At 37.6% G+C, this 72,089-nt stretch overlaps 1 protein-coding gene across 20 annotated transcripts; it reads right to left on the bottom strand.

The window, feature by feature from the left end:
• Positions 1–14,934: 14,934 nt before the first annotated feature.
• Positions 14,935–50,333, bottom strand: LOC147515929 (uncharacterized). 20 transcript variants are annotated; one of them, XR_015210838.1, is made up of 15 exons: positions 50,180–50,333; positions 47,995–49,752; positions 47,563–47,680; positions 47,403–47,488; positions 43,121–43,353; positions 37,525–37,611; positions 37,301–37,400; positions 37,001–37,196; positions 36,737–36,780; positions 36,323–36,658; positions 35,427–35,609; positions 35,293–35,356; positions 19,978–20,145; positions 15,367–15,783; positions 14,935–15,283 (listed from the first exon to the last, which is right to left on the bottom strand). XR_015210838.1 is itself a non-coding variant. In XM_086588673.1 (10 exons), exons 1-10 carry the CDS (start codon positions 50,216–50,218, stop codon positions 36,473–36,475), a joined length of 2,847 nt encoding a protein of 948 aa, XP_086444799.1. In that variant the 5' UTR covers positions 50,219–50,333; the 3' UTR covers positions 36,156–36,472. The 20 variants fall into 20 exon arrangements, 4 of the variants coding, with proteins under 4 accessions (XP_086444799.1, XP_086444800.1, XP_086444801.1 ...); XR_015210833.1 differs by having other exon boundaries at positions 35,293–35,609; XR_015210832.1 differs by lacking the exon at positions 35,293–35,356.
• Positions 50,334–72,089: the final 21,756 nt, after the last annotated feature.

Below are 72,089 nucleotides of genomic sequence, written 5' to 3'. Positions count from 1 at the left end.
GATACGTCAATAGTAATGTGATTTTCCAAAAACAAAACAGGCAATGGATTCTACACAGACCAACCATTAGAACAATGCAATCTAGGGGCTATTTGAGATCAGTTTTGCATACTAAGGGTCGCCTATATCACCACGCTATTTGCACGGGTCAAGACATTCCATGTCTTGCGTAGTAAATCCCCCAACACACACATAACTGAAGCCACACTCTAACTGGATTGGGTTCAATAAAGAGTCGACACGAAAATTACCTAAGATCACCAGTTATGGTTGTTTTCAAAATTTATAGTTAAAGAATCACTGCTTTTGATTACGAGTATCTTTAGATTATCTCTAAATAGCTTTCAAAACTTGAGAATATAAAAATGAAAATTATACACCCCGGGGTAACCAAAATGACACCGGATCAACATTTATCTTCTTTTCAAAACCTCTATATGGTTAAAGATACATGTAGATTGAGAAAAACAATTATTCTAAACATACACACACACACACACACACACACACACACACATTTCATATAGATAGTTGTTTACATACTTGCATTTCCCATCTTTTTATTTCTTAACTTCTAAGTATAATTCTGCATGCATGTTAAGTATTTCATGTTAGAATAATTACATTTTTTACCTTTTAGTTAACCCATGTACATCTTTTTCTATATCTATCAAACCACGCTCCAAACTTGTTTGGGGGTGGTATATTCTCATCACGAAGAACATAGTACATGTTACTGCCATTTTTGTTCATGTTCATATGGTAATCTCTTTCCTTTTCTTCATACTTTGAGGACACAACATATTTCTGTTTGGAGGTGGTATAGTAATATTCTGCAAAAACTAGGCATTTATTATATAGCAATTTTTATATTAGATATGTTAAGTATATTTCTATATATTTTTTTTCTTTCTGTAAATATTTTTCTGTTTAGTACTAAAAGTCTTGTTTTACTTTTTCTATGATGAACAAATGGTTTAGAAGTCTCATTATAACAATAGAGTAAAGATTCGTTCTTCGAACTCAGACTAATATACATACAATAGTTTCTGTATCTTTTCATGAATGGCATGCATCAGCATCATTGATTGTATATAGCAGTAAGTTTTTGAAGATGAGGTTAGCATAATTAAGTTCCATATCCTGTGAGAATCTAGCCAAAAGCCTCATCTAAATGATTATTGAGTGATGAAACAAAGGATGTCCGGATAGAAAGATAACACATCTACTTGTTTGATCACCATGCTATATCCATGGACAGAATTTAGGCCTTTTTTAGATCGATATAGCCAAATAAACGTTAAAAACCCAAAAATATAGTTTTTCCTCTAGTTCCCCTTTTGAGCCTTCATAAATTATTATACCTTTTTATTTCTTCGCCATCAATCCCTTAACCGTTACTACACACATTAAAAAGTGTACCCAGCTGATGAGTTGAGAATTGGATGAACAGTAAAAAAGAGAAGAGAATGCCTTATATAAAAACAGAATAGAAGCTTCTAAAAGAAAAGAAAGAAAAGATTCAAAAATCGAAATCTTCCAAAAGTTAAAAATCAAATGGGGCGATTTCAAAAGAAACAAAAGGAAGGTTAAGTTTATAGATCTAGGATGCCCTACTATTGCTTGTGTTATTGGTGATCATATGATTGAGAAGGCATTACTTGATTTGGGGGATAGTGTTAATTTGTTACCTTATTTGGTTTATTTACAGCTTGGTCTTGGTAAGATGAAACCTACTCCAATTATTATTCAATTGGCATATAGGTCTATTGGGATTCCACGTGGTATTGTTGAGGATGTTTTGATTCAAGTTGATAAATTTTATTTCCCTGTTGATTTTATTATTCTAGATACACAACCTGTTCAAGATCCTAAACACCATATTCCTGTCATCTTAGGTTGTCCCTTTTTAGCCACCTCTAATGTTATCATTAACTGTTGTAATGGAGTGTTGAAGCTTTCTTTTGGTAATATGACTACATAACTTATTGTGTTTAATGTGGGTTAACAACCTCCTGAACCTGATGATTTTTGGGATGTTAATCTTATTGATAGTGTGGTTCACGTGACTTTCTTGGAGAGTTATTATGATGACCCTCTTGAGTCTTGTTTAACTAATTCTAGTAGTGGTTGTGATGTGGATGGTGCCATTTGTGAAGTTAATGTGTTGCTTGATTCAACCCCAATTTTAGAAACTAATACGTGGAAAGCTACAGTAGAACCTCTGATTCCTTCTGAGTCTACCCCAGTTCCTTCCATAGAGAGTCCTCCTAAGCTTGAATTGAAACCATTACCTGATACTCTTAAGTATGTCTTTCTGGGACCTGATGATTATTTTCCTGTTATTATTGTTTCTAATCTTGATAGTGAACAAGAGGGTAAATTGATTAGAGTCCTTAGAGAACATAGAACAACTTTAGGGTGGACTATTGTTGATATTAATGGTATAAGCCCAACTGATTGTATGCATCATATTCATCTTGAGAATGATGTTAAACCATCTCATGAGTTCCAGAGATAGCTTAATCCTAACATGAGGGAGGTAGTGAAAGCTGAGGTTCTCAAGTTGTTAGATGCGGGTATCATTTATCCCATCTCCAATAGTAAATGATTGAGTCCTATTCAGGTTGTCCCTAAGAAGTCTAGGATTATGGTAGTTATGAATGCTAATGGCTAGTTAGTTCCCACTCGTATAACTACTGGGTGGCATTTTTGCATTGACTATCGCAAGTTGAATTTGGCCACTAGGAAGGATCATTTTCATCTTCCGTTTATTGACCAGATGCTTGAGATAGGTTAGCCGGTCATAAGTAGTATTGTTTTCTTGACGGTTATTCCAGTTATTACCAAATATGTATTGCACCTGAGGATCAAGAAAAGACTACCTTGACTCGCCCTTTTAGAACTTTTGCCTACTGTCGCATGTCATGTGGGTTATGTAATGCGCCTGGTACCCTGCAGCGATGCATGCTTAGCATTTTTTTTGATATGGTAGAGAGGTTTCTTGAGGTGTTTATGGATGACTTCTCCATATTTGCTGATTCTTTTGATGAGGGTTTGCACCATTTAGAATTAGTGTTAATTAGGTGCAAGGAGAAGAATCTTGTGTTGAATTGGGAGAACTCTCATTTTATGGTTCAACAGGGTATTGTTCTTGGTTATATTGTTTCTAGTAAAGGCATTGAGGTTGATAAGGCCAAGATTGATGTAATTTCTAGTCTTCCACCACTTAAGGCTGTGAAAGATATTAGGTCATTTTTAGGTCATGCTGGATTTTATAGACAATTTATTAAGGACTTTAGTAAGATTTCTCGTCCCCTATGCAATTTACTTGGTAAGGTTGTCACTTTTGTCTTTGATGATGATTGTTTGAAAGCTTTTGAGAAGTTTAAGAATTTTTTTACTATCGCTCCTATCATACAAGCACCTAATTGGAGTGTGCGTTTTGAGTTAATGTGTGATGCGTCTGACTATGGAGTTGGGGCTGTTTTGGGTAAACAGTTGGATAAGTTGCCCCATGTGATTTATTATGCTAGTCGAACTTTTAATGATGCACAGATGAATTACACTACAACTGAGAAGGAGTTGTTAGCCATTGTGTTTTCTTTAGACAAATTTAGGTCTTATCTCATATGGTCTAAGGTTGTCGTGTTTACTGATCATTCGGCTTTGAAGTATATTCTTTCTAAGAAAGATGCTGAAGCGCGTCTGATTCATTGGGTACTCTTGTTGCAAGAGTTTGATATAAAGATTAGGGATAAGAAAGGTACGGATAACGTGGTAGCTGACCACTTGTCTAGACTTATAGTAGAATCTTCTACTGATATTTTGCCTGTGAATGAGTCTTTCCCTGATGAGCAACTTTTTGTCATATCCCAATTGCCTTGGTATATGGATATTGTTAATTATCTTGTAACAAAACAATTTCCATCTCATTGGAGACAACATGATAAATCTAAGTTTCTTGCTGAGGTTAGGAATTTTTTTCTAGGATGATCCATACTTTTTAAGTCATGCCCTAATCAGATTGTTACGAGATGTGTTCCTGAGAGTGAGTTTCATAGTATTCTCTCTTTTTGTCATGACCATGCATGTGGTGACCACTTTGGTCCTAAAAAGACAGTTGCAAAGGTTTTGCAGTGTGGTTTTTATTGGCCTACTCTCTTTAGGGATGCACATGAGTTTTGTTTGAGTTGTGATAGATGTCAGCGTACATGTAATATTTCCCATAGGAACATGATGCCTCTTTCCTCTATTTTGGTTGTTGAGCTTTTTGATGTGTGGGGTATAGACTTCATGAGTCATTTTCCTCCTTCCTTTGGTTATCTTTATATCCTTGTCATCGTAGATTCTGTTTCTAAGTGGGTTGAGGCGGTGCCATGTAAAATGAATGATCATAAGGTTGTGGTTAATTTTTTGAAATATAATATATTTTCTCGTTTTGGTACTCCTTGTGTAATTATAAGTGATAATGGTACTCATTTTACACACCGAGCATTTGAATCTTTAAATGAAGAAGTACTTTATTACTCATAAGCTTGCTACACCTTACCATCCCCAAACTAGTGGCCAAGTTAAAGTATCTAATATGGAAACTAAGCGGATTTGAGAAAAGATTGTACGACCTGACCGTAAGGATTGGTCTCAACGTCTTAATGATTCTCTTTGGGCTTATCGAACTGCTTATTAAACTCCTATTGGTATGTCTCCTTATAGGCTTGTGTTTGGAAAGGCAAGTCATTTGCCTATAGAATTGGAACATCGTGGTTTTTGGGCCATTAAAACTTTTAACTTTGATATGCCTAGGGCAGGATCACAACGTAAGCTTCACTTAAATGAGTTAGCTGAGTTAAGGAATGAGGCATATGAGAATGCCAAGATTTACAAAGAGCGGACTAAGATTTGTCATGATAAATCTATTCATCGCAAGTCCTTTGAACCTAATCAAAAAGTCTTGATATATAATTCTCGTTTGCATCTTTTTCCTGGTAATAAGTTACGTTCTAGGTGGATTGGTCCTTTCATTGTTAAAAATGTTTTTCCTCATGGTGCTATTGAGATAGAGGATCCTATGGATGGTCGTGTGTTTAAGGTCAATGGTCAACGCTTGAAACCATACCTTGACGGTGTTGCCGATCAGAAGGTGGAAGAGGTGGATCTTATTGATCCTGTTTATCATGAGTGATTGATTATGCTTATTATACTTTAGTAATTTATGTTTTATTGTTTTTCGTTTCTTTTTAGGTTTTGATTTTCTTTTTGTTAGAGTTGCTTCGCATTGTTCCCGTGTATTCCATTCCAGCCCCTAGTCTACTTTATAGACATAGCGCTACTCCAAGGATTGGGTGTGCGAAGCATTTGTCTACGAGAGACGTAAACTGTAGTGCTTGTGGGAGGCAACCCATGTTTTTACTTTTTTTTAGTCTTTTTTTGAGTTTTTTGAGTCTTTTGTGCACATATCCACTCTAGCACCTTTTCTCTGCATTTTTGGAGACGTGTAACTCTATGGAATGAGATACGTGACACATTTTAGTCGTTGTAGTAATTAGGTTCCTTATATTTTGTCATTGCTATATCTTTTGTCCGGTACTAATTTGTATACGTGACTCGAGCTTTTATTTTTCGTTCATGGAGCCATTGGTAACCTCTTTCCTTATTCTTTACTTGTCCATGTTGTTATCTTTTTTATTTGAGCATATATATCAACATTGAGGACAATGTCTAAGATAAGTTTAGGGGTGGGAACAAAATGTTTTGTTTAACGAAAAATAAAGATTATTTATACTATGCACTTAGCAATAATAGTATTGTTTCCTTTTCTATGAAGATTATAGTCTAGAAGTCTAATTTAGCATTAGAATTAAGAGTAGTTTTTTGAAACTTAGGTTAATATATAGGTAATAGTCATTGCATATTTTCATAAATGTTTTGCATGAACATCATGATTGTATTTGGTAGTACTTTTCTGAGACCTAGGTTAGAGTGATTAATTTACATATCTTGTGAGAATCTAGACTAAAAGCCTCATACGAGTGATATCTGAGTGATGACATAAGGGAGCAGTAAACTCCGAGTAGAGAAATCACACATTCACTTGCTTGATCACCATACCATATCCTAAGCGAGAATTCAAGCCCTATTTGGATCGATATAATAAAAAATTCCAACCTAAAGAATATTTTTTCCACTAGTTTCCCCACTGAGCCTTTCATTAGTCTTTCCATAAATCGCAAATTCCTTAACCTATATAAAAATAAATAAATAAAAGAACAAAAAATTAGCCTACCCATCTTGAATGAGTCTGAGAAATAGGATGAAATGAAGAAAAGAAAATAGAAAGACCTGTGGAAAACTAATGCATAATTTGTTAGTTGCTTCAAAAGAAAATTAAGAAAAAGAAAAGAAAGTTTCCATCCAAAGATAAGAAAAATAAATATAAATAAAATAAAAAGTTAGAACTCCAAAAACAGAATCAAATGAGTCAAAAGCCAAAACAAAAAGGCTAAGGATGGAAACAAAGTGTAGAAGCAAAGTAAAAACAAGGCTTTCTCTAGTTACATATTTTGAAAACACTATTATCTCAGACTTGTTTATTTGAATATCCATTTTTTTCCCTTCTTAAATCATCACCTAAACATTCCATAACACCTAATAAAGACATCTAGCTTAACTAGGAATATGTTGGTATGATAGGAAGTGGTAGTTATGTTTAATCGACCTCGGCTCCCTTGGACGTCATTGAGATTGTGAGGAAAAGTGTGGCTATTGTAAACTGGAGGAAGCGAAATTTGAGTAAAAAAATCAGAGTGATTTATGTCTTGACACATTCCTTGTGAGAACCTACCTAAGGACGATATTCCAAAAGTTTCATAAACGGACATGTCATTGCATTTTATAGTATAATTCATTGCATGCATGTTTATTTTTAGATGATTTGATTATTATGCATGTATTAATTTAGGTTTTAAACTGAGTATTCTTTATTCCTTGCTAATGAGATGTATAGACACTTGAGATTAAATTAAGGGGACATTACTCTAATTTCTTAGTCGTTATAGTATAGATGAAGTTTGGAGTATCTTCTCTGAAAAATCTCACGAGACTAAACTCGTCCACTAGGGTAATGATAAGCAACCAAAAGTGTAGTTTAAACCCTTTAATAGTATTCTATTTAGGCCAATTATGTTTGTAATAAATAAGAGTTAGTAATGTTTACGTGTTTTTGTGTATTCCAGGTTTGAAGCTGTTTATGTGCTTAAAGATGCTATTTTGCATGTAAAACGAGTCAAGATGATTGTTGAGAAAGTTCTATATTTAAAGCCCAAGAATCATGAAGAAAAGCCTTTTTCAAGCCCAGTCAAAGCTGGGAAGTCAAAGTCAATTCGGGTAGAAAAAAAAACAGAAAAATCAACAGAATGTCAAATGGGCATATCTTTGGAATTGGGCCTACGTTATGTCAAAACGACCGGCTCAGAATAAGCTTTCCAATATACCTGCCCTAGCTCCAATCAAAGCTATAAAAGTGGACGAAAAGGGCACTGAAATAATTTCCAGCAGAATTAGCATTTTTAGACTTAACCTAGTGGACTTTGGGACCACATTAGTTTAGTTTAGTATAGTTTAAGTTTAGTTAAGTAATTAAGGTTTGTAGTGTAGCCACCATTAAACCATTCAATAAAAAGCCTTTATTTCGATTCTTGTCTTTTACATTATATTTGATATTATTGTTTTAGTTAATTCCAATCCGATGACACAAGGCTAAAACTTCATTAAAGGGGGTTTATGAAGCCACATGAGGATGGTTAGTATTAGTTTCTTTATTGTTTTGCAAAGAACTTCAAGTCCTTTGTTGTGAGTTTCTAGAGATAGAACTCATAACAAAGGGCTAGAGATTAGAAACCCCATCAAAGAGATTTGTGGGGGTGCTAATCTCTCATGCTAGTTAGATGATGATTATAGAGATGTAGGTTGTCTACTATGGATCAAGGAAAAGCGATTCGATGACTAACTAATAGCCAATCGAATCGCGTGGTGGATTGAATCTTCTCTATACCCTTTCTCATCATTTAAATTATTGTTTTAGCATCTTAAATTTACTATTTTTATCATATTATATTATTACTCTCATTAGTTAATAGTTAGTTTAGTCTAAACTTGTTACAAGTACGTACAAGCAAAAGTGGAGAACACGATTACTCTTATATAACAACTATTTTTTAGAGTATTATAATTGATTGATAAGAATGATTTTAGCATGTTAGAACTACTATTTTCACATATAATTTAAATCATCTTGTCAGGTAACCTAAGGGTTTAAAAGGCTTGTTACACATGCTAAGTGTAATCGTGACTCCTACGAAAGTGAGTTAGGATTTTAATTTTTTTTATTAGTTTAGAGTTAGTTTGCTCGAGGACTAGCAAAACGTAAGTTCGGGGGTATTTGATAAACACATAAATGCTACATATTTATTCCCACAATTGTATTATATTGTCTAGTTAATTAGTAAAATTTCGTTAGATTAGTCTGTTTCATTGGTTTTACAGGAATCAACGCGAATACGACGAAACAGACTGAGACTGAGGACTTCACGGGGTTGTAATATCCTCACGGCTTGACTCCAGAGAGAATACACAAACCAAGGTTGGAAAAAGCATGTATGAGGTATTCTAAAGCTATTGTGAAAGTTTGAAGTGTTGTTGTCAAGAGGTCAGAGCACGTCTGTGCTTTAATATGCCTGTTCGAGAGCACGCCCCGCACCCTCTTCAAAATTCGCAGAATTACAGTGTTTTTCCCAAAACCCTTCACAGCTTGCTTCCACCGCTCAGAACTCAATTTGGACAGTTCTAAAAGGATTCAAACACAAAAGGGAAGTTTCTAAAAGGGATTCCAACTCTTGGGTACGCCCTAAAGAAACCCTATATAAACAAAGGAAGTAGAGAGAGCTCTCTCTCTCACCCCCATCACCAAAAAATACTATAAGAAGAAGTCAAGCCGCTAATCACCGTCGTTAACATGAGTTCTTATAAACCTTGCTTTACCTTTATTATTATGTCTAACTAAACCTTATCTAGGGCTAGATGAAGCCTTGGACTACTGTTTCGTGTTTTTAGATTAGTTTCAAGGATTTCCAATATGCTTATGTTCAAACAAATCTTATGAGTTCACATCTCATAGTAAAACTCTATCTTTCATCAATATGTCATCCATCCATTATAGTTTGATAGTTGTAGTTATTAGATAAAGCCTGTTTTAATTGTTAATGTCAAAGGTGGATATTACTCGTGTCATAAGAAGATGAGTAATCTTTTGAGTTTGATCATTAGTGCTGAATTTCTAGAAGATACATGTCAGCGAAGATTTATCACGTTCACATCATCAAGAAAGCTAGCTAAGGTTACCTTTCCCTCATGCTACTCGTATAAATTATGGAACTTTAGAATTGATTCTAAGAATACAAACAATGGTCTACAGTGGATTCATGGTCTTAGAATTCTCTCCACGTAATAAAACCCAAGTCTTTATAGTTAAGTGTTTTCATAGTATAGTTAAAGTAAATAGTTTTAATTAGTAGTTAAACAACTTTCAAATCAACAACCATCATCATTCGGATTAGGTTAAATAGATTTTAGATTTCAATTATTCCAAGATAGCAATCCCTGTGGGTTCGACCTTTTTCTCTCACACCTACTACAATAGACCTTGTGCGCTTGCAAGTAATAGTAAAGTAGGACTTAATTAGCCTATTTATTTAGGTTAGTCAAATCTCTATCACTTATCCCCCACACACACACACACACACGCACTCATTCGAATAGTCCCACAGCATATCCGCAAAGGCCAGGGTCTTCTCGAACCCCTACGCTCTCTTTCGGAAAGTGTAACAGCATATCTATTCCCATTTGTTGTAATCTTGTTGTGGTACTGCAGGTCTCTCTTTCTCTGTAATCTTAAACTTTCATATTCGAGTGTTGTACAAATAACGCGTGAGTTATAATGAAGAACATTCAACAGAATTGTATGCATACAAGAAATGACGATGATCATATGCTCAAGACTATGTACAATCCGTCTTACCCTGAGGTGTACAACCATGTTACCCATCTAGGTCCGCAGACACCTAGATAACCTAGAGCCAATGGGTCTGTGGAATATCACAAGGTTTGGAGACAACCTAACTCTGTCCCCACATATATCTCTACCTAAGATGGGGACAATGCTTGTATGCCCCTAGTATAAGATGGGAACTGCAGTCGCCTGCCCCCAATGTAACTCTGGTTGACGGTTAAGTCACTACTCGTCCGTCTATTATGTACATGATGATAAAATAAACAAATTACCTGCCTCGGTATATGACTCTGCACATCTTCTGTAATCATCTTACTATTCGTATTCGGACGCTCCAATCCATATATCTCAATCTCAAACTTTGAATCTCCATGTTCCTTTGCCTCAACACTTTATAGTCGTTGATATCTACTAATTCATGTCCATACATGAGATGTGTATAATTTTACAGTGTGAATTTATCGAGTGCCAATTGTTATGCATATGTAGTACTCAAGTTCACTTATAACCTTAGTCAGTTACGGCAAGCTTATAATATTCCATGACACATAAAGGATAATCTCTTTGATTTTATAGTCCTTAGTCCTTACTAAACAGTACAGTGCTTACTAGATAGCGCGAAGCGTATCCGAAGACAGCTTGACTTGCCCCTAAGTTTGATTTGGACATGAGGGTCCGCGGATGGCTCACCCCACCCGCTCTCAATGGATAGCGTGAAGCATATCCGGAGACAGCTCGACCTGCCCCCAAGTCTTAGATAAAGAAAACAAATATACATATCCCATTTTTGGCAACACAAGGCATTCAACATATGATGAATTTTGCATCCTAGCAGTTAAGAGGTAACATGAACATATACCAAACTACTCATGTCCTCTTCTAGCAAAAATATTAACAATGATGACTCATAGCCTTAAACAATTTGTGGGTCCAAATATATTAACCGGTAAACTACTAGCTCTTAAACATCCCAAGAAGCTACTAGCTCGTGTTCAAGGCATATTATGGCGAGAAATACATACCAACTCCACGCATGTTTCGTCAAACATTACTTATCCACATATTTTTGTTGTGAAGCACCATATCACTATGACTTCTCCATACTTTATGTGAAAGCCTTGGAGCAATTATCAATATATACAAGTAATTCAATATATTAAATAAAACGACAGCATTTCTAACTCACTCAAATTATGTGTCCACCTGTGACCAAGAGTGATCATTATAACTCCATGTAAAACGCAAGTGCCTATTCAGATCAATAATTGAAAGCTTCACCAAAACACTTAGTGGCTAAGCCTCTCTCACCCCCACCACCATAAATATATGTAGGCATGCACATATAATTAAATACCCATATCAGTCTTAGCCGTGAACTATGAATCTACCCAAATGGTAAGAGAAAATAAGTATGTCTTAAGGGCGTGCTCTTGTACATATCCAGTTTGTACGTGCATGTCATGCAAACACGTGTACTGAAATTGATATACTAACTATTGAAATACTACTTGTGTAGCACAATTTCTAGCAACCATCTTAGTATAGCAATACCCAATGAACAAACTTAATAGCTCTGTTGCATGGGTACGCCCTAATTTCCTCTGTATCGTGTACCTGTGTCCTACGGACACGGGTACGGACACGGACACGGACACAAGCAAAACAGACCCTAATTCTCAGATCTTGCTGTGTCCAAATCGTCATACCCGTGTCCAAACCAGACACTCCATCCCGTACCCATGCAACACAGCTTAATAGTGTATGCCTAGGGCCAAGAAATGCAATTAAAATAATTCTTGTATAGTTCCTGCACCGTCGTCCTACAATTGATTGAGAGCAGTTATGAGAATATAAACACAATGGTTAGCTGTCTCTTTATGCAATTCATCTTCGCCCATGCATTTTGTCAAACACTGTTGATACTTCTACATCAATAGACCATAACATATAGATCATGCAATTCATCTTCTCCCATGCATTTTGTCAAACAGTGAGAAATATTATTAGACCTAACATATACCATACCCAATTGATCAAGACAATCTATGAATTGATTTTGTACTTCAATCCAAACAAAATCCAAGTGAAGTCCCAAACACACAAACTAAGAAATTTGTTCACAAGAATCATAATAAAACTTATCTTTCATCACTAAAAAAAGGTGTCCAGATGTGAGACTCGGTAACAAAGCTGAACTACGACCGAACCCAGCGATTCCATCAGGTGAATGTGAGGAGAAAAGCGAGCACCCGACTGTTAAGTTTGGTACCTTCCTCGACACCAAATCGAGCGTCTCTGATAAAAGAATTCCACCAGTGTCGAATATAAGAGGATTGATTGCCACAACTGTTCACTCTAAACTTTAATAAATCGATCCATTTCAGCCTCCTACCTTTGCAAAGAAACTAGAAAAATCAATGTTATTGCTAGACACAAACAAATGATCGGTTACGCCATGCGCCAAAGCCACAAATCAAGTCTCTGGATGATAAGAACCATTAATTTAGAACCTTCACATGGGCTCTTTTGCCACTGTGTAACCATAACACAAAAGAATAAGACTGATTCAATTTGCAATGCAATATACTCCTGAGATGCGGAAAGCATAGAACGGGTATGACGACTACAAACTTCACTTCACCATAGATAACCCCATCAACCTGTGCAATTCTTAAGTTTTAACAACCTGCAATAAGGCACATTCTCTTGCACATATCCTAAATTCTAACATCAAGAACCCGACACTCCTGTATGTTTATGCTTTGGCACCAAAAAATATTTAGTAAACGGGAACAAGTAGCAATTTGAAATTTCAATAGAATTCACATCGACTCGGCACTAAATTATGTTTTTTATTTTAATTATTTGTTTTGACATGAACTTAGAACTAAAGGGAAATAAACAATCGTTAAGTCAAATACCCCAACCTGTAGAAATCGGTTTCAAGAGTAATCACACTAGATATCAGGCTCCCTAGACATAGAATTAAGTTACTCAATGAACCCAATTAAGAAAAAGTTCATGGTGACTAAATATTTATAGAAAAGTCGACTTATCTTGCTGAAATGAAAAGAAGTGAATTTCCGTTAGCCGAACGCCATAGGCGAGCTTGTCCGACCAATCAGTTGTGTATTTGGCTAGAGAAACTGAGAAAATTTTGGTATCAAAGATCTGAACAATGGGTTTGCTTTCTTCAATCGATACAGCAGTCATGGAGCCATGGTTGAGGTTTTTTTGAAGTTGTTGGATCTGTTGGCGTTTTTATATGTTAGCTAGTTGTGATTTTCTTGAGATGGATGAGATTTTTGTGGGTAAGTCAAGCTTGGAAAATCTGTCGTATTATCTGGAACTGTTCTGTCGTATTAGTTGTTAACTATCGTCGCTTTATCTTTAGCACCCCCAGATCTCTGCCACCACTACATTCTTTTTTCTCGACCACTAACTTATTTTTCACGATCCCCACAGATGATGCCATTGTATGAACCCAATTCATACCCTTTAATGTTACATGTCTCCACTCCTCGGTTTCTTCTCGAAGAAGAAAAATACTCACCATTTGAATTCATCAGCTAAACCCCTTTGGATTGCCTACGTACCCCGAGCCCTTCTCGGGGAATCAAGTTGTGTGTAGTTCTCCTTTCTCTTTCCTCTCATTTTTTCTAAAGTCGCCCCTCTTTTTCTCGTCTTCCTCTCCCTTCTTCTTTCTTTAGGTCAATATCTTTGAACCTGTATGACATTAGGCCCATCTATCTGGCCAATGCCATACAAGGTCCACTTGTCTCTCTCTCACTCCTTTTTGGGTTATATTCTTGTGTTTTCATTTTCCTTCAGTGTTATACTCTTGGGTCTCTTCTACATCTGATGTCAATGGTCATGAATATGGCTACTACACTTGGTATACTTCACTTTAGTCTAAGAAATCTGATTTGTAAAATGTTAGTTTGATTATAGTCATTCTTATTGAACTTGTTTATGTAAACCCTAACTTTGTGATACACATATACAAAAGCTGACACCAGCTCATCTTTGACAAGTAGTGCATGTAACGAATGTTGTTTGTGTTGTTCCTAACCAAATCAGATTTCGATTTTGCAATCTTGATTGGTTGTGTTGATCAGTTGTAAACTTATAAGACGTAGCTAGGTTGAACCCTAAACTCACTAAGTTGTAGACATGTTCAAGTAAATGGTTGGTTAATCATTTGTTTCTATCAATTAAGTATGGGGTATTGTTTTACCAAAAAAAAGTATGGGGTATTGTAAATTTTATTAAGTTTTAATCACTTTCACAAATGTGAATCAAGAAATCATTTAGTGTTTAGGGTTAACAAATTTTGTACTAAAGTCTCATGTAAATTGTTCTATCTAGCTATATTAATTTCAAATTTTACTCAAAATTTCATAATTAAAATTCAAAATGTCTACAAAACTGGGTCGTTTATTGTATACCCAAGCGATCTGCACAGATCGTTAAGGTCAGATGTCTATGGTAAGAAATATAGGGACGGCATGGCTAGGTCATTCAGGTGTATACCTAAATGATCTGATGAGGTTGTTTAGGTCTATAGGCCAGCGGTCTGAAGAGGTCGTGGAGGGCTACCTAGCGGTCTACAAAGGTCGATTAGGCCTAAACTCTCGAGGAACGATCTGCTAAGATCGTTTTGGATGCTTTTGTGCAACCTGGTTAGGACATCTGGACCAAAATCCAAACAAATTATTTATTTGATTTTGTTTATTTCATATCCAAACCAAATTCATATACGCACATAAGTTCAAATTCATATTCATATATATAAAACCATATTCAAATTCATATTCATATTCATATCCAAGGGTTCATAACCAAATTTCAAATTAATATACAAATTATTCCAACTTAAAATTCCATATTCATATTAAAATAACTTCAAATTACATACATTCGTATACATCAAATTTCCACCAAAACCAAAACCATACACCAAATCCATGAAATTACACAATAATGCTTAATCCATACACTAAACCCTAATCCATATACGAAACCCTAATCGGTATACAAAAAAAAATAACTGTATATCCATTAGACACGATCCCAATGGTAATGCCCACCAATAAACTTGCACCGGGTCAAGTTTTCTGCATTGAGTAACTCGGTCCTGGATTCCTCGAGAATCGCAGGCCCACCCAATTGCAAACCTCTCTCTAGCATGAGAGTAGTTTCATTGAGGACGTTGCTCTATCAAAAAAAAAATGCAAAACTAATTTAGTATTTACAGTTTTAAAAGAGCGGAACTATAATTATCAAATCACAAAACTCACCAGCTGAGTACTGGAACTAGAAAATGTCTGTAGGGAGAAATAAATTGGAAGCTCAGGATTTATCATTCGAATGTGAGTACTTTTTTCATACCATTTCATGTAGCCCAACTGACACTCACATGGATAAGTAGCCGGAGGTCCTCGATTTTAGGGTTGGATCACGTGATTCTCCCATGTGGTCCAATATGCTGATGCAAGATTCCATTTCACCTCGTACCCGCGTTCGCAAATAGTTCTCGTGGTGGCAGTTGGGTGTGGAGGATTGGCGGGTATAAACTGCACGTGACCCAACTGACACACCGGCCTACAAACAGCGTAAAGCTCCACGACACCAAGAAAACATATAAATCCCTCAAAATAAGTAATCTCATCCACCGGGCGTGTGGCTCTGACATTGTTGTAGGGCCACCATTGAACCTGTCATATGAGAAAATCAACCATTAATCACATACTCCAATGATCAATTAATCAATAAAATATTAAACAAACCCATATACTTATCATGAAACAATTTGTATCATCAAGAAACTTCCGATAACACTGCAATGCATGTTTTGTGTTAGCATAGTGCGGAGCGGTAACTGAGTGCCTACGACATTGAGGGTGGGCCAACTCATACTCTAGGTTTGGGATTGGCTTGAAGCACGGGAAATACTCGTAGATCCACGCTTAGATTTATATGCACACACAATTAAAATACTAATAAATAGACAAAGGGTTAACATTGAAAAGATAAACGAAAATACTAAAGACTTATCTGTAGGAGAGTGAAATAGCCTGAAATGCCTTTCACTTTGGCACCTATGGTAGCCCCAAGACCACAGTATAAATATGCAAGTATTGCTGCACCCTAGGCATAGTCTTTGATCTCGCTAAACTTCAACATCAACCTCAAGTAACAAACAGGCACTGCAGTCCCAAATTTGTCGAGGAAGAGAATACATCCAAAGAAGAATAACAAATAACCTCTGACAACACGTTGTACCTCCTTCAAAGTCAATGCCTTTTTCACAGGTTTCCTTTTTGCTTTAATATCACTTTCATGCACCTTCCCGGCCATGTGACTCTTCAAGAATTCTAACCTTATTTTTATATGAAGTGGCTAGTTTGCAACTCCGCCTTAATTTCTCCCATAGATATATCAAGAGCGCGGTTCAGCAGTTTCTCAACATGTTCCAACTTCAAATCAATGTTCCCTTGCACAACTCTTCCTCTTATCAAGACTCCTATAATTTGGGAGACATCATCCAAAGTGATAGTCATCTCCCCAAACAGCATATGAAATGTGTTGGTTTCCGGATGCCACCTCTCCACAAACGCAGAGACCAACACAGAATCCTAGTGCTCGTATATTCTCATCACGAGATCATACAAGCCCGTCCTTTTAAGCTCGTTTTCAAATCTAAGAGACTTTTTAAATTCTGACTTCAGATTCCATTGATTTAACTTGGTTAGGTGTTGACCACGCGCTAAAACTCCGCGCTCCTTCTAAAACAACAAAGCATAAATGAGGATAAGGTTTCGTAAAAAAAAATTAAAGTACTAAGTGCATACTATATGATATTAATATTACCTGCCCCTCCCAAACATCGCGAGCCACGTGCACTACATAGTCATACAAAAGTTACCCGGTTCCACATCCATGCTCTTTATAAGGCCCACCACCATATGTAGCTAGTTGGTACTCCTTGTCTTTCTTGGATTTTCTCACAATATTTCGAACTGAACGTACTTCCACCGGTGTTTCCACTGTTTCCTCCACCACTTCCTCTGAATCATCATCCTCTTCTGAATCGTCATCCTCCTCCAAATCGTCATCCTCCTCGTCCCCTTCCCCATCCTCGTCACCCGACTCTTCCCCATCATCAACATCATCGTCATTACTCTCTTCTTCACCATCCTCCTCTACCCCTTCCTCTTCCCCTTCCTCTTCCTCATCCTCATCCTCATCACCATCACCATCACCATCACCATCACCATCTTCCTCTTCCTTGTCCCCTTCACTATCACCACCATCTACATTCTCCCCAATATTTACATTCACGTCCTCATCTAAATCTACATATAAATCTACAATACTCGGAACAATAGGAGCCCTTTTTTCTTTCCCCGACCGGCCCCTTATTCTTTTATTTTTCTCTACTAACTCTAAATCACCTACACCTACATTACTCGGATCGGGATCATCCGCTTTTCGATCCCCTCTACGAATGGATGTCGAGGTTCCCCTTTCTCTTTTTTTCTCAGACGGGTCACCGCAACCCAAACTACTACTCCCGCCACTAAACAATTTCTTAGCACCTGTGTAGATGTTTTTCGCTACATTCTTCACATTATTTGATCGAGAAGGAGCCATTATTGCTACAAAAAATAGTAATAAATAACAAGTATTAGTAACCAAAAGTTTCAATCTAATAATATGAAAACAAGTTTCATCGACAAAACAAAAATGAAAACCAAACATAATCAATTAGAAATAGTCGTACAATCTAATTTAAAAACCAAAACTACAATGCATACGAAATCAAATTCAAAGTAGATAGTGTAATCATAACAATTTCAATATAAATAAAAACACGCATGGATATCAACTAGACTAGTTATAGCTCAGTGTAACTTTATGAACTTCTTTGATACCTTCATACTAAATCAAAACCAAAAATAAGACAAAACACACAGAACAAACAAATTTTACACCTGATACATAAAAAGGCATCATGTAATTATTTTACAGACTTCAGGAACAACTCATTGAGGTCTTTCAACAAATAATACATATTTTTCTACAATTTCAGGCAGACAACATTGACAGTAAATAAATCTTTTTTGGATTATCATTTTTTAAATGGGAAAGTATACTCTAACTAACCCACGTCTTTGAATTAATGAGATATTTCTATCAAAGGTGTGTCTTTCTAACAGCCAAAATTAGAGACCTTTAGCAGGCACAAAATGAAATTCACAGTTACCATATCTTTAACCTACTAACCTTAGGTTCAAGGAGTACACTGGTGGAAAAAAAAGTTCTAAATCCTCCATCATGGCATAAATGATAAAATATTCTAAGTGCATTATCAAACAAAATTCTAAGTGGATTATCAAACACGAAATTTTAAGTATTCTAAGTACTGGAGAAAAAAACGATATTTTTTTACTTGCCTGAAGAACAAAGCGAAGCTTGAAATCTATTTGAGAAGTAGAAAATGATTCAGAAGTGGAGAGAGTTTAGAGGTTTGTTGGAGAAGTGGAGAAGAGAAAGAGAATTTTCGCGATTTACACAAAGGGTTGGTTGAATGATTATTTTACCCTCCCTTGTTATTTGGTTGTTTTAACTCGAACCGTCCAGATGTGAGGAGTGAGTGGCCACAATTTAGAGTGACCTGGGAGTGGGCGTATCCCTCCTTTCTGCGCACACACTACAAGAAAACAGGTTTTACACTACAAGGGCTTTTCCCACGGTTTTGGACCGTCCCAGGACCGTGGGCTTTTTGTGCGTCACAAATGGTTTGCCCATAGCTATGACAATCGGTAAAGCCTACCAATAGCAATGGTATTTGCGTCAGTTATTGCCGTCGGTATTGCCACGGCAGAAATCGTTGGATAATCCGTGGCAAAAAGCCAGTTTTACCTACGGTTTTCGACCATGGAAAAGGTCAGTTTTTCCTACAGTTTGCGTCCGTGGGAGATGATGTTTTTGCTACGGTTATAGAATGTGGCAGAGTTATTTTTAAAAAACAAAACAAAATATTGATATTTTAATTCTTCGGTCATTTCACATTTTCACCTGCAATCAACATAAACCTACCAATCACCTAATAAAGTTTCCATAACCATCCTACACCTCAAAGTCACCATTTCCATTCATCCTCATCATCCCGAAAGATATGAAAAGTAGCTTTACAAAAAAAATATTGAGACGTACTATAATGCACTCATTAATCTGATTAAAAAAGAAAAGAAAAAGATAAGTTAGTAATGAATACAGTAAGACAGATACAACTAGAATAGTCAACAAAAAATTAAAAAAGACTAGAGTACTAGAAGTGTCAAATGGAACAACTAGTTGGTTCTTCATTATGAGAGAAGATGGAAAAAAATAAATGGAACGGTGTGGAAATGTACACCATAAGCAGCTCACCCATCTAAAATAAATGCAACGAGAGCAGAGTGACTTAAGTGAGCAGGTCATAGTGCTGGCGGGATTCAAACCCATATATGTGGTAAGTTCCGCAAAGAGTTTACCAACTGATCTAGTTTGTAAACTATGTATGAACTAGTTACTCACCCTGTTTTGTTTATATAGCTTAGCACTTGTTTTCAAAATAATTATCAAAAAACTGAAAGAACTACATGATCAGACAAAAACTACCACCACATACTTTTCATTGCAGCCACAATGTCCGACCAAAATTTGATATTTTAGAATAGCAGTTGCGTATGCATAGCAAATTATGATGCAAAGGAGAATAGAAAAAAATAAAAATAAATAAAACGAAAAAAGACAAATCATTTTCAGAATCGCAAAAGAGAGGGTTTATTAGCTTCTAATTATCCTCTTCTTTTGAACTATTGTCATTTTCAAAATCGCAAAAACAATCAACTCTCACATACATGAAGTGTAGGTCACCATGATCATCTACCATACGTCTAAGCAGTGGAGGCTCCCCTTTCTCTGCATCTGCTGGAAAAAGATGTCGGCCAGTTCTTCTAAATATCCAATGAATAACACTCGTTAGTTGTAGCTTTTTCAAATACAATTACCCCAAAAAGGAAGGGAACCTGCAAACCACAAATAGGACCTACACTTACTACATTGAGAAAAATAATATAAAAAACAAAAACCATAGTAGATAATGGAAAGATGGTTTCTTATAAACTTATTAATATTAACAAAGATGAACCCTTAAATCTACTCAAAAGTCAAAACTAATAATTTTTACTACCTACTGACTCAAGTATTCAACAATGACCATTGAGTCATATATTGATTATAGGAAGAGTTTTGTGAAAAGGAATAGTGTGAGAAAAGATTTTGCATTACATCCCACAAAACAAAGTAGAACAGCTGAAGAAACTTGCAGTCTTCCACCTAAAGAAAAGCTCATCAAATTTTAAGCCCCTTACAGTCATATCCATGAAGACAAAATCCCAGACAGACGATATGACCAGTTCTATAGTTGGATTGGTATGCCCAAACATGTCAAGGTTTTAAGTCTCGACGTACACCGATCCACAACAAAGGACGACCAATTGATAGTACTAAAGCACTAGTTCTGAACATTTCAGTAGTTCCATAGGATGCTCACTGAAATCACAAAGACAGCGGTGAAAACGGTTCGTAAAACGGATTTAAAATGACAAAGATATGGCCAAAACAAGATTTTGTCCATATGACACTAAAATGATACCCACTCGCCTCTATGACTTGTTTCGCATACGTATTTAGATCTTCCAACATAGTTGCAGTCCTAACATTGTTGTTGAATAACCATAGCAAAACATAGTGGCAGTCCTAATATTTGTTTCACATATGTACATTATTATTATTTTTTTTTTATTGGCAAGCGAGGTTGTTAACGGGGTCCCCTACCCCTTCTCATTAATAAGAATAATAGAGTGAGTTACAATCGGATATAAGTTTATCCCATAGCATCATCATATACAATTTTCTTTATATCCTTAGAAAATGAGCTAGGGATAACTTCAATGAATCTAATAGATGGATTATTACAAGCTAAAGCATCTGTTAACTTATTACATTCTCTATAAATATGCTTAATAGAAAACATTTCCAATTGGTCTATAATTTCCAACACATCTGTTAGAATCTTCCTTGCTGGCCATGGCACTTTACTTTTTTTTCTTACAAACGAAATGACATTGGTCGAGTCAGTCCTAGCTTCCACCCTGCTGATGTGATGCTGCTATGCTAGCTTTAAGCCTTTGTATAATCCCACAAGTTCTATTAGTGCAATAGAGATAAACCTGGATCGCCCTTTTGCTGCTGCCTTTACATGCCCTTCATTGTCTCGCAGTGCTGCTGCCCACCCTCCTATGATGCCCTGTAGCGTGCCATCAGTGTTTAGAATAGTGATGTCATCTTCTGCTCTTTCCCATTTGCAAAGGATAGGTTCCTTAGTGATGATTTGCACGACTAGATTCCAAAGTTCCATGAATCTAATTCTATCGGGCTCTTCCACCATCTTCAGCTCCATACTGTGCAGTTTAATTTTCACATTTTTATGATCAATTCCACCACCTGCTGCGTAATGCGGTACTTATTCTCGAAGATCCTTGCATTTCGTTCCTGCCATACCCAATAGAAAAAGGCATTAGTACATAACCGCATTGCATCTTTCTTGCATCCTTTGCCTTTGCACACTCCAATTATCCATTCCAGTTCATCTTCCCAGTCTGCCTCTGTGTTTCTCCAATATCCAGCTCTCATGAGCATATTGTTCCACACGTACTGTGCAAAACAACATTCATAAAAAGATGACGTTCTGTTTCAGCCTTCTGTCACATATAACACATAAATTTGACTCCACAACCTTCTGCTCCTTTAATTTAGTCAGCGTTTTAATACAATCTTGAAACAACATCCACGAAATAAACGAATGCCTCAGGATTTTATTTGCAAACCATACCAGACTCCACCATGTAACTGATTGTCTCTTTCTCCTTAGAGTGTGATATGTTTCCTTTAGTTAAAACTCCCCATGCAATGATGCAGACCAAATCACTTTATCTGAACCACCGAAAACTTCCACCTCATCTTCAACTTGTTGTATTATCTCTGGCATGTGCATTCTGAGTGTTTGCGGCACTTGCCACTCTCTATTCTGAATCAATTTTGATACCTTTGCATTTAGACTTGCATTCGAGTCATAAGTGAGCGCTGGAGAAAAATAACCTTTCAAAATGCACATTGCGTACCAATGGTCCATCCATAGACTTATCTCATTTCCAGTCCCAACTTGGTAGCATGCTATAGTCTTGGCATCATCTCAACCCTACAGAATACACCTCTAGCTCCATGAGCAATCATTTGGGATTTTCATGTCCCAAAAATATTTCGTCTTGATTAAATTCTTCCACACCCATTGAGCCCATAATGTATCTTTCTTACTGGAAATGTTCCATATATGTTTCATGTCAACTGCTCTGTTCATTACCTCCAAGTTTCTTATGCCCAGGCCCCCCTCTTCATATGGATAACAAATATCTTTCCAACCAATGAGTGCATGTGTTGTAGTACAATCTGGTCCTTTCCATAGGAAATTTCGAAACAGTTTATGAATCTCATCCACTATTCCTTTAGTGAGAATAAATGAAGAGATCCAATAAATGTTTAAGTTGCTTAGCACAACCTTGATTAACTGTGCCCTTCCTGCATATGATAGACTTTTCCCTTTCCAACTCTGAATCCTCTTTGCGACTTTTGTAACCAGAGGTAAACAATCAGCATATGAGAGTTTAGTTGTGATAAGAGGTAACCCAAGATACTTAACTAGCAAAGTACAAACTGGAAACTGTAATACTCCCTTGGCTTCTTCACACATATCCTCACTCATTCCTGCAAAGAACACTTGACTCTTGCCCACATTCACTTCAAGTCCAGAACAAGTTCTGAATTTCCCCAAAGTGCTTACTAGGCTTCTAACTGTAGCAACATCCTCATTCATAAACGCAATTAGATCATCTGCAAATGAAAGCTGAGTAATAACAGGTTCCTTGCATTTATAATGCAATTTAAATTCTCCCCTTGTGGTTGCCTGTGTCAAGAAGTCAAAGAACAATTTCATAACCAAAACAAATAGGTATGGTGATATAGGATCCCCTTGCCTTATTCCCCTTTTCCCCTTAAAATACCCATATGGAGTGTCATTCACCATGAAAGAAAAAGAAGCAGTTCCCATACACTCTCACCCAACTTATTAATTTTTCTGGTATACCAATCCTTCTTAGGGTAAAAATCACAACCTCCCATCTCACTGAGTCATACGCCTTCTTAAGATCAATCTTAGCCGCACATCTTGAGGGGTAAGCATCTTTGTGATAATTGTGCAACAATTCCTGGGACAATATAATATTATCATGTATGCTCCTTCCTGGTAAAAAAGCTGATTGGTTGAGTGACACCACATCATGCATGATATGTTTCATTCTCAGTGTCATAACCTTAGTTATACACTTGTACATCATATTGCAACAAGCAATAGGCGTATAGTCATTCAAACTTGTAGGGGTCTGTGTCTTTGGGACTAGAGAGATATAAGTAGCATTTACTTCTCGAAGCATCCTGCTAGACCTGAAGTAATTCTGTACTGCCCTCACAAACTCATCACCCACAATTCTCCAGGCAGCTTTGAAGAACAAAGAGGAGAACCTATCATTTCCTGGGGACTTATCACTGTCTATACATGCCAATGCCTCAATTATTTCATCCCTAGTGATATCTGTCACTGACCGTTCACTTGTATCATTACTAATAATTTTTTTAGGGACTATTGTATCGAAACAAGTGAAGTCTAGTTCCTGCAACCCATCTGGTGAATAGAGCTCCTAGTACAACTGCATACATTCAGCGCCTATATCTTCCACATCCTCTTTTACATTCCCTTCATCATCCCTCAAACATGTTATTTTATTCATTAATCTCCTTGCTCTGATAGATTTGTAAAAGTACTCTGTATTGTTGTCCCCCAAGTTGATCACCTGATCTCTTGATTTCTGTCTCACACACTCCTCTGATTTTGCAGCTCTGACATACTCTCTAATACATGTTTTCTCTTCCTCAATCCAAACCCTATTCAAAGGCTCTATTTTCATCTTTGTTTGAATGACATCCATCTCTTCCTTTTTAGTTTGAGCTCTTGTCTTGACATTCCCAATTCTCTCTCTATTCCATTCAATCCTTTCACAAGCTTAATCTTTCTCATGAAGACATACATGGCCCCTACTACTTCATTTGCCCAAGCCTACTAGATGGTTTCCAAGAATCCCTCCTCTCGAGTCCAAAAGTTAATGAACCGAAAAGGCTTTTTATTCTGACCCGTTTGTTTCAAAGAGTAAGTTATCATAGAGGAGTGGTTTGATATAGTGCTCGAGTTTAAGAACTCAGCTTCTTCTTCATCAAAATCATCTTGCAATTCAAAATTTACTAGAACTCTATCTAGCTTTCGCCATATTCTAACACCTCTCCTGTTATTCCACGTTAAGAAATTCCCCTTGTATTTCATATCCGTGAGGCCCGCCATAGTGACACATTCCAAAAAATCAGTATAATGAATCGGATGAGTAGGTCTCCATCCCACTCTCTTCTGAGCTCAGAACTGAGTTGAAGTCCCCTAATACCACCCATGGCCCATGATACGCACATGAATAGTTAACCAACATGTGCCAGAGCTCTCTTCAAGTAGGTCTCCCTCCCACTCTCTCTTCTGAGCTCAGAACTGAGTTGAAGTCCCCTAATACCACCCATGGCCCATGATACGCACATGAATAGTTAACCAACCTGTGCCAGAGCTCTCTCCGAGTAACCAAATCAGTACTTGCATATACAAATGAAGTCATAAACACCTTGCTACTAGTTAAAGTAACCTCCACTGTTATATGTTGCAGCTCCCTCTCCATAACTCTACCTTTGCACATATTTGTATCCCAGCATACCCAAATCTTACCCTGGTCTACATGTAATTATGTTCCACACTCCATCCCTCGCAGCACCTTCGAACAGTTTTATCCATGTTATGTTGCTGCACTTTTGTCTCTACCATCCCTATGAGGCTAATTTTGTGTTTCTTGATCATCTCTCTGACTTCCACTTTTTTGAATCCCACATTTAGCCCCCTCATGTTACAACATCCAATTTGTATCATTTCAACAAGTGGGGATGTATTAATTGACCTGTCTTGGTCAAATCTTTACTTCTACTCTCTCTTCTCACCACAATAACTTGTTCACCCAACTTCTGAGTTTTGTTTATAATCCCCGAACCACTTCCAGATGCATGTGTTTTAACAAGAATAGGCTTATTCCTTTTTTCATTTGGACTACCCTCTTTCCCTCCTTGGCTCATGCTTATTTCACTTGTTTGTTCCTTTGTAACCCCTGATTGCATGTTATGTTCTTCTCGTACTCTAACACTATGCCTCCTTGAAGGTGTTTCCCACCCTTCTTCCTTTTCATCTTGTATTGTTACCACTTCATGAATCTCATCATGTGTCTTATTAGGCCCCTCTATTAGGATTGCTGTTTGTTTAGGCTCATTTTGCTTCTCCTCTTCGTGTGCCTTCATCTCATCAGTGCCATCTTGTTTCTTCTGTACCCAAACCCCTTGTTTCGGATCATGTAGCCACATTGTAAATGAATCCAGCAAAACCATGGACTTAAAAGTTGAATTAAGGGCTGATTTTTTGTAGATATGATCTCCCCACCATGGAGAACATGCTCACAAAAATTCAACTCATTCAAAGAAGTCTAACATTATAACATGCTCACAAAACTTTCATATTTTACTTTTTAAAGCATGGGAAATGGAGAAAACTCCAGACAAAATGAATTTCCAAACTTTGAATTTCTGGGCTCAGATATATCAAATCCCTTTGGAGAGATTCACAGCAACCATTGGCAAACTACTAGGCTCTTCCATAGGGTCCGTTCAACAGGTTGATACCGGCCACCATCATAATCGTGATGGCTCATACTTACGCATACGTATTAACATTTCAACGATTGCTTGCCCACTCACGTTGAAGCTTTGGATCCAGCACATAACTTGGTACGTCATCCTATTAAGCTCGAACGATTAGAAGTTTTGTTTTGAATGTGGACGGCTGGGGCACAACAACTCATCTTGTGGAATACATGCATCCATCAGATGGACCAAAAGCTACTCACGACATAAAAGATATAGTCATTGGCTCTACGGCTACCACATTGATCGTATTCCACCAGCTCCACCACGGTCGGCTTCTCAAGCAACCAATGGCATACAAAACCTTCCAATCACAACAGTCCAACAGCTGCAAACTCAGAGTCCAAGTGGCATAGCTGATGTGAAAAATCAGCCTTCCTATACAAGTGGCAACCGTTGCTTGCCAAGCAAGGATCAAGCAGGTCCAAGTAACACCAAAGAATCTCATGATGACTCCAGGATGCAACTTTTAACAGATGCAGAGGTTCCTCAACACTTGGACAATATTAGGGCACATAACATTCAGGTGGGCGACACCTCATCAATTGTTACTCCCATGGAGATTGTGGTTCCGCCACCTAGCCAAGATCGTATAATGGGAAATCTCGAAGACTAAGACTACTGGTCTCTGTATTACTTCTGGTACACTCAATCAGGATAGCAATCCCTTGGACACATCTCTTTTGGTGGTGACTTCCAATATTCCAAGCATACGTGATAAAGGAAAAAGTATTATTAGAGACAGTGTGCACAATATCCCAAAGACTACAGATGATCTCTCTTTCTTGGAACTCAATCTAGCCGCAGTCGCTCCAGTATCTACACATGCCGACGATCAAATCTAACTATAGGAAGAAAAAAAACATAAAAGCAAATCTTCATTCTAGAAAACACCAACCGTCCCTATCTGCTCACACACCCACAAAAACCTTTAAAAGACAAACCCAAAATGACTTCCACTAATACCCTAAACCAAGTGAAAGATAAAAAACGTCCTAGAAGTGATGATGTCATTGATCAAAAGTGTGTTGCTAAGTACTCTCCTCCAATCAAAAAGAGGAAGCTACTATATGATACTGCGGCTGTTGGTAGTAAAACGCTGGTTATGGAGTTCTCATACAACTGGCAGGATGACTCTGATGATGAGAACTTTGCTGATGAATCTACTCCAAGTTCTTCTCATATGTATAATGACACCAATAACCACCCGAGTGTGCTTGAACCGGAACATCCAGCGGCTCACCAGGTACACACATCTATCATTTCTCCTTCATTATCATATACTCATCCTTTATTTCACGTGCCCCAAATTACTGCACCTTCTAAAGTCTCAAATCACATAGATTTTTCTCTTTCACCTTGGCCTCCACCTCCACAGCACCATGAAGATTTGTTCTTGGAATTGCAGAGGGAGTGGTAAACACTCCACTGTTAAATACCTTCTCACTCAACATTCTAAGATTAAGTTTGATATATGCTTTGTCATGGAGACAAAAGCATCATTGCAAGATAGTCAATTTAGAATTAAAACTCTCCCTTTTCAACATCATTGCATTGTTCCTTCTATTGGTTTAAAAGGTAGTCTTTGGTTACTTTGGTCGGGTCAGATCAAGATTGATATCCTCTTTCTTTCTTAAAACATTATACATACTAAAATCTCTGATAATCAATCAAAACCCTTAATAATGTCCTTCATATATGCACCTCCTCAACCACGAAACAGATTCTTATTTTGGAATCATCTCCAACAACAATGTGCCCACATTCACACTGATTGGTGCATAATAGGAGACTTTAACAACATTCTTTCTCCTTGGGAAAAATATGGTAAACCTTTCAAACAAACGACATCCTCAAACGCGTTACTGTCCTTCCTACAACAAGCTCATCTTACAGACTTAGGCTTCCATGGCAACACTTTTACTTGGACAAATAATCAACATCTTCACACCCTCACAAAAGAACGTCTCGACAAAGCTTACCTAAATACACAAGCCCTACAAACATTCTCAAATGCCGCCCTCTACACCACCCTCCCTATCATATATTCCGATCATAGCCTTATCTACCTAGACACAAATCCCACGCACAACAAAGTCCCTAAACCTTTCTTCTTTCAGTCAGCATGGGCTACGGATTCTTCTTACAAAGAGCTTATTGAGCACAACTGGCAAACACAACAATTTTTCGTTTCAAGATTTTGATAATAACTTAACTTTGATGAAAAAACTCCTCTTAAAATGGAATAAAGATCATTTTCATAAAATTGACTATGAGATTCAAAGCCTTTTAAATAATTTTGCTAAAATTCAATTATGTAATCCCACTTATAATACCTAATCGAAAATAACCTCCTTAGATACTAGGCAAGAGTCCTACTGGAGGGACAAGTCTAGATACCTCAAATTAACGTTAGGTGATCAAAATACAAAAATTTTCCATCAATATGCTATTTCCAGAAGAGGTACTAATCGAATATTAACTTTAAAAGATGATAACAATCAATGGTATCACACAAGAACTGAGATAGGTACTCACATTGTGTCTTTTTTCACCACCATTTTCTCTACTTCACATCCTAATATTCCTACTCATCTCCCTTTCATTAGTCCAATCATTTCTGACAACGATAACTATGAGCTTATAAAAGCTGTAACCATGGAGGAGAATCATTATGCTCTTTTCGCTATGGACCCTTGTAAAGCCCCGGGTTCAAATGGGTTCACTCCACTCTTTTATCAAGATAATTGGAACTTCCTAAAAAAAGATATTTTTCAAATAATAAATGACTTTTTCACAAATAACAATATGCTGCAGAGTTTCAATCATACCAATATCACCTTAATTCCAAAAATCAATAGCCCTATTAATATTAAAAACTTTCCCCCCATAAGTTTGTGTAATATCATTTATCATATCATTTCAAAAATTCTTGCTAACCGGTTAAAACCGTTTTTAGATAAAATTATATCCCCCTTTCTTTCAATCTTCCTTTGCCAAAAATCGTCAAATTACTGATAATACTGTTTTGCTACAAGAGATTTTACACTGACTAAAAAAGAAAAAAGGTGTGCAAGGTTGTATGGCTGTGAAATTGGATATGCATAAAGCATTTGATCAAATAGAATGGACTAAAATTTTAGAACAATTTGGTTTTTCTGAAAAATGGATTTCCTGGATAAGATAAAACTCTGTATTACTAGTTCTTCCTTCTCTATTAATCTTAATGGAGCTCCTTTTGGACTCTTCTCGCCTACCCGAGGTATTCGTCAGGGAGACCCTTTGTCTCCCTTCCTGTTTATCATCTGCACCAAGTACTTTTCTAGGTATATAAATCATATGATGACCACTAATAAGTTACATGCCATCAAAATTGCTCAACAATCACATCCTATTTCCCACTTAATGTTTGCTGATGATTGCTTTGTTTTTGTTAGAGCCAATAATACTAATATTGTTGATTGTTTGAATGATTATTGTAATCTTTCAGGCCAACGCATAAATTTTAATAAATCATTGATTATTTTTAGTCATAATTTACATCCTCGCCTTCGATAAATTGTTGCCCGTGTGTTAAAAATCCCTGTGTCTAATCAGAACAATAAATATTTGGGTCTGGATTTTAATCCCATAAAACCTCATAAATTTAATACTAATACTATCATCAAAAATATTTCTACGAAATTATGAAATTGGAAGATAAATTTAATTTCAAAAACTGGTAGAGGTACTCTAATTAAGAGTGTTACTAGTGCTATTCTTATATACAACATGCAAACCCATCTTTTCACAGAACAAGAATGTGATGAGATTGATCAAACCCAAGCTAATTTCTGGTAGGGGTAAAAATGATATTGGTAATTCAAAAGCGCACTTAATCAGTTGGCAAAAATGTTGTGCTAAAAAATGTTTGGGTGGCCTGGACTTTAAATCTTCTTACTTTCAAAACAAAGCTTTACTGTCTAAGCTGTGTTGAAAACTTATTACAGAACCACATTTGTTTTGGGTTCATATTTTAAAAACTAAGTATTTCCCTCAATGTAACTTCCTCAATGCTAAAGCCAAAGTTTTTTATTCTTCGTGGTGGAAAAAGCTTATTAAAATCAAAAATGAAATCAAGCTTATTCCTTGTCTCCTGATCAAACATGGCAGAGATACTAGGATCTAGGAGGACAATTGGGTGCCTTCCCTGCCTTATAAAAAACCTATGGGTCCACCCCCTAATGATGAGAACATCATTTTTGTTTTTGATCTCATTCTGAACAATTCTTGGAACTACAGTCTAATTAACACATTTTTCACTCAAGAAACTGCAAATGAGATTTTTAAAATTCAACTAGATCATAACTCTGAGTTTGAACCTTGGATTTGGACAATCGAAAAAAACGGTAAATTCACCATGAAATCCTCTTATAATTGGTATATGCACCTTCATACTAACAATCCTTCCATAATTACAATTCCTACTAAAGTTTGGAATATCCTATGGAAAATAAAATCACCTCTGAGGATTCAACTCTTTATTTGGCAAGTACTCCATTCTATTCTCCCCACTAAGCAACTCTTAACTCATCGACATATGGCTACCAATGGCATCTGTCCTCGCTGTAACCAAGGTCCTGAATCCATTGATTATGCTCTTCTCACTTGTCTTTCCCTAGCACCCAGATGGTTCAGTAGTCCACTTTCTCTCCGTATACAATCTCACACAACCTTTATGGATACCTTCCTAACAATCTCTATGAAAACTCAACCCAAAGATACTACCATTCAAAACTTAACACACTTTGCCAATCTATCTTACTTCATTTGGATGGATAGAAACAAAATCACTTTTAACCAGAGCCACAAACCTTAATACCCGATCAACCTTTTAGCTCAATACATAGCTCCTTTCCTACCATCAAAACCCAAACCTCTGTGTAAATACTATATTCCAAAAACCTTTTTGCCAGAGTTATTTCTTTTAACAATTGATGGCGGATATGAGAGTATATCAAGCAATGGCGGTATTGGACTTACCATTTGTAAATGGTCTTGTGATATCTTGTTTGCAGGAAGCAAGCACTGCGTAGCATCGGGACCCGAAGAGACGGAGTTCCTAGCTCTGTTGTGGGGTTTCGAAAAAGCTTTGGATTTGGATATTAAGATGGTGGTCTTTGCATCAGATTGCAAAAGCATGGTTGATGCTGTCAATGGTCATGTTGCTTGTTCCTCTTGGGAATTAGAGGCTCTAAGGTCAAAGATCCAGTTTATCAGGCAGTCTTTTGGTTTTTGTCGTATTGTTTTTTGCTCTAGGAATGAAACTCAACATGCTCACCTTCTTGCAGACGCTGATAGAAATGGCACAAACTTGTCTTGTAATGGGATTGTGATTCCTTTATCTATTAGTAATGTCTTTCATCGAGTCAAAGAGTGTATGAAAACTTTGTTGTTACCTGATTATGAATGAATGGATCTTTTATAAAATAAAATAAAAAATGAATACAAATGAACACTAATTTTTACATGGTTAGACATCCAAATATTATGATTTTTTGTGAGAATGGTCTTCATAATGGGGAGGTCATTTCCACAAAAAACTAGGCCTTAATTCATTTGTATGTCGAAAATGTGGCTATAATGTGCGCATAATGAATGTGGCTCTATCCCTCATATATATAGCAGGTTCCGTTTACCATACTTTTTATACCATAGTTTATATCATGCCTCACAACTTTATATACAACGTTAATTATAACTTAATTTTTTGTGGATGTGTTCAACTAACCATGAAGATTACCTCTACAAATTTTCAACTCATTTGATAATGTTTTAACTATGTCAAAAGATGATTGCAAAATGTAAAATCTGAACCGTTTTAAAAAAATCAAAATTTAGAATGATTTTTAACTAGGTTAGAGATTTCTAATGAGACGAATTTGTGTATAAAGATGTTATCAATGGTTAGTAGATAATATCCACAAATTATTAGCACTTAACTCATCTTGAAGAGGGATGTGGTATAAACTATTGTATAAAAACTATAGTAATCTATGGTATATATATATATATATATATTATCAATGCAGGTTGAAGACGCCATAAAGACTTTTGGCGCGCTTACAAAATCTCAATGGAAATGGGAAGATTGCTATAATGTAGTTAAAGACACAACAAAGTGGGAAAAACTCGACTTTAAAATGAAAATGTCGCGCGAAGGCCAAAAAAGAAAGAAAAATCAAGACGCCGAATGCTTTGATTCATCTGGTTCAGTACACGGTTTTGCAACACCTACATGATCAACACATTTACTTTAATTTAGTCTGAGTACGACTAGTAGTACAGAAGGCTCCTTAGAGAGGTCAACTGGGAAAATGCAAAGCAAGGATGTCTGCAAGAAAGAAAAAGTGACTTTTGGTATTAATGCCAATGCTAAATCTTTTACTAAAAGTTTGATGCTTTCTTCTTTTACTAAATTGTAACAAAAAAGATGGTCGTGAAAAAGAGAAACTTCAATTGAAGAAAGAAATTGAATAAGAAAAGATGAAATTTAAGAAAACATTGAAGAAGAAAATTAAGTTGAGATTGAAGAAGAAAAAACTTTAGACAGGAAAAAATTGATACTAGGCTTTTGGCAAAGACATTGGATAGTGTACCACTTTGAGAAAAGGGTCTTAGAACTAAAACAAACACCAATTCTAGCAAAATATGAAAATCGTGGTGGCACAAATAGTGTCAATGTATGAGCCAACATGTAATAGTTTTTGTTCAATTAATGAATTAAGGAAAAATATTTTCATTTGCTAATATAAGGGGGTTTTTGGATCATATTTATTTATTGGCAATAATCATTTATTAGAGAAAAATCTTTATTTTGTTTAAAATAAACATATTTGGTCTCCATTTTATTAGAAAGTAGTTTTTCACACAAAAAATGTTTATTGATCCGAAAAAATTGTTTTTTTCCTACAAGTGTTTGCCAAGACAAAAAACTGTTTTTGTTTTTCACTTTTTGGTGGTCATTGTGGGTTGGCGCTCTAGACAAATGGACTGCTCGGGTGCATAGTACATATTGCCGCGATTTCCAGAAATATCAAAATATTATGAAATCTGCCGATTTTATAAAAATAGCTTTTAAAAAAAATCTCAACCAAACATGTTTATTCAAAAATTGTTTTTGGAATAAATTATTTTTTAGAAAATAATTTTTTTTTCAGAAAATAATTTTTAAGAAAAAATAAGATCGAAGCACACACTTAGTCTTAATCACAGGAAGCAACCTAAAATATGTCATAATATTCTAAGAAAACAACCTATAGTCTAAGCCTGTCATAGTAATCAAAAGAAGCAACATATACTGTAATGATAAAATATAGTCATAATTAATAACCAACAATTAAAAGTTCCAACATAGTCTAGTCATACAAAATAAACATCTCAGTCCTACGCCGCCTCCATGAAGTTTGCCCGTGTGTAGTTCCTGGTTGTACTGTAGTGCAACCAAACTGAGTCTCTAACTCATCAATCTGTCTTTGCAATGTCTACCTATCAACACGCACTCTCAACAGTTAACGCTTCGTAACTACGCTCAGACTGGGTATAAGCCTCAAAGTATCTCTCTCACGACTATAACGAAATACTAAAGAGGCGCAAGCCATCATTTACACGTAGGCCCGTCTCATACCTCCCCTACACAACTCATCCTGTAAAATTTATCAATTAATATCATATAAAATTTTAGTTTAAAAGGAAATGAAATATAGTCAAGATAAACGGTTACCGAAAACCGGGGCTCTAGGTGTATAAAGTGAGTCTCAGTGATAGAAGGAATAGGCTCATAAACCGTCTGACCAGTAGGATCACTCAAACTGTAAGAGAAAGGCCACTGAGGTGGGTCTAGAGCTAAAACAAATGTCTCCATAGGCCGATCTCGGCAGATATAATGGTTGTGATGGCTCACCAATATAATACTCGTGTCTGATACTCAACCCGGTCATTAGATCAATGCTGCTAGATCGATACAATATTGGTAGCAAATAACCAACTGATACACTTGACCAATATATATATATATATATACATATATATGCATAATACAGCTCATACCGCTGTTCTATAACTAGACCTCCTGCCAGTGGCCAACTCAATGTACGGTTTACTCTTATCAATAACATGTTGCTGAAAGTCACTAGCATGAGCTACTTCAATAGGCAGATCCGGCGGAATGCCCATAACATCTATCCCCAAAGTACCACATCTTCTCATCAATGACAAAATATCATCCTCTTGTAAGACAGCGACAACACAAATAGACATCCTAGATTTGTCAAATGCATAGAAGTCCTCCAAGGTCTCCACACAATAGCAGACACTGCTCTGATCTCAATCTGAAAACGAACAATATGCAATGAATGATGGATCTCATATTCTCACCACTAGTATGAGCTCGATTTCTGAGTCTAGGGTGTGCATCATCATAAAGAGTTAGGTTAGGGAGCTACAGCACAAAAGTAATCGTAAAAACATATCTCCAAAATAGCAGCAAAACCCTCCAAACTGAGGTTGTCTAACACCTACACAATTGTGAGAAACCTCGTCTAAAGAACACAACAAATGACAATATACTGCTCCACCAAAGTCAATCCCATTCACCTCATTCAAGTTCACAAAATTTGCAAGATACCCAAGAAGAATCGTGCAATGGCCATTTGGGAAGAAAATATCACCCATAAAATACATACAAAAAGCTATCACATACTTGTGAACATGCTCTTGACCATCTTCAGAAATCTAGTGCCGAATACACAGCTAAACCAGCCAATCAGGCTTCACTCCCCAAAGACTTGTATGCAGCCTTGATTCCAGAAACCCTAAGGCAAGTACTATCAAAAGCAGTCACGTCCAACAGAGGGAAGAACGCTCTCATCTGCTCGAAATTCTTGTAGGGTTGACCTAATACAATATTCATTCCAGAAAGTCGACTTGTTGATATTGAACCAAATAGAATCGACAAAACCATCGTTTTCCCCTCCATCGTTTAAATGTTTGATTAGATTTTCCCAAATTAAATTCCAGCTACTATTCTCTTCTTCTCCATCACCATTCCATTCTACTTCTTGGTTGTTACACTCGATATCATCAAACTCATCCATTATTTAGAGCAAGGGAGAAAATTAAACATTTGGTGAAAATGGATCCACTTCAACTGGTGCGTGCCTTTTAAATGGTCCAGAGCGCACCCTTACCTGGCGCATGTGTAGGGCCCCAAGATCATATGCGACCAGTGTTTGCTACCGCCTAGAGTTGGTACTGTTTTCAACCACAATTTGTCAAATTTGTTAACAAATTTTGTCAAATTGACTAAAAGAGAAGTAAATACCTTGACTTTTGATGCTCCTTGGAGAAGAAGAGCAAACCTTAAAACGTGAAAACCTTATCTGGATGACTTTGTTGTTTTCAACAGACCAAATGACAAGCAGTTTCCTCCTCTTCAGCATTCTATTTCTCGTCATCATTATCAACAAATCAGCAGACACCAATTAATTTGATGGAAGGTAAAACCCTGAAAGCCACAACATTTCTTCTCAACTCATAAACCCTTAATAATAGACTCTGAATATTCAATTACAAACCCTCTTATATATAACCCTCTCATATGTAGACTGAGGATTCCTTGTCTAACAAGAATCCTACCAAAAGTAATTTACTTTATTTTTTCAGGATACTATAAGTAATTTACTTGGACTCTAAGAATAGTAATTTACTAAACAAAAAAAAAGATTGATGTTTGTAAGGTTCCAGTTTGGATATATTATGTATGATAACGCAAATCACAAATGAAAATTCCAATGCAATGAAAGAACAAATGATCAAGGGCTACTCTCCAAGTGATCACTACATAAGATACAGTTCAGATCGATGGCCAGGGTTGTTACAAGCGTCATTTTATTTTTTAGTGTCAAAAGACGGTAGCATGTAAACTTTTATTGCTTCAAGTACCTCATGACTCATGAGATGGCACTCCAATATTAAGTTGATGTAGAAACCAAACAGGTGATCGAGTAATCAGAGCCATCTAAAGACAAACCAGAATAACGACACTAGAATATTCAATGACAACAAAGTTGTATTCGACCAGTAACATGTTTTGCATACATAAATCAAAAGGTCATTCTGAAATAGTATATAGTATGCCACCGACTTCCCACAAAAAGAATTAGCCTAGGAGTACACCTATTATCAAATCAAAATTGAAGAGTTAAATCCAAGCTTTACCTTTTACAGGTTTTAAGCGGTCAAGTATTTTCAGATTCAATGACCAGCTCCCTCCCTCCCAAAAAAAGTGAAGGAGCCAAAAGTGAAAATAACTTAAAGATTGAATGTGGCTGGAAAATATGGAGACCCAATACTCCACCATTGAGATAATTAATTTTGGGCGGAAACTGAATTTTTGCTGGCTAATATTCTTCTTCTCTTGTACACGTACTTGAATGTTTTTATACATTCACTACGCCTCTTAAGCACATTCCCATTTCCCGTACTTGTTTCAAGTTGATCACGCTTGTAATACAGGCCACAAACTGCTAGTCCAGAATAGGTCAGCTGACTTTCCTACAGCAGGGAAGGTTACTAAATCAAAACTTCAAGCAAATCCAGGATTAGGCTAAATAGATGTGGAAAGAGAAATACCAAAGAAACATCTCTAACAATCCCCCTTGATTCATTTAACATTCCTGCAAAATTCAATCCAAAGTGAACTTTGATATGTGAATGTATATAGAAAATGGTAGAGAGAGGTTCTAATCTGTTTTCTCTTTCACAATGGGGGGTCTGCCTGAATAAAAGGGAGGGGGAAGGGGGGGGGGGGGGTAGTTTGTTCTAACAGTAACCGATTCGAAGACCAGAGATCTGTACTGACTCACTGATGTCTACAATACATGATTTTGCACTTACCACATGATTTCTCTCTTGCTTCTGTCAGGAATTTTTGACATAGCGTAGTACCTTGGAATCCCACAAATGGGTATCCCAGTAGTTCTAGCCTTTGCTGAAGTGAAACCTCTGTAAACCCAAAACTTGTTTTCCAAGTTTTCATTAACTGTGGAATGGCTGGCAAAAGCAATCTTTCTATACCTAGTTGAGAGAGCATCTGCGACGGCGACATTAGATTAGAAACTAAAACAAAGCAACCTAAATTGAAGAGATTAGAAAATACACGTTGATAAGTGCTAATTCGGTACAGATAGACTTTACCTTCTCTAGCTCTTGAACAAGAAGGCGGCACATACCCTGATGCCGATACTGAAAAGAAGTGGCAATCAGTGGCATCTCTGCAACCCTTTTTCCAAGAATTCTGCAAATTTAAATTGCTCAGAAAAAGTCATGAAGACACGAGCATTTCTTAGAAACAAAGTAATGAATGTAAGTAAAACAAAATATAAAAATAAAATAAAAATAATAATAATAATGAAGACCACCTCACTGTCGCCACAGATATAAAATCATGTCCCTTCTGCAAAATCATGGTATAGAACCCATGAAAATCCAGTCGTTTCAGCTTTGACCTGCAGAATTCAAAGTGAGAATTTAATAACTGAGAACCCATAATATACACAACAGTTTATTGGTGCACATAACTTATTTTTTAGATTTGATTAAAGGTGGTTAGGGGCTTGTCCAAACTGCCTTTACAATGTATTTTGCACTTTTTTCACAACTTAATACATATTTGCTAACTTAGAACCAAAAAAAAAAAAAAGATAAGACGGGCCAGTTTTCTCCCGGTGATTATGTTATTCAAAATAGCTATTATCGTTTGGAGTTGCACGAGCTTTTGGCTTTCATTAAGTTTCCAGGCTCCTATTCTAAAGGGACTTGTGTCAATATATAAGAATTGAAATTCTATGAGGTGTCGTCTTCTTCATAAGTTCTTATCCTTTCCCTCATCTCTCCTTTTTAATTTTATTTTTTTAAATCAGTAAAACAAACTGTTTATTAATCAGTTACTGTTACAGATATTGGAGACTATAATCACATAACAAACCACCGAGGAACAAAGTCGCTGCCCAGGATATCCCCACCCCACAACATTCCAGCTACATAAAATATAAACTGAGACCCATTGCTAAGTAAACTTAATTATTCCACTGTTCCTCAGGCCCGTAAATTCTGTGGTAACACGCTACAATTTGTTAGATTCAGATTGACCCCAGGAGTCACCACTGGAACCCCTCAGACTTACTTCCCTCTGTGCAGTAAACCATCTTCAGCTCATTTAGTCAATTTATAACCTTCAGCATAGCTACAGTGTTTTTCAACACAGTGGCACTTTGTAAATAGACTATATAAGAAAAAATTATAAATGTTACAAGAATGTATGACATGGACCCATACAATTAAGCTAAGCACAAACACAATCAACATCTCTTACAAATTGAACACAAACAAATCTACAGTAGACTCTATCTGGACTCACCAATCCTGCTACGAAATCAGACCTTGCAACAGTCTATGACGCTTTTGTCCTTCTGGTTGCAACCGTCTTTGAAGCCATATAGCAGCAAAATTAGCCTCAACCCAACTGTTGAACTTCTCGAGCTGCTATGAAGTCTGACTCGAGTCAAAGCTTCTGCCACCCTTTCTAACTGGTATGTTTAAGAGCTAATAAGTACGGCATTGCACTCAGCAATATACTTAGTAGCAGTGCCAAATAGCTTACGCCCCAAAACAATTTGAATTACAGTCCCTAAAGACCACTCCAGCTCCACTTCTGCATGGGTTCCCAAGTGCATAACCACCGTGTTGGATTTGACTTCGTCATCTGTTGGAGGTCTCCATTCCACTTCTTTAATTCTCAGAGATATACCAGGCCTGCAACCCATGCCAAACTTCCTTAAGAGTCTCAGCTCTTCAGTCTAATGAGCATATTTCCCTTGGCAAGTCCACCTGCTTCATAGATGTCGCTCAGGACCCTTTTTTCTAACTCTGTAGCTGACATATTGTTCACTGTCAAACCTTAATTACTTTATTGTTTTCTGTAACTGTACTTTTTTCTTTTTGACAAGTGAAATTTAATCTAGAAATGTAACCTGAAAGGTCACATTAATAATTATGCAATTAGCCAGATGCTATGTTACATGGACACGCCATATTTCAAAACAAAATTGTGTCGGATAGCTATCCACATATCCGTGTCAGCCACACATGGACACATATTGTGTGTGATATACCTTAGTTTTTGATATTTCGCCATGTCAGACACTCCGTATCCATTTCGGAACCGCATCAATGAACTTAGGCCAGAAGGAAATTGAACAAGGCCATGCCCCATCTCCCCTGATACCACCAGAAGTACAAAACGAAACAAGACAAAGAACTACAATGTGCAGTCCGAAAAGAAAAGAAAAACAGAAAGGAATAGAAGAAATTGTGCAGGCACGCACACCTTCCAAAACTGTACTACTAGCTGGATAACAGCCACCTGCCCACCTCCCAAAGCTCTTTAACAACCTTACCAAAATTTGTGGCTTTGCTGAACATTTCCTGCGATTTAGTATATATATAAACAAGAAGACACCATGAAGTCACTGCAACAGTTCTTTAGATATCTTGCATTTCCGTAGAAGGTATCTGTATTCTTCCTGTTAAAAGTACAAAATAGTAACAAGAAACTATGTATACCATCTCTATTGTAATCCTTTGTTATCACAGTGGCTTACCATTTTCCATCGTATTAAGCCGCACCAAGACATGTTTGCCACACCACCTTCTGTTCCTTCAGTCAGATACAATCTAGCATATTTCCTTATTCTAGCTGGTTTCGACACCAACTGGCCCTCTGACTTCATTGCTTGGCAAGTCGTGGTCCTCCAAGCTCAATCCAAATCGTTCAGGCACTGTTTTGACAGGGTCAGTAATTTCTCAATTGGCCATTAACAATCAAGTATGTAACCCTTACCTTGGTATGCCCTCCAAGAAATGGCAACTAGCTTCTCCACTACCAAGAAAGAAGCATCGCGTGAATGTCTCCAGAAATCCAACTATTTTTACAGTCCAAACCTCCGATGCACAAGATTTTGCATTTCATCCAACCTACCATCATCACTTTATACTACCTTCTGATGAACTTAGCCTGCTCAGGTTTTGGATTGAGCAACTGCAAGCAAATTTCAATAAAAATGCTAGATACCAAGTCCTTGAGCTTCTTAGGGCCTAAGCCCCTAGTTACCCTCTCCACTTGATTTACAGACCTCGCACTTCATAGTGACGTTCATCCTTTGTATTGGACTCCCCAACCCAATAGAATTTCTAACAATAATCTATCCATCCTTAATGCACTTCATCAGACAGTTGCAACCATATTGTATATAGGAATGCTACTAGGGATTAATTGTGCCAATACCACTCTTTCTTGTTCTGAAAGAAACCTACCTCACATTCCACTAGCTCTCTCTCCAGACTCCCCTTTAAGCAAGCCCAAGGGCCTGCCTATAGGCAACATGACTGTGTGCCCCCAATCCACAATGTGGACATCAGTCTATTGTGTTTTAGAAATCCTATATGTCCCGTCATATGTTTTAGAAATTCAGATTCCACGGGGTTAACCTCCATCATAGATTCCCGGTCGCAACTGTAGATCATCATTCTCCTCTGTTGAATAATTTCCCCAAACTTCGCTTTGCTCTTCATCCTCATTCTCGTCTTCATTCTTGTTGGAAATGTATATTCATTTAGCATGGGAGTAGGTTACACTTTGTTTGTCGTCATCTTGGATTTCTCAACTTAACAAATTTTTAATGTATTACATGGTTGAGACTTATCGCCTTTACAAACAACCTCGTCCTGCACGTTTGAGTTTACATCTGTGTGGGCTGGGCGCTGGCTTTTGCATCTAATGTTTTATTAGGGCCTGTGCTTGGAACTTTAATTCCAAAACAAAGTCACAGTCCTAACAGACTCTATGTCAGAATCTAGACGAATCTCTCCTCCACATGTCTTCCCACCCATGACCACAACAGATTTTAATTTTGGAATTAGACTTAATGATCTTTCTTCTTCTTTTTGACTGGTAAAACAACGATTTTCAAATAAAAAATAAATTTGTATTAGTGTGAGAGAGAGACACACTACAAATCGACCCTTACAAGTAAATCAAGGATTTAATCTTACATGAATATCCCATCCCACCATAAATACATCAAACAAAATCCCTCTCATTATAGGGAGTAAAAAGGCACAGTCTCAAATCATATTTTTGAGTGAATAGCACACTTATTCAGCAATGCATAATCTATCCTCAAACACCCTTGCATTCCTCTCGAGCCATATGCCCCAACAACCAGCAAGAAATAAGACCTTCCATATGACATTTGCAACAAAAGTTAGATTAAAAGCTTTTCATCTCTTCAGAACATTAACAAAGCTAATTGACAAGTCCGTACGTACCCTGAAGGAATCAAGCAACTGCTCAACAGCTCCAACACTCTTGTAAAGAGCGTTGACGAGATTCTTGAAAGATTCCTCGTTCCTTCCGGATAAGGCACACCTGTTTACCATGATCATACCTCCCCATTTCAGATTATCAATCTTGAGAGTGTGACCCCAAAGAAAGAAACCTTCGAAGGAACTTTACTATAAGAATAAGCCCAATGTTTAGCCTCTCAGTTCTCTTGTTTTCCAACCACCTGGAGAACAATTTGACTGAAAATTCATTCGCAAATTAGGATTAAAGGTCTTGCGTGATGGCTGTTAGCGTAGTTCACAAGTTCAGGAATAAGAATCGATTTTTCTCCTCTGTCTACCATATTCCCTTTCTCACGAAAAGTGATCAGACTTTGAGCATGCCATGTATTACTGGGAAGGATCGCAGCATGGAAAGAAATCTACAGGACTATCAGATTCTTTCGCCAGATCTTCCAAACTTTAACTATAGTTCACATCACGCGTAGACTTTGAAACCTTAACTCCTTCCTAAAAATGTAATAGGCTAGGGCGACTCGCTTCAGTCTTCAAGCTCTGCTCGTCGCTTCCATGGCTATACTTTCCATCTTTCAATTCCAGTGATTCCTCCAACTGTTTCTCCTCTAGTCTTCCTAGCAACCTCAGCATACAACAACCAGATTACAATACTTGACTCGACTTTTCACAAAACCCATCTTTACCAAATGGGTCTTCATCAATTTCCGGCATAACTCATAGTTGATTAATAGAATGGAAGCGCTTTAGGGAAAGGTCTTTTACATGATTCTTCTTTGCAGAATTGTGTTCTTGTTCAAGAACAAGTTCCTTGAACCCTAAAATCAAAATCTTATCTCAAGCAAAGATGAGCATCAAATTCTTTTCAAGGGTGAAGGATTTGATTTTTAAACACGTATATCGGCACCTATACATGGTGTCATAATACAAACTTCTGTCTGTTCTGGGAACTTCAAATTAAAACATTAAATCAAGTATCAGATTTGTTCTTAATTTCTCTTTAAATGAAACGGTGTGACGGAGAGGTTATAGTTCCTTTTAATATCATGAATCTATTAGAATCCGTCAAAAGAAAAACATATTATCAAAAATAACTTTCAAGTCTATAGGAACAGCAACACAACCGTATCCTTGATGCCTGGGGTCAACTGACAGAATCCTGTTCCTCTGTCTATTCCAATTCAAAGTCGACACATATGATAACCGGACTTCTTTCAATCAGCTCTAACAATTTGAAGTCTGGTCCCAGCCTTGGTCTACTTCTTACTATTTCAAATATCCTCAACCTGTACACTCCAAGCTGGGATTTTACCAGTTTACACATGACCATATCGAAATTGAATCTTCCTATTACCACCTACAGGGATTTCTAGATCCACATCAACATATCATTTTGATCTGATTGCATCTTGCCATCTTGGCAAGGATAAAGCAGAATAAGATGACATGTACAAGCAACAAATTGCTATATATAAATTCATGATACAGTTGACTAATATGAAGCAGAAAATCTTATCTTGATAACACATGCAAAGGAAACATTCATCAATTTAAGAATCTTAAAAATATATACCAGATTCAGAAACAAAGAGAACTTACATTCTGTTGAATATAACGTCTGTAACAAGATCTCTATTTGTATGAGGCTCATTGCAAGGTTCAAAGCTAAGGTGCATAAGTTTGAGGGCTTGAGATAAATCCCTATCATAGCTCGTTTTCGATGTGCCACCATGAAGAGAATAACTATTCTGGGATCTCATGATACGCCAGAATACGCCTTCCATGAATGTTGGATTCGGTTTTCCAAGAAGTTGATTAAGATGCTCAAATATCTGAAAGTTTTTGTCAAAAATAACCTCAATACCTAACAGAGGTCATATAATAAGGACACAACATTAATTATCGAACACTGATGATCACCTTCAGTAAGTACCCAGACATGATCTAATGATAGAAAGAACAAGAAATTACTTAAATTATAAATATCTGATAACAAAACATACATTTATATATATATATATACATGTGGGTGTGTGCGTGCGTGCGTGCCTACATAAGAAAACTCATGACCGTTTGCTTACTTGCAACTTTTTTATTTAGCTTAGTTTTTGTCGATATGATCTACTCATTAAATTTGATAATCTGCACTCAAAATCAGATATTTCCAATAAGTTCAAACCAAAACAAAAGTGGTCTCCATTTAATGGCACAAGTGAATGGTCCGCTCTTCTTTAATCCATGATCAACATTTTTTATCATGGTAGAAAATTGGGAATTTGGCTCAATTTGTTTGCAGACAGTATGGAAATGGTTATAAAATAAACCCCAAAAGAGAACAGAAAAAAAAAATCCAAAACTTTAAAGGTGTCCCAAAGATCATGAGTTTGTTTATGTGGCAAATTCATATTTGCCCCCCAAGCTCCTCCCTCTATTGTGAGATATTAAAAATCAACAGAGGCATTTTTCCAATTTAATTTAGGCTGTAGGATGTCCCAAAAATTAATTTTGTCCCAAGGAAAAAAGTCAAACGGAATTAGGGAAAAAACCCAAAGCATTGGGAATAACTATGGAATTAGGACATTGACCAATTGGGGTTTGGAGGAGTATCTTAGTCATTTTACACGTCGTTATCTAACTCTAAAACATGTGCTTCCACATGGCCACGTCTTTTGTCTGGTGGTTATGTACGTGTACATGCACACTCAACTTTGCACGGTGATGTGTGCATTCACAGTTGTCTTTGCAGGGCAATGTGTCCATACATGCACACTTCACCTTCCATGGTGATGTGAACATGCACAGTCGTCTTTGCATGGTTCTTTAGTAAAGACTCATTAATAATATTAGGCATCCTAAAAAGTTCGTGAAAAGACTTATTGCTGTCCATAGAATTTTGACAACAATAAAAGACAAAATATAATTTTTAAAAAAAATAAAAACCAATGAAAATATTATAAACCAAATAATGGCTTCCAAACAACTGCACAATATACATGCCATCTTATCACTGCCAAAAACTTTTCATTGCTGTCGAACATTTCTAGATGTGGTGAGCACGAAAACTTAGGCACCAAGCATAACTTCAGAAAAATAATATTATTAAGTAGCTCTATGACCTTCAAAGTTGAGAATAAGAAACAAATTAAGGACAACGATCTCAGCGCAGATTGCAGCTGTCAGTTGGTTTCTTCTTCTCTTATCCAGAATGCACGGACACAACTATTAAAAGGTTGTGTCCGCATCGGATGCGGGGACAGACGCAGCTAGGACACGTGTCCGACGTTGTCAACATGGTCAAGACACCGTCAATTGAAATGGACGCAGGTCAGGACGCGGGTAAGATATTAAAAAAAAAACACGACCTAAACCTGGAATTCTCGTTCTTTCTCTTCATCTCCCATCTCTTCTAATGTTCTCCAATCTCCGCCACCACTCTCTCAATTCTCCGCCACCCATCTTCAATCTCCACGCCTCTCCTCTCCTCTCCTCCATCTCTCTATACCTCTTTCTATCCTCCATCACTCTCCCACCACTCCTATCAATTGTCCATTTTTTTTGTTTTTGCTTCGAAGCAAGGTTGGTCGGGGAAAGGGCAAAAGATTAAAGACGATGTTTCTGAGGGTTGAATGGGTTGATTGATTGTATAGGTGCTAGTATCTGGTTGTTTATGTGAGGGAGCCAGTAGCGGTAACAGATCGAGGGATATCCCAGAGAAGAAGGTGCTGTTTTTCAAGCCTACAGTTCTAGTACCGCAATTAGTCAGAATGGCAAGTAGAAATGCGCTTTTGTTTTTCATTTTGCACTGAATGCCCATGCAAATCTACCTGCAGGCCTTCATTAAGATTTACTGTCAGCGGCTCAGTGCTACGACTTCCTTTTTGCTTTTAGGAAGGGCAGTTGTTTACCATTCCACTAAAATGAGTACACAAGAAAAACCACCTCTTTGGAAGTATGTTACTGTTTTGGAAAAAATTCCAAGAGGCAATATCCGTTTCCAATGCAATTTTTGTTTGGTAGTAATTGTCGGGTTGTATCCAAGAGTGAGGGGTCATCTAATGAAAGTTGGTGGTAGTGGGAGTAAATTATGTGCCAAAGTCACTGCTGAGCACTTGGCTGAGATGAAAAAGAGAATTGAAGAGTGTGAGCTAAAGTTAAAGAATTCATTACCCAAGCAAGTTCTGTTACCACCATCCGCCAGTAGAACTCGAAGTTCTTCCTCCACAGCTTTGACTGCAAGTACTATGGGTGTATTTGAGGCTTCTCAATCAAAACGAAAGAGGGGAACATGTGAATCACCCATTGAGAAAGCCTATAATATGAAAGCTCGGGATGAATTAAGTAGTGTTATTACTAGGATGATCTACTCAGGTGGTTTACTATTTAATCTTGCAAAAAATCCTTACTATTATCTAGAGGATATATGAAACCGGATGTGTGGTGGATTAATTATGGTGCTTCTACGCCTTTGCTCCAAAGCTTAGCCTTGAAGTTAGTTGGACAAACATGTTCCTCTTCATGTTGTGAGAGGAATTGGAGCACTTACTCTTTCACAAACTCTTTGAAGAGGAACAAGATAACACCACAAAGAGTCAAAGAGGCGAAGACTTGGTATTTGTTTATTGTAATCTCTGCCTCTTATCAAGAAAATCCAAGGAATACAAAGGAGTGACAATCATGTGAAACGTTGGGGGAAATACATTTGAAAGTTTGGAGGGTGTTGGCATGCTTGAGATAGCCGACCTTTCACTTGATGAACCGGAAATGGAGGCAATGCTTTTTACAACAAGGCAACTAGTATTGAGGATGAGCTCAATCAAATTGAAGAGGAAGCGGAAGAGGGAGATGAAAATTGATGATGCTGTCTTGTGGACTTTTAGGGCTCATTCTTTACTTTGTTTCTTATTAGTTATTACTCTTGTGGCCTTATGGTTTTTATTTTGCTTGTTTTGTTAAGACTTATGAAATGTTTTTGAAGTTTGATTAATTACTATGTTTGCTTAATTTTGTGAATGTTTATATTGAACAACACTCATGAATTTATTATACATATGAATTAGTTTACAATGTTCAATTATTAAAAAAAATAAAATTACATATATTATTTAATTCCCACATCCAGGTCACGTCCACGTCCTATTTTTTTTGAGATATAGCTTAGGCGCTGCGCCAATGTCCTCATCTGTGTCCATGCAACATTGTCTCTTATTCACCTCGTTACACCAAGTTATCACAAAATGCGTGAAACAACCAATTTTCTACCTATACTCAGGGGATATGATATAACTTTATTACAGCCAAACATTGCCTAAACGTGGCCGAAGCACAAAGACATAGCTCAAAGTCACAACAAAAAAAAAGTGATATCAAGTTAAGAAGCAGCCTTTACAAAAACGAAAAACAAAAAGATAAAGGGCATTGGCACAAGATACAGCTTCAAGCCAGCAATCTGAATGCAACTCTCAAATTCAGGAAAAAGAAGTCGCAGGCCCACATAAATTACTTGTTTGAAACAAAGAACATATACGGTGCGACGCTCCATTCCTCCCACATCAAACAACAAAAACACCCGGATCATTTCACGAGTTATGAAAGTGCCAGATTGCGTTTGAAAATATATAATGAGCAATGAAGATATATCAGGTAAATTACAGCAGTTCCGTTAGTAGTATTTTTTTTTCCGAGAATCCCCATTTCCAGTACTGTTAGTAGTAAGTAGTAACTATATTGTAGAGCAACAATGACTAATAACAATATAATTGCATATGCCATTAACAGTACAAGATGAATCCAGTTTGAGTGAAACGTGATAAAAAGAATAGTAGAAAGGAAGCACGGAAGCACCTGAAAAAGCTACAACATGAGATTAGTACAAAGAAAGTACCCGAAAACACTTCTGACTGCAAAACTTCCCTTGCCCAGTAGAGCCTGCACTTGCCAATCCCAATTTACTCAAACAATCCATATGATCTGCAAAGAAAATCTACAAAAATTACTAAAATCAAATTGGCATCACTAGTATGAGTATGTTAAACAAACCATACATTGACGTGAGCATTGATAACAAATGGAAGTGAGAGGTCGTAGATCACTGTCAGAATCCCTCATGGCACATATGCCACATTGACAAGATGGACAAAACCATTTTCCATCAGGAACATCCTAAAAAGTCAAAATACAGAAAAATTGTTAGGATACTACCAACTAAAGCTATAATTTCAAAACTTTGAGACACAAAAAGCAAGATCCAACGGTTCCTCGATGAAATAATCCAAAATAAAGATTAAGATACGTTATTGTCATCAACTCGATGGAGTCACCCCAGACACGCCTAGTTTCTATTCAGTATTTATGGACCCCTTAACTTTGGTTCACCATAATATTCCCAAGAGACTGCTATAGTAGGCCACTGGCCTAGTACTCTAGCAGGTATTATATAAATATATAATAACAATTACAGCAACAGAAGGGTAAACCTTAAGGTCCACGCAACTCAAATGATAGCTCGATGGACAGTAATCACAGATAATGAGCTTTCCCCCATACTGGCAAACACTGCATATTGTGTCACTTTGATCACTGGACATCCTCCTCCTTCGATTCCGAGGACGAGACAGCTTGTCTTTCGGACTAGTATCGCGTTTCAAACTGGAGAAAGGTGGAGATGGACGACGATGGGTAACAAATTTTGTATGTTCTTGTGATTTCTTTATTTCCAAATATTTCTTCACTGACTGTCTATTATTCTTATGTTTAACGCGAGACATCCTTTTTTCACTTTGAAGAAAACAACAAGAAGAGCCACTGCAAATACCTTCCTTAGTCACTTGTAAAAAGTCATTTGTCAGTCCCTTTACAGCATTTGAGTTTTTATCCTTATGTTTTCCAGTTAATCTAGATCCTGGGTTCTCCAATTTCATTTTGTTTTGACGTAACAGCTTCTTTTGATAGGGTAAAGCAGCAGCATATACACCAAATCGGAAGCTACTATTCTTAGCTCTTTTCATAATCTTGGGATGCATCTGCAAGTCTAAGTCATCCTGCCTGAATTTCCTTGGCCTCCCTCTCTTCCTTGATGTACCAGATGGTATGTAAAAAGGATTAATGGAATGCACCTGTAAGTCTAAATTAACCTTACTATATTTCTTTGGCCTCCCTCTCTTTCTTGACGTATCAGATGGTATATAAGGATTAATGATCTTGTGATGCAACTGCAAGTCTAAATCATCCTGCATAGATTTCCTTGGCCTGCCTCTCTTTCTTACTGTACCAGCTGGCATGGCAGGAGAATTGACGATATTGAGTGGTGCCCGCAAGCCTAAAACAACCTGCCGAGAGTTCTTCAGTGTCCCTCCCTTTCTGGACGTATCAAACGGTATGCTAGGAGGATTAATGATTTCGGAAACAAACTGCAAGTCTAAACCAACCTTCCTAGAGTTAGTTGGCCCCTCATTCTTTCCAGATGCACGAAATGGTATGTTAGAATGATTAACGATCTTGGTATGCAAGTCTAGATCAACATGTGCAGAACTCTTTTGTTTGCTTCCTCTCGTTCTTAGTATATTGGGAGGATGGGTCCATGGTTTACTCGATTCAACTGCCATTTCAGCGATGACCTCTGCAAAGTAGAGGCTCCACATATCGCGACCACCACATGTCCACTCTGAAATCATTTTCTTAAATCCAACATTTTCTCTCAGATGTAACCAAACCTTCTTGACAAAGACAGATAAAATCCCATCATTCCGCTCAAATTCCTTGGCCAGTTCCGTCATGATCCAAGTACCCCGATCTTTCCAAACACCCAAGTGCTCATCCCAATCACGGCTAACACGTAAATCGTTGACACTGAACTTACGCTCATCACCCTCATCAGGAAAAAACACAGACAACTTATCCAAATCCAAACATTCGTCCTGGTCAAACAGTACGCCTTCCCACCATGCATCTTCATAGAAAGCGTCAATGCAGAGGCCATAACTCAACTTGGGTTTGCAACCGTCAGTAGGCGGATCAGGTCGAAAAGGGCGTATACATCCACGATAGATTGGCAAGACACGACGACGCTGACAAAGACCTTCCACTGCCTTTGAAACGGGTATCTCCTCCACAAGCTTTGAATTGTCAGCCTCACTCAGAAGTTCATCATACTTAACAGAGCGACAGAAGTCTGAGGTGCCAACTACTTCTCCTGCATGCCATGAACCTCGAAGTCCTTCCTCAAACTGTCTCACCTAACATATGGCAGTCCATTGTCAGCTCAACAAGACTACAAACTGTTTTTCAATTTTAAACAAATATAATTTCCACTTAACTGTTTCCATTAAAATCGAGAAAAATAAATAAACACAGGAAAATGACTAGCAAAACGAACAAATAAATAAATAATAATAATAAATACGAATTCTACCCATTACAAAGAAACAAAAAGAGAAAAGGTGAAAAACAAAATCAAACAAACGTCAGCTCCATTTAAACTAGTATATACTAGAGATGGAAAAATACACCACACATTATGCACGATTTTATATAAACCACGCCAAACCCAGAAAAAAAAAATCATGTCTTTACACAAAAGAGAACCCAACGAGACAAATCGTATGAACATTGATTACAAAAACTTAGTATATAACAAAGATTTGATTTTTCCTAGAGAGGTACCTCAACCCTTTGATGGAGTAACAGCTTCTTCTCATTCATTTTTTTTTTTTTTTTTTGGTTTAGAATGAAAACGGAAGAGAGAAAACAGAAGGTCTGTTTCGGCTATTCATTTATATAGGTTTACTCGTATTTGAAATATTATTATTATAATAATAATAAGATATCGTATTTCCAGGACTACGTTGTCGGTCGACCTCGTAGCTACTTTCAACAGTTGACCGACACTTTCTTTTTCTTTTTTTCTTTTTCTTCCCAAACTTATTGAGTTTGGCCACATATTAGTAGATAAATTTTTATCTTAAGTTAATTCAATTACTTTGCTCGCTGCTCCAGATAGTAATGACAATTTGCCGAAATTGGTGGAAGACATTGTTCATACATCCTAAAACACCGATCCACGTGGAACACAAATGGGTTGTTTATTTTTTTTATTTTAAGCATTCAGCACCGCTTAAAACTAAGTTTTCAGCATTCACCAAAGATAAGTTCTTTGTTTTTGTTGGGGTCTTCAGCATTCAAAGGTACCAAACCGAATTCAGCACTCCGCGTTTCTTTTCTCACTGAACGCTGAATAAAGAGCCGCTCAAGTTAGGTTTCCACATCTACCTTTCCATAACTTGATAACCCTTCCATAACGATAACTCATTTTTGTAAGAAGCATTGAGTCTCTGGTAAAGCACAAATTCAAGACATCTTGTTTGTTTGTTTTTTCGTGACACCACTTTTGTCTAATTAGTGTGTTAAGGTCTCTCGGAATAGCATTGGGATGGGTCATGGGTGCGAGTAGCTTTTTCTGAATAAATTACTATCAATGGCGACTCAGTTCTAGTCAAATTTCGCTCAGATTTGTTTATCTGTTTTCACGCAAAGACGTGTTGGAGTTGAGTGTCTAGAACTCTAGATCAACTCACGAAAATATTAAGAATTAAGAAATATTGAATAAGGGGTCCCTTCAGCTGTTGGTTAGAGAGGGAGATACATGCCAGTCGTCTTGTGCGCGAGTTGTGGTTTAATGGAATGGCTTTGGGCCTTTGGCATGCCTTCTAAGTTATCACTAAACATGTATTTTGTAGTTCACTATTGTTGCCCTGTGTGCATTCTGATGCAATGATGTAGTTCAGGCTTCATGGTTCAGGTGATGATTTTATTTTACTCTCGATCGACTTTTGCAAGAGACATTCAGTCTCTAGCTTGTGTAAATTACAAACACGCTACGAGCATATTGTATATTTTGTCTTAATGACTTTTGCCTAATTAATGACTTTTGCTTACGAAAACTTTTGACTATAACTAGTTTCTGTTGCATATATTTCTTCGGTTCACCTAGTAGACATCTCTGACAGTTTGGTAAACTAACTGAGAAGAGTTGTCATGACTCATGAGGCAACAGAGTGCTTTGGCACATCCAATTGACCCCAAACCATGTTGTACCATTTTACCTGTGCTCTTGGTGTTCCTAAAGCATCGTCTGCAAACTTTGCACAGAGCTCACCATTAGCAGTTGGAGATAATATAATTTTGTCCTCATTTACATAGTTATTTATCTATGTACCCACAATAAGTGCACTTACTCAGTTCCCATTTAGGATATGAAATTGCACAGAATGTTTCACCATGAGTTTCTTCTTAATTAGTGAGTAGACTATGCAAATATTTGTTTTTATTCAAAACTGCATTCGTCTATGCTTCTATGTATTTTTTATTTTTAACTCTTTTGTTTTACAAGTAATCAAGTTAGTGTTCAAAATAAATTGCAAGGGTAAAAATGCCTAAATGATTTATATTTCAACATTCAGAGTCAGGTCATTCTGACAAAAAATAAACATGTTTTTCTGAGTTCAACATTCAGAAAGTGGATCATTCAGCATTCAACATTCAAAATTCAGAGGCTCAGAAAAACAAACAACCCTAAGACTAGCTCAATCAAGGTATTCAAGCAGCTATTATTGTGGTTGGCGGCTAGCAAATCTCTCAAAGGTATTCATCAGCCATGTTTGAATGTTCAAAAGTAATTAAAGGTTCCATTAGTCTTATTTTAATTGACTTTTTAGTTCTATTGTTTTTGTTATAAATTTGGCTTAATTTTGAATGAAATGGGTGTACATTGCTTGAAGAAGGTTCGTTCTAAGTGTACGGTAGCTGTAGAAAATAGGTAAAATAGCATGAATTAGATCTTCGAGTAGTTAATTGGTGCTCGAGGTGGTTGTAATTGGTGCTTAGACTCAGATCAGCTCTTAATAGTAAAATCAAACACCACCTATGAAGTATTCGTGCAAAACACCAATCAATAAGTTGCATTGTGCTCTCTATCTCTTACATAACAGAGGTAACATTTGGTTGAAAGATACCGTAGCAGATTGTTAATTCCATTTAATAATGATTGTATCCTTGCATTCTTGAAATCTAAGTCCAATTTCATATGTTTGAAACAAAATAAAGTGCATAATAAATTAATAATGGTTGTGTTAGTTTATTCGTCGTTATCTATGCATTCTATTCAACGATTTCATATCCACTGCTATTGATTTATTCTTTCATATCCTTTCCAGAGACCAGACCCACTGTGATTGAATATAGACCATTCACCTATGAAATCCTTTCTTATTGCTGGAAGATTGGATCCAATTTAGTGAGAACATTGAGAATTATGGATTAAGGATATATATTTCAATTATGTTGTCATTGGATAGTACTTGAAAAGTTCCTAGGATTACTTATATTTGTTAGCTTGAAATTAGAATTACTGCTTTAATTTGGTTGATTAAGATGTAAAACCAATGAGAGAATATATTGTTGTGACAGAAATCATGTTGCTTTGATAAGATTAAGTGTGTATATAAATCGTGGAGGAGTGAATCATGCCATGTTTTTATTCAAGTTTTGCTTAACTAGGTTGAAATGGTACAAATTGGTCGTGTTTTCATGGTATTTTCCCTCATAAATTCTGTTTTTGTGTTTTTTTTTTAAATATTGAAATAATCAATTGAGGTTCTATTTATTTGCATTTAATCTTTATTAGCATTGCTTATAAGTCATGGGATGATGAACCATTATACAAACACCATCGAACTATTGTAAATATGTAATTAAGTCGTTAAGCCTTGGGTCATTATTGTGTTTAGTATGATTGCATGGTGTTTTCTATAGTTTCAGGCTTTCAGCGCATACCTATTACGGTATTGCCTTTGTCCCTTTTCAAATAAAATGTTTGCATTAATTGATTTCTGCAAGCTATTTGCAGTAGGGTTTTTTTTTTTTTTTTTTGGAATAGCGGGTTTTGATTTTTAATCTTCGGTTCTTTGCCATGGCTTGGAATGGAGAAATCCAGTGACAATAGTCTTTGATACTTATGATTGATTGCATGAAAGAATGAAGATCATTTGATTGGAAGAATCAACATCATAATTTTACTTTTGCACATGTTTATATATGTATTTACTATTTAGCTAACTTGCGGAGTATCTGTTTGATTCATTATCATAGGATAAGAAACAAAATAGTCTCAAGGAATTTTGAATGTTAAACAGAATAGTCTCAAGGAATTTTTGAATGTTAGGAGCATGCCATATCTAACACTTGGAACTTGGAAGAACCCCTCAGGGCTGAAATCAACATTCGAAATACAAAAATATCATTAGCAGTTGACAAGGCTCATTTACATTTGCATTCTACATACGTCTCCGAATTTTTTTAAATCCTCTCCTCTGGTAAGATACCGAGCTTTTATTATTCACGTAATACTATTGAATATATTCCTATTGATTTCAGTTTTGTTGTTGTGGACTATATTCAAGTGACGACTAACAGTAAGAAGATTTGGTTGAAGCATTTTCACCTATTAAAAGGAATCCATCTACAATTCTACACCTCAAAAACGACAACACAAGCTTTGTAGCCCTTGGAGGATGTGGGAAAACCAGATTATTAGACTTTGAATATTATTGATAGCGCGCAAAATGCTTCAGTTTATCAACAAAATAACTGTTGAAGTTTCTCCACCATGCTTATACCAAAACAAATACAGGAAATTACGGGTAAGCTTAAATTATATGTCCAATTATTTTATGGATACCAAAATGAAATAGGATTTTTATATAAATATGAAATTATCAGTTGTCATTTCTATTGATCACATGTATTCTTCATATTTGGAGAAGTAAGTCATTAGTGTATTATAATCATTTAACCTTGAGGTATATGGATGAGGAAGACAATTACAATAGATAGGTTTTGGATTTGTTTGTCAGTCGAGGGGAATAGAAACTAAGCATTGGGGTTGACTAACCTATATTCCTCCTGTTTCACAAATTTCAAGCTAGATCCTACCTCTAAACATGAACTCTGAAAGTAGTGAAAACTAAGATGCAGTCGTGGGACACTTTTTTTTTATGATTAATGTCTTACTATTGCAAAAAGAGGACTACCTCAAATTCTGATACCCTTACACATTCTTTCCACTTCAACATCAACTTCGTTAGCTAACTAAGTTGTTGATCCTCGCCCATCTTTGGCTACCTGTGGCTTTTGAGTAGAATAAGTAGGCTTTTTTACACATTATGCATGAGTTATGACAACCGTCATTTTTTATATAATGATATACATCTCATGAGGTGTTATCTACCTAACACCAACATAAGTGCTAAATCTAAAAAATATAGAATATATAAGTGTGTGTTATCTACTCCTTCACCTTATAGCTGATGGATCAACTACAGTTTGTCCCCCTTACTAACCTAATATGTAATTGTCCTTCGTATATTTACATTATCAATACAACTTGCTTACTTAGCAAAAAAAAAGATAGATCAACTTCGGAGACTTCGCTTAGTGATTATATATATATATATATATATATATATATATATATGATTATATATATATATATATATATATATATATATATATATATATATATATATATATATATATATATATATATATTTGGTCTTCATTTTAAAAAAATTCATTTGCTCCAACTAATATAAATTAATCTACCATAGGGTTAATCTTTCAAATTATAAAGGTTATATAGTTGTTCAAGGTTCGTTAGTCTTCAGTTGAACATTGTATCTGAATGGTAGTTCATTCATAGGTACACACTTCATTCATGTAGTATTGCAATAATATTTCCTTAATGAAGCAGTTCAAGAAAGAAACCCTGCTAGCTATTTGTGATTTGTGTATTAATTATTGATGCCTTATCAACTTCTAACAATTGATTTTGGGTTTCAGTATTTTCTGTCATAAGGTGAATACTGTAGGTTTTTTGGTGTTGTAATTTTTCTTAGTGAATGTTAATAATATATTAATATTTGTGCAAGCGTTTACTTTTTCTATTATCATGATTTTGTTTTCACAGGTAGAACAAAGTAATAACGATTGACCAATAGCTCCAACATGTTTTTGAAGAGTTGAAGTGATTAACAATGTTGTTGTTTAATAAAGAAAACAAAGAGAGACTTCAGAGTTAAGACACCACTTATTAAGATAAGTCTTCTGGGTGAGATGTAGTCAGGTATAGTGAGTGCCTGGATGATCGTTAGTAGCAAAACGTATATGCATGCATCTTGGGCATCTGTAAGCTTCATGCACGAGTCTGTCTTTTATTGACCGTAACAAAGAATGTACAATGCACACAATCAACAAGATTTTTTTTAGTGCTATCACTACTGTATACTTGAACTCAGCTATATGGAAGTCTTGAGCTTTGATATTTGAATGACAGAGGGGGCTAAATGAAGTATTCTTACCTAAATCGGGCTTAGGTCAAGTAATGATGCAAGTGCGTACTCATCCTTCCAGATTGAACCCAAAATTTTGAGAAATATGGGAATATATGGAGAATTCTTGACATAAGAAATATATGATGTAGCGAGCCTCTCTAAAGGTATTTATTCATTCATTCATTGATTAATTCAGCAATTTCATTCTCTTGGCGTCTTACCTATTGTTAAGTTTGGTATTATTTCCACGTTTCTTATTCACTTTAGTGAGAACATTGAAAATTATGCAGCAATGATAGTTTGCAGGCTAATTTTAAGAGCAATGAATTAGCAGTATAGGCTACCATTATTGATGCATTGTCATCAAATGTTTCTAAGAAAAATTGTGCTACTATTGGTGTTTTCGTAAACCTTGAGGGGTAGCACAACTGGTCCGGCCTTGGGTTTGCTCCCTAATGGTCACCACTTCGATTCCTCTCAAGGCCACTGGTGAGGCAGCACCCGATCAAATTTCTAACCAAGGCTTCGAGATTAGTCGAGGTGTGCGCAAGCTGGCCCAGACACCCAGTTAGCAAATACAAAAATAAAAAATGGTGTTTTCGTTTAATGTGTGCTTAAATATGGTACCTGTATTTAACATTCCAACCAATTCTACCTAATGCAACAATTTACAAAGCAACACGAATTACAAGTCATTAAATCAAAATTGATTCATTGATTCGAAGTCAGAGTCTAGTCTAGTCTTACATTTCAATCCTTCATTAAATTTGTTGCAGACTTACCACACCAAAAAAAAGTTACAAAGTTAATACATTCCTTGCATAATTCCACCAAATCCAAAAAACTAATCCAATCTAAATAAAACATAGCCCATAGCCCACATAATGTCTTGGCCCATATTCCAATCCAAAAAACTTAAACATCCAAAATCCAAACATACTAAACACAAACCATTTACTTCCATGGTTTCCTTTGAGCTGATTTTGCAAAACTTGATGCCCTTGGCCTTGGAGGTGGTTTTTCCCTTTTTCTTTTTGGCACTAATGGAGGTGGTGGATTTGGAGTGACAACAACTGATTTTGCATAACTTGATGCCCTTGTAGGTGGTTTTTCCCTTGGCACTGATGGAGGTGACTCCATTGCAGAACTTGATGCTCTTGTAGGTGGTTTTTCCCTTAGTGTTGCCTCCCTGCTTGGTACTGCCTCCCTTGGTGTTGAGTGCCTTCTTCTTGATTGCCTTGGTTGTGACTCCATTGGTGTTGCTACTGACTCCATTAGTGTTGTTGGTGTTGCTACTGCCTCCCTTGGTGTTGAGTGTCTTCTTTTTTATTGTCTTGGTTGTGACTCTATTGGTGTTGCTATTGCCTCCATTGGTGTTGCTACTGACTCCATTGGTGTTGTTGGTGTTGCTACTGACTCCATTGCTTCAGTTGACTCCACAGGCACATTACCCTATAACAATAAAATATATAACAAAACAAAAATAAAATACATGCATATTGTAAGGGGGATTTCCCATCATTGAACAGATGACACGTGTATGGGAAATAACCTAAGACTATAGATGTCCAGAATTAGACGAGGATCATCGGATCAGTTCTGTGAATAAGTGATCTTGTGCTTAGCACGAGTGTTTAGTGGACATGTGCTAGGCATGTGGCTGACCGCCTCTAAGTATGACAACTCTCCAAGTTGTTAGGAACTGATATAGACAATTCCTGAACAGAAGGAAACTGAAGATGATGATCTCTGATGATAAGGAAGGAATCGTGATGACATATCTTAGGAGTTACCTTTTAGATATAATCTTCTCATACACGATGGGACATTATGATCAATAAGGAAACTTACCTCTCATAAGATATGGTCTAGATTCAGACTTCCATAAGGAGAGGAATCCTAATAGGAAGGCAGAGTCCAAAGATGGAAGGGAACTCACAAGTGGTGAGGACAGTCCTAAACCTAGGACTCTCGTAGCTCTTCCTATATAAACTAGAGGGATTCGCTCTTAGGAACTACGCAAGATAGGGTTTGATTCTTCTAAATAAACAAGGAGATACGTAGGCACCCGCCAGGCAGTTTAACCCTAAACTCACAATCATCTCATCTCTTCTCTACTCAGTAAAAGCTTCTAGATCACAAGGTACAGAGGAAGATTAGGGGATACTCGAAAACTCCCCTACATATTTTGGCGCCGTCTGTGGGGACGAAAGCTGGTAAACATTCATTCCAAATGAATGATTTAGTTTAAACATTCTTATCATTGTGATGGCAGGATCAAAGAAAACAAAGGGTGGAGCAACCACGCGTAGTATTGTTGTGAGAGAAGAAAAGCACAAGATACCCGGGGGGGGGGAGAATGAATGTCGTCACCACGATTTGAGTAACCCCCTCTAAAGACCTATGACCAGCACCGACAGGCCAGTAGCTCCCGACGCAGGCCCTAGGAATAACGTTCAAGAGGAGCTTCAAGATGGTGAGAATGCTCTCCTCACCAATCTAGAGTCTGTTCAGGCAAGCTAGGTAGTACAGGCTCTGGAACATCAAAGAAGCAATCTTGAACGAGAAGTATAGCTACTGAGGCATTTGTATCAATTTGACACAGGGAGGAGCCACTCATCGATCTCGATAATGACGACCTTCCAGAAGGTGGTCTTGCAAGGAACCCAAGGCATGGGGGTGTAGCTCGACGCGAGACATCTGAGTTCGAATATAGCAACTCAGATGAGGACTCGGATACAACATCCGAACCAGTGTCAACTGACCAGGATCATGTCGTCGGCCCTCAACATAGGAAAATAGCTCAGACCAAGAAGCATTCTACCAAAGAAATTGCATGGGAAACTGAGAATAATGACCTGATCCGTTAGATGCATCGGATGACAGGTAAGGGGAGAAAAATGCAAGATTCCCTTCTTCAATCCGCCATAATGGGGGTAGGCAGATCTCCTTCCACATCTCGAATAATGAGAAAGCTTTACCCCCGCGGTTATCGGCAATTGAAGTTTAGTGTCTTCAATGGCAAGTCAGATCCGGTGGATCACGTGTTCTGATATCGAGCAACTATGGGACAATATGAAAGGTATGACCAGGTCATGTGTCAAGAGCTTAAAGCTTTCCTGTTTGGATCTACGCTCCAGTGGTACCAAATGTTACCTGAGCGGCAGATCAGGTCCTCAGAAGAAATGTTTAGGACCTTCATAGACAGGTACTCATGCAACAAACACCAACCAAAGCGGATCGATGCATTGTTCAATATCAAGAAAAAGGATGGAGAAGCATTGAGGGTCCTACATGCAACGATTCATAGAAATTTCAATCCAGATAGAGTCTTGCGACGAACAGACTGCCATAATAGCTTTCAAACAAGGGTTGGATGAAAACAACAACTTATTCGGATCCCTCTCCAGGAAACCACCCCGTGATTTAGAGGAACTCCTAGACAGGGTTGAGACTCATGCGGGGTGGGAAGAGGATGTCTTGAATAGACGTCAGGAAGCAAAAAAGGCTAGTCGGACAGCTCCTGTGGCCCTTCAAGAAGGGAACTCTTCCCCTCAAAAACCGAAAAGAGACCGTCATCGTGGCCGGCAAAGGGCTGAATCCCCATCAAATGGATGGATTCCTAGAGGACAATACCAGAATGTTACCAGTAGTGCAGATGGAAAACTATAAAAGAAGCCACGTGTGGAAGGAGCTGAAGAAGCTCTTCCCTTGATGGATAGAAACTTCGCCCCTTTGAACAAAATGGCAGATGAGGTTCTGGACTCTATCAAGAATCAGAGTTACCTCAAATGGCCAGGTCTGCTTAAGTTAGGCTCCCTGGGTACCAGAGACCAAAGGACCTACTGCAAGTTCCATAAGAGTAAGGGTCACAACACCAGAGCCTATAGGACTTTGAAAAATAAACTACAGGATCTGATTGAAAGGGGGTATTTGAAGCAGTTTGTAGCACACGAACAGGCGAGCGCAGTATAGCCTGAGGAGACCAGCACGTCAGTTCAGGATCCCCCAGGAATTGGACCGCTCAATGGCCACCTCCAGATAAATATGATTTCCGAAAAGGCAAGCAAACGAAGTGGGCAGATCACTGAAAAGGGTGTGCGATATCAGATGTGCATCGCCAAGCAAATGAGGATCATAAATAACGAACTGTCTATGGGCGCACAGGTCAACACGGTACCCCACAAAGATCTGCTTATCCTTTTCACTGAGGCTGACTATCGTAGCATCCAGAGTCCACATGAGGATGCACTTGTTCTGACACTTCTTTTTGGAGGTTATGATTTGCATCGCATATTGGTTGATCCAGACAGCTTAGCAGATGTGTTATACTATAACGCATTCAAAAATCTGCAGATTCCTGATTCTAAGATGATCGCCACCAACTCCAACCTATATGGATTCAGCGGGGACAAAGCTCTAATAGTTGGGGAGATCCAACTACCCGTTGCTACTGGTCCGATAACTCTTATCATAAATTTTGTTGTGGTAAAAGCTAACACACCCTATCACATGATCTTGGGCAGGGCCTGGCTGCACAGACTCCGAGATGTTCCCAGCACATATCACCAATGTATGAAGTTCCCATAGAACGAGACAATTGAGACAATCAGAGGGGATAAGGTGGCTACCAAAGCATGCTACGCACTGGTAACGAAGCAGTCCCCACTCCCTTTTGAACCAGTAGAGGTAGGGCAACCCACTAAATAATACAGTTGGATCCCCCTTTTCCGGACTTGGTCCTAAAAGAGAAGGAGGGTCCCCCCTCACTAGAGCCGTTAGAAGAAGTGGAAATTGTGGGAGGTAGCTCGTCAAAAGCCACTTTCATCGGCACCTTGTTAAGTTCTGAAGAGCGTCAGACTTTATTACACTTCATACGAGAACACAAAGACGTGTTTGCTTGGTCGTTCAAAGAAATGCCAGGGATTGCCCATGTGGCATATCACTGGCTTAATGGCTGCAGTGATGTAGTAGTGGTCAAATAGAAACCCAGAAAGATAGGTGCTGACAGATCCAAAGCAGTAAAAGCCAAATTTGAAAAACGAAAGGCAGCTAACTTTGTCAGGGAGATCAATTTCCCTACCTCTATTTCTAATATTGTCCCAGTACGTAAGAAGAATGGGTCATAGAGAATATGTATTGACTTCACGGATCTAAACCGCGCATGTTCAAAAGACAGTTACCCTCTACCCCGGATTGACAAATTAGTAGATACAGTGGCTGGACATGAACTGTTATCTTTCACAGATAGATCATTTGGCTACAACCAGATCCCATTGCATGAGGAAGACCACAAGCATGCAAGTTTTACAACCGAGGATGGGATGTATTGTTATCAGGTCATGCCGTTCGGACTGAAAAATACAGGGGCCACGTACCAGCGTTTGGTGAACAAAATGTTTGAAAGATTGTTAGGTGACATTGTGGAGGTGTATGTAGCCGATCTTTTGATCAATTCAAGAGCTTGAAGCGGGGAGATCATCTCTCCCACTTGAAACGTGCATTTGACATTCTCCGAGGGTATCACACGAAACTCAACCTTGCGAAATGTGCTTTCACTGTCTTATCAGGGAAGTTTTTAGGGTATCTGTTTACTAAGCGAGGAATCGAGGCAAACCCAGATCAGATCTAAGCGCTCATAGAGATGCCTTCACCTAAAAACATGAAAGAGGTTCAAAAAGTCACAAGCAGGCTAGCAGCAATGAATAGGTTCATCTCTAAGAGTTCAGATAAGTTCAAACCTCTGTTTAAGTTACTGCGGAAGAATACCTCATTTTTATGGACAGAAGAATGCCAAAAAACATTCGATCAGCTCAAAACGTACTTGGAGGCATCACCAATCCTTTCCAAACCAGTTGAGGGAGAAGTTTTGGGTATTTATCTCTGTTCATCTGATTACGGTATCACTTATGTATTGATACCTGTGGACAAAAAGAAGGTTGAAAAACCTATTTATTTCTTGAGCCGAACGCTCCTCCCTGCAGAAACAAGATATCCTAAACTTGAAATAGTCGTTTTAGCCCTTGTTTTTGCAGCAGAGAAGTTACGACCATACTTCCAGTCCCACACTATTCGGGTAAGCACGGAATACCAGTTATGATCAGTTATGGAAAGGCCAAACAAGTCAGGAAGGTTAGCTAAATGATCCGTGCAACTATCAGAATATGACATTATCTACGTCCCATGAATCTCGACACTAGCAGAATTCTTGGGAGATTTCCCAATGACCTACACTGGGTACGACTCAACCACCCCCAGTTCAGATGATGGCATCCTGCCTGAATCTCCAAATACCCGACCAGACCCATGGGAGTCGAGCTCAGAGTAGCGACTGTTTGTGGATGGATCTTCAAATGACAGAGGCGCCGGAGTGGGAGCTGTGTTAGTTACTCCTGACAACATGCGACTGGAGAAGTCCATCCGATTAGGTTGGAACGCCTCTAACAATGAGGCAGAGTATGAGGTGACACTTGCTGGCCTCACAATGGCTCTCGACTTAGGCCTAACACACCTCATAGTTTTTAGTGACTCACAGCTGGTTGTGTTCTAAGTTGATGGAGGATATGAGGCCAGGGACGAATGAATGGCCAAATATCTGGAACTGGTGAGGGGTCTTTAGGGCAAGTTTGAGAACATTCAGTTTTATTAGTTACCTCGATCTGAAAATCGGCATGCAGATGCTTTGGCGTATGTTGCCTCGATGTTGGGCAACAACGAGTCTCACTCCATCCCTATAGAGTTCCAAGAGAAATCCAGCATCCAATCACTCATAATTACAATAGTTTGTGTTATTCCAGCCACTACTCTAAACTGGATGGATCCATATAAGTCCTACCTCAAATACGGGACACTCCCTGAGGATAAGAATATAGCCAGGCGTCTGCTTGCAAAAATACACAGATTCACCCTCCTTAAAGATGATCTGTACAAGAAGTTCTTTTTGGGACCTCATCTCATATGTCTCTCCCCTAGACCTCGCTGAACAGGTTATATGAGAGGTTCATGAAGGAATTTGTGGCAAAAATGCTGGGGGCAGAACACTAGCTCTCAAGATTCTAAGGCAAGGATACTTATGGCCTTACATGCAAAAGGATGCACAGGTTTTTGCCCATAAATGTGAAAAGTGTCAAAGATATGTGCCCCTTACCCATGCTCTAGCAACAGAGCTGCACCCATTGGTCAGCCCATGGCCATTTGCACAGTGGGGAACTGACATTGTAGGACCTCTACCACCTGCTCTCGGAAATGTCAGATTCTTACTAGTCGCAACAGATTACTTCACCAAGTAGATAGAAGCAGTTCCCCTTGTCTTCATTCAAGAATAAGATGTCATAAAGTTTATTTGGAACAACATTGTCTGCAGGTTTGGCATACCCAAGGTTATCATCTCAGATAATAGGCAATAGATCGCTGGAGGAATGGTCGCTAAACTCTGTGCGGAGTTTCACATTACCCATATGTTCTCAACTCCAAGGTATCCACAAGGTAATGAACAGGTTGAAGCCTCTAATAGGGTCATTTTGGATAACATGAAACGTAAATTAGATGACCCAAAAGGATTATGGGTCGAAGAACTACCTAAGGTCCTATGGGCATACCGAATTACACCCAGACGATCAACTGGTGAGTCCTCATTCTCACTAACATACGAAACTGAGGTTGTCATACCTCCTGAACTGGTAGCTCCCACTCAGAAGTCAGACATTGTGCACACTCTAGATAACGAGGAGTTGTTATGTAGAGAAATAGATCTCCTAGATGAAAAGCGAGAAGGTGCCGCACTTCGCTTAGCTGCTTACCAGCAAATTCTGAAGAGATCATACGACAAGAGAGTCCAGATTTGATCTTTCAAATCTAGAGATTTGGTTCTACTCGAGATCCCAGAGCCCAACGGCAAGCTTGGGCCCAACTGGGAAGGACTGTACATCGTCGACATGGTTGGTCGAACTGGTTTTTACTACCTACACACTGTTGAATGGACGTTCTTGTCAAACCATGGAATGCACAACACCTTCGCAAATACTATCAATAAATTGTTATTCTATGCTTCTTTATGCATTATTCATTCCTCTCCAAGTCATCAATAAAGTTCTCCACATTGCCATCAAATTTATTCCTTGCATCAGTTCTTTATTTATGATCCACAATGGACTAAGCCTTTAGAGAATTATCTTCTCATTATCTGTTCAAGAATATTGTATGCCAATTTGCTTTAGAACCAGTGATACTGAGTATGGGAAAGTTGAACTATATGCCAGATCTTTTCTCATTCCCATGCAGCTTGAACTATGCGATAGTTCTTTCAAACTGTGATTATCCTCAATTGGTTAAGCCTTTAGGGAATCAGACCACAGTAACTGTTCAGTAAACTGTACGCCAATTTGACTTAGAACAAGAGATAGTGTTCTTGATAGCCTGAACTGTATACCAGTTCCTAGAGCTCTAAAAACATCAAACTTAAGGGTTGCTGGGAAGATCTGGGTTGGATTCAGATCCTAGCACGCAATCATTGACCTGGAATTATATTAGCATGATAGCGCTGAGGAAGACTCCCCCACTGCTGTTCTGACAATAACCTATTCATTTTTTTAAATAAATAGGATCTATCGTTATTAAACACAGTGTCGTGCTTATGGCACCAAGTTACTTTCGCAAAGACATATGTCTCTATTGTGATCGAAGTCTCAGTTATAGTTAACTTGAATGGCTTCCATAGTATCCTGATCAAATTTTGGTTATGCCTCATTTTAATCTGTTTAGCATGCTAGGGTCACCTATTGTTGTTCCAAATGAACTTTGGGGGCATCAGGGGTAGAGTATGCATAGTAGTACATGTCATATAATATAAAATGCTTTAAATGTATGCATAAACTAGAAGAGCTGTAGAGTTCAGTAAGTAAGTAGTATGCATGCATAAACTAGAAGAGTTGTAGAGCTCAGTAAGTAAATAGTATGTGAGCTACATAACTCAATATTACAGACTCATAGAATAATTGTTTAAAAATAATTGTTTATGTGAATCATCAACTGAAAGGCTTATGAAGTTAGGGGTAGAATCAAACTTTGGTTCACCATCAGTGCTTGTTACTGCACCATCATCAAGAACTCTTTTTTCACTCTCAAGAACAGACTGTGTGGTTAGATTAGGTAGAATGGTTGAAGGCTGAATAGAGCACTGACCTGAAGCTGGAACTGGCAAAAAAGGAAGCTGAACAGGAGGCATGTCATTATCGGTGTCTTCTTCAGAAGATAAGGAGGCATCATGCATAAGTTAATCCTGGATAGCTGAGATACTGGTGTCTAGATTAAGAAACAAGACGAAAGGGTTGGTCACGTGCCCCAGGTCATCTAACTGAGAAACATACCCAGTAGCCTCAATAGCCTCCTCAAACTTAACTAGTTTATCGCTGCATTAAAGGACTTTTCAGAAACATCAAGCACCCTCAGATCAAAGCAAATGTCATTTTCAGCTGACCTCTTCTTCACCTCCTTCACCACTTGGGAATATAACTCAGATGTCTCCGCCAAGAGGTCACCAACTTTCTTATCAGAGCGAAGATGTTTTTCTTTTAGAGCCCTCTCATAGCCCGACATGACCTCATTTGCATGGGCAATGGCTTGGCCAAGGGTTCTCATCTAGGTGTTCCTATAGTGAAGTTTCCCTTGGACCTGGTCATGTTTTGCTTGTAGGGTGGTGAAATGGGAGCGCAGTTCCAAGAACTTCACTTTCCAAGTGGCAGCATCAGCAACCCCTTTTTGGGCTTTTTCTAGAGAGCTCCGGAGGTTGGAGATAGTGTCTCTCATATTCTTGAAGCCAGCATCAGATTTCTTCCCTTTCGCCAAGAGCTGGTTAACCTGGATTTGCAGCTCCTCAGTTCTCTTCTCAGCAACCTCTTTTGCCCAGATCAGCTCATCGGTAGCTGATAAACGTTAAAAATGAATAGTTTACCTATGAAATGAACGATGAACTCAAAACGTAAGTAAACTAAAACTATTTACGTGTCTATATTTATCAAAGTTTCTACTCTCAATTCTATCGAAATAGAGTGAAGTAACAAATTCGTTCCACTCCTAGTTCTCTAGCATGGAATATTTTCTAGTCTAATTAATCATTTTTAAGTCTAATGAGAGCTTTACGAAGGGTGTTATACTACGATACAATATGAAATTGATTATGTTGAATTTAAACTACGAATGCTATGGAAATATGATTGTTTTTGAATCTAGATAAAGGATTATAGGGGAATTAAATCCACCTCGAATCCAACTTAATAACCTAGCATAGATTCTTGTATCTCAATTCTCACGTTCTTACGGCAAGAATTTCGAGTTCTAATCCCTAGTGTCCATGACATTTCTACCAAATACTAACTAGCATGTGAGGTCGTCCACCCATTCTCATGGCGAATCACGACCTTCTAGAGTGGAATAGATTCTACAATGCTTCTACACTATACCACTAAGTTTTCATCAAAGCTTCATCAACCCCTCTAATGGAGGTTTTAGCCTTGAGTCATCAACCCATCATTTCCCATTGAATTATAACTACACATCATATTAAAATTCTAACTTAACTAATTTAACTAACAATGTTTCAATCTACTTAAACTACGAAATGATAATCAACAAGAATTAAAATTAGATCTATAAATTGATATGACAAAAATTGAAATTGATAAAAATAACTATTTTATTTATCTAATCAATCAAGAACAATGATTCAAGACTTAATCTAAAACAAGAATTGAAATTGGAACTTAAACTTAATTACTCTACTGAAAACTAGATCTAGAATTATATATATTTTTTAGGTCTAACTAGCTACCATTAACAAAGAGTTAAGCTTTGGTTTTTATACTTTTAGATCCAAAAAATCGTGCATGGGCTTGGAGCCATGTTTTGGGCCAGAGAATCAGGCCCAAAACCCAATTCTTTCATTCCAAAAAGGCCTCTTCAGCTGCAGTTGGCTTCAACAGACTTTTCGTCCACTTATGCTCCTCTGATTGGATCAAGGCTTAGACCATTGGAAAGCTCTTTCCGAGCCGGTCATTTTGATATAAGGTAGGCCCCATTCCGAGGTCTGAGTCCAAAGATACGGCCTTCGGAAGTTCTGCTGACTTATGTGCTATTTCTGCCCGCGTCGACTTTTCAGCTTTTGACCGGGCTTTAGAAAGACTTTGTCTTCTTGAATCTTGGCCTTTAATCACGGAACTCCTTAGTAACCGACCTTTGCTCCTTTATCTCGCTAAAGTGGCACATTTCTGCACATAATGGACTTTGAAACCTGAAATGCATAAAAACACGTAATCAGTGTTAACTCTTAATTATTACTCACATAATTGGGTCTAAAAGTATGATTCTGGGGGTTAAAACTACAGTTTTGGGCTCTTATCAAACCACCCCCAAATAGCATTTTGTTTGTCCTAAAGCAAAGATGAGAAATTAGAATAAGTGACCAAAAATGGAGTTCTAACTACTCTCGTTTACTGAGTCGACATTGCATTGACCATATACAACAAGGCCTTAAACCACTAGGAATTCCCTAGTGGACCGAGTTATAACCTCGTGAGAGTTTTTTCTAGTGAAGGTACTCACAAACTTCAACTATACTACAAAATCGACTAAGAAATAAAATTATTGTTTCCTCATTCATGTCCCAACTATCTATACATCTCACTAGCAAATGAATAAGAATAACCAAGTCAAAAACCTAAGATAATATATGCATAATAATCAATCATCTATGATACAAATATAAATACTATGAGTAATACTATGAAATGCCTAGCAGGTTCGTTTTTGAAAACTCGGAATAGCGTCCTTAAGTAGGTCCTCACATAAATGTCAAGACGAAAACCACTCTGATTTTTCCGCTCAAGTTTCGCTACTCCAGTTGTGCAGTGGGCACACTTTACCTTACAATCTCAATGACAATAAGGAAGCCGGAGTCGATCAAACACATCTGCCACTTACTATCACACTAACATATTCCTAATTGAGCTAGAGGTCTTTATTAGGTGTTGCGGGGATTAGGAGATGGTTTAAGAATGAAGGAAATGGATATTCAAAAGGACAAGTCTGAGATAGTAGAGTCTTCATATTATGTAACTTAGAGAAAACCTTGTTATTTACTTTTGCTTCTACACTTTGTTTCCATCCTTAGCCATATTTTTTTCTTTTTCTTTGGCTTTTAACTCCTTTTATTCTATTTTTTCGGAGTTTTTATTTTATTTCTATTTTTCTTTTTCTTTTCTTTGGATGGAAACTTCTTTTCTTTATTTTCTGAAGCAATTAACTAACTTTTGTTTACACCGGTTTTTCTCTTCTTCTTTCTTCCTCATTCTATTCTCATACTTATTCTAGATTAGGTAGGTTGATTTTATTTTTTATTTTTTTTATTTTGTTTTGTTTTTGTAACAGGGTAAAGGATTTGTGGGTTATGAAAGGCTAAAGAAAGGCTCGAGGGGCTTACTAAGCGGAAAATAATTCATAGGTTTGAATTTCTGGCTATATCGATCCAAAGAGGGCCTAAATTCTTGCTTAGGATATGGCATAGTGATCAAGCAAGTGGACGTATGATTTCTCTATCCAGATTTTACTTCTCCCTTGTGTCATTTCTCAAATATTTCGCTCATATAAGGCTTTAGGCTATATTCTCACAGGATTTGTAGAATAAGTACTCTAGCCTAGCTTTTATAAACTTACTGCTAACAATCATAGATACTCATGTAATATATTTATAGATAGATGCAAAGATTATTACCTACATATTAACCTAAGTTTCTAACAATTATTCTGATGCAAAAGCTACGTGAGACTTCTAGATTTTTAAGAGCATAGAGAAAGAAAACAATACCAATATTCCTAAGTGTATAGCATAAACTTATTTATTTATATTTTTGAAAATTTTTAACTTGAAAACAAATGCATATTATACATTTCTATATCCTAACAGATGCCTTAATTACACGTGTTTTATGCCCCCTCCCCAAACAAAGAAGCATGCTTTGTCCTCAAAGCATTTAAATAAAGAGGGTAGAAAAATACCATGGAAACGCGCGTGAAATTGGGACATCTGCAAAACAAGGTTAGAACATACTAATATAGGAAATAAAAATACTGACGCAACTCTATAAGAGTTCCACCCATTATGGGTTAACAGAATTAAATTGCTTGGGACATAAGCAGACAATAACAAAACTAAAACTTACCTTATCTCCCGCTTTTAAGCATCCTCCTCCTCATTAAAAAGAGATGAGGTTCCTTCGATTCGCCATCCATTATAACTTGCCAAGCTTGCCGCCATTTATCATCTACTAATGTTAACTTGTTAAGTGTTATTATGTCCGATGGGATGTACGGGCGCACCAATTGAGGCTGCACCTGCCATCCCGGCCAAGTCATTATTCGCAATGAGCGAACCACCCCCATTGGTGGGTCTCATGACTTCAACCCTTTTCCAATCTATGAATTGTGCACGAATCACGGTAAACAACTACGATGATGCAAATGCGGCTTACCAACACAGGCATAAGAAGATACTTACGCCTCATGGTTTGGGCTTTCTTAAGACTAGCGACTAAAACTCAGGGAATGTCATATCAGCGACGTCCCTCAGCTAAAGCGAGGAAAATGTCACCAGCATCTTGTTTTGCGAAATGAACCGCCATTCCCCCAAAATATTCATCAGGATGAATAACATGGTGGTGCCTACGTTTAGGGAAAGGCTACCAAGGGCAATGCTATATCACCCCTGGTCCATTACTCGAAATATCCCTCCCCCATAATACTCATGGAAATATGTATAATCATAAAGATATGCATTATCGGTCATATATGCTCATGTGTGAACAGGGTCAGGTATTGGTAATCCTGAAACTAAAGCGACCACATTTTTATTGAATTTATGTGTCGTGTCATCGACTACGATGGAGAATTCTTGTTCTCCATCTTGATTAAAATAGAATTTAACGTGGTCGTAGAAATAAGCAGTAAGCTGTGGTGAATATGAATCGTCATCACTTACCAGTAGATGACGCCATCCTAACTGCAGGATCCTATGTCGGAACCAATGTCCATAGGTCTCGGTTCCCAACACGTCTTCGAAAGACTGTTCAGGTATAACTATAGGAGATGTCATCTCAACGACTCCTTGAACAGTTCCAAAAATCCCGAATGACCCCAAAAATTGGAACTTCGTGTTCACAGATGGCGGGCGCGGTGGCGCTTCGCTTTGAAGCGCTGGTCGCGCTCGTGGGTTTTTAGAATTACAGAGTTTGGGCGCGGGTCGCGCTCAAAGAGGGCGCGGGTCGCGCTCTGACTAAACTTTGTGAAAGTGACAGGGCGCAGGCGCGCTTTGACGAGGCGCAGGCGCGCTCGTAAGTGCTTGAAATTGGAGTTTAGAGGAAAAAGAAGGAAAAGCTTGGAGTGAAAGGTGCGGGATGATGTTGGGGTGTAGTGTGGTTTGTTAGTGTAGAATGAAGGGAGTTTAAATAGGTTATGAGCTTCCAAAACGAATCGTCAAGTTCCCAAATTGTTTTAAGGCAATTTCCGGAAATAGAAAAATTCCAAACCCGAAAACGAAAACAAACCATTTTCGTGATTTTCTAAAAATTCTGGTATCTTTCATAATGGATTTAGAATAGTAACTTCTAAACTCCCCTACATTTCATGCTACCACCACACAATTCATAGATATGCCGATATCGGCCAAATTCTCAACCTTTCCTCCAAGACAACTTTACAGCAGATGATCATATAACGAATTATATTAAAACTTAAATTTAAAACCAAACAACATAAAACAAACACCTTAATATTTAAATTTAACAACTGAGTTAAAATCCAACTAATAAAACAAAATCATGAAATAACAGCGAACACAAACTGATTGTGAACACCTAGTTATGTGATGAAGATGGACCCCGAGATGGAGATTGGCCCCGGATGGAGAATGGCCCCGGATGGAGAATGGCTTGAACCATCGTCGCCCGGCGACGACGCTCATGCATGCTGCGGACTCGGCTGAAACGAGTCCTCCACGGGTGGCATGCGTCGTAGCATCTCTATTCGAACAAGCCCCGTGCTTCCATCTCACCCGATCCCGAGTTACGCATCTTGGGCTTGTTGATCTTTGGTGGATAGTCTCCATGTTAGACAAGATATCGCCCCACGAACCCTTTCGAGCATTTCAAGTCTCGTCTCGAAGGTTCGTTTTGCTTATTTCGAACTACAATCGTCTATCTCTCGATATCTTCACAAATACCATAAACGCTTGCGCAAGCCGGTTTGCAACACTTGCATGCGTTCTAAATTAGAACTACAAGTATTTAATGCATCGTCATCCAGACATGTCATATCCTCCCTTTCATCCTCCGACTCAACCACCTTTCCTTCAGACAACGGCCACGTCTCTTGGATGCAATCCACATAGATACTTGCATTAGAATGCAATTTGATCTTAATAGGAGCAGATTTTGCGCGCAGCTCTAAAGGAGAGCATGATCTTAGTGATCAATACGGGGAAGAGGCACCAAGCTCTTTCCCACTCCTCTAATCACATTAAACATTTAAATCGAGGATGCAGAAATTATACTTATTTGTTTGCAAAATCCGAGAGAACGTCTCGTCATTGCGGACATTGCGGGCCGATATCGACTTTGTCTTTCCCCGAGGGGCGTTCCTACCAATCCACCGAGCTTCTGACCCGGTTGATTGGTTCTCGAGGTCATTGGGCGGACGAATGAGATGTCGGATTGTATTCACCCCACCACGACAATATCCTTTATCAAAGCAGAACTCCAAAGATATCGGGATTCCTGAATTGTCGCTACTAGGTTGCTTTCAAAGCGTAATTCCTAACAGTTCAACCAACAACCAACCTCGTTACTTCCCTCCTCGTTCCTGCTACCTTTATGAAAATCCTATCCCCATCCAATTCTCGCTTCTTATAAAACTGTTCTACCAAATCATAGTGATAGAACTCCTCAGTCGAGTACCACAGTCCGTTCCAATCCCTCCTAATCATCTCCGCGTCGTAAAATGGCACGAAGCTGTCGGAAGCAAACGCATGCTCCGGCAAAATTCTTCTTCGTAGCGACATTGAAGTTTCTGAGACAAATAATGGTTTTGTAGACTGTGGGGGAGGCGAGTTTGAAGAAAAACAACTAAAAACAATGGTGGTGGCG

The sequence above is a fragment of the Coptis chinensis genome, chromosome 2, assembly GCF_015680905.1.
Source record: "Coptis chinensis isolate HL-2020 chromosome 2, ASM1568090v1, whole genome shotgun sequence".
Taxonomy (NCBI): Eukaryota; Viridiplantae; Streptophyta; class Magnoliopsida; order Ranunculales; family Ranunculaceae; genus Coptis; species Coptis chinensis.
This window is presented reverse-complemented; position numbering and strand designations above follow the sequence as displayed.

Coding starts and splice junctions, on each gene's coding strand:
- LOC147515929 (XM_086588673.1), bottom strand. CDS start 50,218: ATGAATGAGAAGAAGCTGTTACTCCATCAAAGGGTTGAG. Junction 37,612..43,120: donor GACGTTATATTCAACAGAAT/GTAAGTTCTCTT, acceptor TGAATTCTGCAG/GTCAAAGCTGAAACGACTGG. Junction 36,659..36,736: donor TTGTTAGAGATGTTTCTTTG/GTATTTCTCTTT, acceptor TCCCTGCTGTAG/GAAAGTCAGCTGACCTATTC.